This window comes from Periophthalmus magnuspinnatus, chromosome 16, assembly GCF_009829125.3.
Source record: "Periophthalmus magnuspinnatus isolate fPerMag1 chromosome 16, fPerMag1.2.pri, whole genome shotgun sequence".
Taxonomy (NCBI): Eukaryota; Metazoa; Chordata; class Actinopteri; order Gobiiformes; family Gobiidae; genus Periophthalmus; species Periophthalmus magnuspinnatus.
Window position 1 is genome coordinate 31397575 of NC_047141.1, and position 65598 is coordinate 31463172.

At 41.2% G+C, this 65598-nt stretch overlaps 4 protein-coding genes and 1 non-coding gene across 7 annotated transcripts in view; 4 read left to right on the top strand and 1 right to left on the bottom strand.

Annotated features, from left to right (window-relative positions):
• The window catches only part of atn1 (atrophin 1), a 25168-nt gene extending 15051 nt beyond the window's left edge, over positions 1–10117 (top strand). For 2 of the 3 annotated variants that reach the window (XM_055227670.1, XM_055227671.1), the window contains exons 7-10: positions 1–1410; positions 4671–4838; positions 4931–5108; positions 9683–10117. The exon at positions 1–1410 is cut by the window's left edge. In XM_055227670.1, coding sequence (XP_055083645.1) covers positions 1–1410; positions 4671–4838; positions 4931–5108; positions 9683–9716 — 1790 coding nt within the window. In that variant the 3' untranslated portion in view covers positions 9717–10117. The remainder of the gene's footprint in view (positions 1411–4670; positions 4839–4930; positions 5109–9682) is intronic. The other variant, XM_033981770.2, reaches the window with a different exon arrangement.
• Positions 10118–17289: 7172 nt separating this feature from the next.
• Positions 17290–24993, bottom strand: tpi1b (triosephosphate isomerase 1b). The gene is made up of 7 exons (XM_033981232.2): positions 24775–24993; positions 22386–22509; positions 20843–20927; positions 20619–20751; positions 20451–20536; positions 20285–20372; positions 17290–20207 (listed from the first exon to the last, which is right to left on the bottom strand). Exons 1-7 carry the CDS (start codon positions 24881–24883, stop codon positions 20089–20091), a joined length of 744 nt encoding a protein of 247 aa, XP_033837123.1. The 5' UTR covers positions 24884–24993; the 3' UTR covers positions 17290–20088.
• A 1414-nt stretch (positions 24994–26407) lies between these two features.
• Positions 26408–26460, top strand: LOC117384521 (U7 small nuclear RNA). Its single transcript, XR_004542508.1, has one exon. It is a non-coding gene; the product is annotated as a U7 small nuclear RNA (small nuclear RNA).
• Positions 26461–29883: 3423 nt separating this feature from the next.
• lpcat3 (lysophosphatidylcholine acyltransferase 3) lies at positions 29884–60302 on the top strand. Its single transcript, XM_033981650.2, has 13 exons — positions 29884–30012; positions 39238–39345; positions 42665–42771; positions 45203–45296; positions 45544–45581; positions 46261–46433; positions 47722–47830; positions 47909–47995; positions 51144–51310; positions 54668–54815; positions 56360–56515; positions 57038–57168; positions 57972–60302. The coding sequence occupies exons 1-12, from the start codon at positions 29928–29930 to the stop codon at positions 57155–57157; spliced, it is 1392 nt and encodes a 463-aa protein (XP_033837541.1). The 5' UTR covers positions 29884–29927; the 3' UTR covers positions 57158–57168; positions 57972–60302.
• A 1753-nt stretch (positions 60303–62055) lies between these two features.
• The window catches only part of clstn3 (calsyntenin 3), a 53980-nt gene continuing 50437 nt past the window's right edge, over positions 62056–65598 (top strand). The window contains exons 1-2 of the mRNA XM_033981568.2: positions 62056–62069; positions 62316–62419. Of these exons, the coding sequence (XP_033837459.1) occupies positions 62056–62069; positions 62316–62419 (118 nt within the window). The remainder of the gene's footprint in view (positions 62070–62315; positions 62420–65598) is intronic.

Sequence of the window (65598 nt, forward strand, 5' to 3'; positions counted from 1 at the left end):
CCTCGTCTTCCTCCATCATCCTCGACCCCTCCTCTTCCTCCGCCTCCTCGGTCAACCCTCACCCTCCTCCTCACCCGCAGCACCACCCCTCGCACCCGCACGCCCACCTGCCCCCCACGCACCCCCTCCACCCCTCTCTCTCCCACTCCATCCCGCACTCCCTCCTGCTGCCCTCTATGGGCGGAGCCCCCGCGGTCGTCGGCCCACAGGGCAGCCTCGGGATAGGCATAGGCGGACCGTACTTAGGCCCGGACACGCCCGCTCTGAGGACTCTGAGTGAATACGCCCGCCCGCACGCCATGTCTCCGTTGGGCGCCGCGAGTCGAGCCGCGGCAGCCCACCACGCCCAGGTGCATCACGGACACCCCCACGTTCATCCGTCTTTTTTCCTCCCCCAGTTTCAAAACCACGCCTTAGCCCACCCGCATCACCTCCCCACTGACGCCGCCACCGCTGCTGCCATTTTGGGGTTCTTGTACGGGGGCAGCCTTGAAGGGGGCCCCGCGGTTGGCCACCCGGGAATGCCTGGAGGTCACGTACCTGGAGGACTGGGCGGGGCGGGTTTGGGCGGAGTCGGCTTCCCTCACGCGGTGCCGACACATCGAGATCGACTGAAGCCAGGATTTGAATTTAAAAGCGACGATCGTGTTTACCCGCCCGGTTCGATCCCGGATCCCACCGCTCTGGCCCTCGCCCACTCTCACTCCCACGCCCACGCCCACGCCAGCGCCCACACCCATTCCCTGCTACTCGGAGCTGCGGGAGCCCCGGAAGTCTCCATCTACGGCACGCCCCCTCCACCTGGTCCTCCCGCCCCGCCCCACCTCCAAAATCCACCCCTGGTTCCGGTAACACGACCCCCGACTGCCCCGGGACCGCAACCGCTTTCCAACCCCACTCCCACGTCTCTCCTGCCCCCGTCTTTACCCTCCCACCCCACATCTGCGCCGCCGGCCCCTCCCGCTCCGTCAGCTCCCACAGCTCCACCTGCCCCCGCCCCGCCCACCGCTCCTCCCACCTCCACAGCCTCCTCCCTCCATCAAAGCACCTCGCATTCCTCGTTCCCCGGGTCCCTCCCCGCGCACCTGCCGCCCGCACCCGCCCCCGCACCCGCCCCTGAAAACTACCCCACCCCCAACCGCTCGCCTGCGCCCTACGAGAGGGAGCGGAGCGGGGAGAGAGAAAGGGAAAGAGACAGAGCGCCGGCGTTCACCGAGCGAGAGAGAGAGCGGGAGAGGGAGAGAGACAGGGAGAGGGAGAGAGGAGGCAGTACCGGGACAGCAGGGGGCGCCGGAGGAACGGGAGGAGGAGGAGAGAACCTGGGACGGCTCCAGATGTTGAACGTGACTCCTCATCATCACCAGCATTCACACATCCACTCACATCTGCACCTGCACCAGCAAGACACAGGTACAACTGCTATAACGAGGATATTCTGAAAGTACTGCACCGTCTGTGTACTTGTACTGACAGATTCAGTGAAAGTAAATACTAAGAACTGAGCTGTACTTCATGGTAATGTAGTAATAGTACAGATGGTGAGGAAGAAATGCCTTTTACTTAGTGTTAAGGCTCGGCGATATTCATAAATTTTTCCATTTTTGTTTCGTCTTATTAAAAAAAAAAATACAAATGGTTTTCAGTATTGTTTTTTTTTTTTTAATCACATTTTTTGTATTATTTATTTATTATACAAGTGTTGATATCATCTGCAGTTAAACAAGTTACGTTTTGATTACGTTTTTTCCCGTTTTAAACCCCACACCTCCCACCTTTTTTCCCTGAGCAGAAGCAAAAAAATAAAATAAAATAAAATACACAATAAGAATAATAAAACAAATAATAAATTAATAAAAAATTAATATTAAAATAAATACATATTAAAATAAATAAATAAATAAATACATAAATACATAAATACATAAATAAATAAATAAATAAATAAATAATAGTAGTCATAAATATACAAAATCATGCCTTACAGATGTAGGGATTATATATATAAAAAAGCAAAATAATAAAAATAATAACATCAATTCTTTGAACATAAACAATACCTGAGATGCACCGATACAGCTTTTCCAATACTGATTCTGATATTACAGCTTTAAGAATCTGCCGATATCAACTGATTCCAGAGACTGAAAAAGCATTTATTTCCTTTAAACAAAAATAAAATAAGACAAAACTGATCCAAATGTGTCACTTAGCTGATTATCTCTCAAGTAGCTACAGAAAAACTTTGTATAAATAAAAATTCAAACATTGTGAGACTTTCTGGGCCGACTACGAACAGGATAAAGCCTTACTGCGTACATTTCTTGGTCTAACCAGGATATCGACTGAAATAACTGGAAGTCGATATCTGATCCAGCACATTTTTTAGTACCGGTGTCGATATCAGATACTAGTGTGAGATCGGTGCATCACTAAATACACACATTCTCTTTATGGTTCTTAATGTGACTGACCATATTACCAGATGTGTCCATGAGTAATTAATATGTAATAACAATAAATACACGTTTACTTACTCTGATACTTCCGCTCTATTACTGTGTTATCACTCTGCTATAAAGTACTACAAACAGACCTGGAGTTGTGTTTTTTTGTTTTGTTTCATTCACACATGTTTAACACACAAACAAATCTGTATATTTAGGCTGAAAACGCTCTGCTCCACCGTGTGATGTCATCATGTGGTGATACAGGAAGTGCTCCGCTGTGTTTTTAAACTCCACACGCCTTCATTTCTAGAATCGTTTGGATAATTTCAGACTTGGAATTGCAAATCTCTACTGAACTAAAGGTAAAATGAGCTGTTAACACAAAAAACTACCACTTTATGACATCACAAGGTGGAACAGGGCGTTTTGAGTTTTGTAGATGTTACAGACTAATAATAAAGTGTGACTCAAACACGTGTGAATGAAACAAAACACAACTCCAGGTCTGTTTTTGAGGATGTAACAGCATTAAAATATGTCTAAAAGCTCACGAGAGTCTATTTTGTGTGATTTAGAGCTTTACTTACTTCTGTACTTTACTTCTGTATTTTACTTCTGTACTTTACGTCTGTACTTTACTTCTGTACTTTACATCTGTACTTTACTTCTGTACTTTACTTCTGTACTTTACGTCTGTACTTTACTTCTGTACTTTACTTCTGTACTTTACTTCTGTACTTTACGTCTGTACTTTAGTCTGTACTTTACTTCTGTACTTTACGTCTGTACTTTACTTCTGTACTTTACTTCTGTACTTTACGTCTGTACTTTACTTCTGTACTTTACATCTGTACTTTACGTCTGTACTTTACTTCTGTACTTTACTTCTGTACTTTACTTCTGTACTTTACATCTGTACTTTACTTCTGTACTTTACATCTGTACTTTACATCTGTACTTTACGTCTGTACTTTACTTCTGTACTTTACGTCTGTACTTTACGTCTGTACTTTATGTCTGTACTTTACTTCTGTACTTTACGTCTGTACTTTACGTCTGTACTTCACTTCTGTACTTTACTTCTGTACTTTACGTCTGTACTTTACTTCTGTACTTTACTTCTGTACTTTACGTCTGTACTTTACTTCTGTACTTTACGTCTGTACTTTACGTCTGTACTTTACGTCTGTACTTTACTTCTGTACTTTACTTCTGTACTTTACGTCTGTACTTTACTTCTGTTCCTTTACTTCTGTACTTTACTTCTGCACTTTACTTCTGTACTTTACGTCTGTACTTTACTTCTGTACTTTACTTCTGTACTTTACTTCTGTACTTTACATCTGTACTTTACGTCTGTACTTTACGTCTGTACTTTACGTCTGTACTTTACTTCTGTATTTTACTTCTGTACTTTACTTCTGTACTTTACTTCTGTACTTTACATCTGTACTTTACGTCTGTACTTTACTTCTGTACTTTACTTCTGTATTTTACTTCTGTACTTTACTTCTGTACTTTACGTCTGTACTTTACATCTGTACTTTACTTCTGTTCCTTTACTTCTGTACTTTACATCTGTACTTTACGTCTGTACTTTACGTCTGTACTTTACGTCTGTACTTTACTTCTGTATTTTACTTCTGTACTTTACTTCTGTACTTTACTTCTGTACTTTACATCTGTACTTTACGTCTGTACTTTACTTCTGTACTTTACATCTGTACTTTACTTCTGTATTTTACATCTGTACTTTACGTCTGTACTTTACTTCTGTACTTTACGTCTGTACTTTACTTCTGTACTTTACGTCTGTACTTTACTTCTGTACTTTACATCTGTACTTTACGTCTGTACTTTACGTCTGTACTTTACGTCTGTACTTTACTTCTGTATTTTACTTCTGTACTTTACTTCTGTACTTTACATCTGTACTTTACGTCTGTACTTTACTTCTGTACTTTACATCTGTACTTTACTTCTGTTCCTTTACTTCTGTACTTTACATCTGTACTTTACTTCTGTACTTTACTTCTGTACTTTACATCTGTACTTTACGTCTGTACTTTACATCTGTACTTTACGTCTGTACTTTACTTCTGTATTTTACTTCTGTATTTTACTTCTGTACTTTACTTCTGTATTTTACTTCTGTACTTTACTTCACTCCTTTGACCCCTATTGAATATCTCCTGTCTTTTCTATTACATCATTGGCATCCAGCGGCGGGCGGGGTTCACCCCCTGATGGACCCGTTGGCGTCGGGCTCTCCTTTGGCGCGCCTGCCGTACCCCGGAGCGGCTCTTGGCACCCCGATCCTGGCACATCCCCTCACTGACAGCGAGGTGCTCCGCCAACAGCTGTTTGGTGAGGAGAAGGCTCCTCGTCCATGTACTCAGTTTTATTTCCCTCTTTAAGCATTCTACACACGGGTCGAGTCGGACACTGTTGATCACATGTTTGTTGTCCCGTGTCCTCGCCAGGCGCTCCGTTCCGTGAGCTGCCACAGTCGTCCTCCCTCGCAGGGCCCATGTCTGCGGCTCATCAGCTACAGGCCATGCAGCAGGCCCAGAGCGCAGAGCTGCAGATCCAGAGACTGGCCTTGGAACAGCAGTGGATCCACCATCACCACCACTCCCTCACCCAAGACGAGTATTACAGGTACACGGGGGACGACGGGGGACGACGGGGGACGACGGGGGACGACGGGGGACGACGGGGGATGACAGGGAACGACAGAGAAGACGGGACGACGGGGGACAACAGGGGACGACAGGGGACGACAGGGAACGACAGGGAACGACGGGGGACGACGGGGAACGACAGGGAATGACAAGGGACGACAAGTAACGACAGGGAATGACGGGGAGCAACGGGGAACGATGGGGGACGACGGGGAACGACGGGGAACGACAAGGGACGACAGGAAGCGACGGGGGACGACAGGGAATGACAGAGAAGACGGGACGACAGGGGACGACAGGGAACGACAGAGAAGACGGGACGACAGGGGACGACGGGGGATGACAGGGACGACTTAGACTGAACAGAAGTGTGAGGTGAGGTGAGTTAATCTGTACAGCACAATTTATACACAAAGTGATTCAAAGTGTTTTACAGAATAAGAAAGACGTTAAAATCACAACACAACAAATCAAAACATAAATAATCATCATAAAATTAACAATAAAAGAGTGAGACAGAGTGCTTCATTCGTCTGGGGCGATGCTTCGTTCAAACTTCTCTCTGAGTTTGTCTGAGTTTATTTGCAGATCACATTTTATAAACACGAGCGTTTCCAAAGTGCTGCTCACAGAGACGTGTAAAACAAACATTTATCTGTAAAAGTCTGTGCAGTTACACTCGAATGGAATTAATAAAAACAATAAAGATAAAGATCATCAAAGAAATAAATAAAAACAGTGATAAAAAGAAAGAGATAAAAGACACAACAACAACAACAACATCAACAACAACAACATCAACATCAACAACAACAACAACAACAACAGAGTGTGACACACAGAGAATAGAAACTGGGCAGAGTGTGTGGGGGTGTGTGTGTGTGAATGTCTATCCATGTGTGTGTGTGTGTGTGTGTGCATGTGTATGTGTTATGTATGTATGTGTATGTGTGCATTTGTGTGTCTGTGTATATATGTGTGTGAGTTTCGCTGTGCATGTGTGTGTGTATGTATGTGGGTGTGTGTGTGTGTGCTTCTGTATGTGTGTGTGAGTTTCACTGCGTGTGTGTGTCTATGTTTCTCTGTTTGTGTTTGTGCGGGTGTGTGTGTGCGTGGAGGGGTGGGTGTGGGGGTGTGTGTGTGGGTGTGTATGTATGTGTATGTATGTGTGTATGTGTCCATGTGTGTGTGTGTGTGTGGGTAGGTGTGTGGGGGTGTATTTGTCTGTGTGTGTCGGGGTGTGCGTGTATGTGTGTGTGTGTCTGTTATATAGAAGACTCTGTGGTTGAGCGTTTCTCCACTGATCCGACGGTTGCCGGTTCAAATCCCGCTCTCTACATAAACATCATCGGTCGAGCGTTCACATCCACTGACCCACAGGTTGTCCGGTGCGATTCCGGCTCCCACAGATGAATCCTGTCGTCGTGTCCTTGGGCAAGACACTTAACCCCCTCAGTGTGTGTGTGTGTGTGAATGTGTGTGTGAATGTGTGTGTGGCTTTAAATGTCTTGAAGGTGCAGAATCGCTGTATAAAAATGTGACGTTGACCTTTTACCTTGAGGTCAGACGCGTTGCATTCTGGGACCAGTCGATTCAAAGCTTTAAAAACAATAAAATCATCAAATATTTTCTAAAACGAACAGGAGAAGCGGGAAATGTCGTTACGTGCCGCAGTTTTCCTCTAATTAAATCTCTTCACGTTCTTTTCGTTGGTAGTTTTCTCTTTCAAACATGTTACAATTTCTTTTGGCATTGATGTAAAGATGCATTATGTCACTTTTCCGGTCGGGAGGCACTACCCGCTTGTCTCCATGGTTACTGCATCGCATAGAATGTTCCGCCTCTGGGTGTCACCTGTTTGTCTGCAGAGATACACAGTTCAGTTTGATGCTTTTCCGGGAATATTCCAGGAAAGTTTGGAACAAGTCTGGAGCGCTGCCGCTGGATTAGATCTGTTTTTCACATTTTTAAGTCGGAATCGGGCGAGATATTTGTCCAACGACGAAGTTTTTATCATCTGCAGTTAAACAAGTTACAGTTTGATGATATTTTTCCTCTTTTAAACCTCACAACTCCATCTGGGAATAAACAAAGAAGAAAAAAAGATAAAAATAAAAAATAAATCCCCAAAAGGATTAAATAAATAAATAATATCACTTATGTTCAAAGAATAGATACTCCCTGGTTTAGCCCTGGTTTAGTCCTGGTTTAGACCTGGTTCAGTCCTGGTTCAGTCCTGGTTTAGTCCTGGTTTAGTTCTGGTTTAGTCCTGGTTTAGTTCTGGTTTAGTCCTGGTTCAGTCCTGGTTCAGTCCTGGTTCAGTCCTGGTTTAGTCCTGGTTTAGTCCTGGTTTAGTTCTGGTTCAGTCCTGGTTTAGTCCTGGTTCAGTCCTGGTTCAGTCCTGGTTTAGTCCTGGTTCAGTCCTGGTTCAGTCCTGGTTTAGTCCTGGTTCAGTTCTGGTTTAGTCCTGGTTTAGTTCTGGTTTAGTCCTGGTTCAGTCCTGGTTCAGTCCTGGTTCAGTCCTGGTTTAGTCCTGGTTTAGTCCTGGTTCAGTCCTGGTTCAGTCCTGGTTTAGTCCTGGTTCAGTCCTGGTTCAGTCCTGGTTTAGTCCTGGTTTAGTCCTGGTTCAGTCCTGGTTGAGTCCTGGTTGAGTCCTGGTTTAGTCCTGGTTTAGTCCTGGTTCAGTCCTGGTTCAGTCCTGGTTCAGTCCTGGTTTAGTCCTGGTTTAGTCCTGGTTTAGTCCTGGTTCAGTCCTGATTCAGTCCTGGTTTAGTCCTGGTTCAGTCCTGGTTTAGTCCTGGTTTAGTCCTGGTTTAGTCCTGGTTCAGTCCTGGTTCAGTCCTGGTTTAGTCCTGGTTTAGTCCTGGTTCAGTCCTGATTCAGTCCTGGTTTAGTCCTGGTTCAGTCCTGGTTTAGTCCTGGTTTAGTCCTGGTTTAGACCTGGTTTAGTCCCAACTTTGACCTAGTTTAGTCCTGGTTTAGCCCTGGTTTAGTCCTGGTTCAGTCCTGGTTCAGTCCTGGTTCAGTCCTGGTTTAGTCCTGGTTTAGTCCTGGTTCAGTCCTGTTTTAGACCTGGTTTAGTCCTGGTTTAGTTCTGGTTTAGCCCTTGTTTAGTCCTGGTTTAGCCCTGGTTTAGCCCTTGTTTAGTCCTGGTTTAGCCCTGGTTTAGTCCTGGTTTAGTCCTGGTTTAGTCCTGGTTCAGTCCTGGTTTAGTCCTGGTTTAGACCTGGTTTAGTCCTGGTTTAGCCCTGGTTTAGTCCTGGTTCAGTCCTGGTTCAGTCCTGGTTCAGTCCTGGTTCAGTCCTGGTTTAGTCCTGGTTCAGTCCTGGTTCAGTCCTGGTTTATTCCTGGTTTAGTCCTGGTTCAGTCCTGGTTCAGTCCTGGTTTAGTCCTGGTTTAGCCCAGTTTTAGTCCTGGTTTAGTCCAGGTTTAGTCCTGGTTTAGTCCTGGTTCAGTCCTGGTTCAGTCCTGGTTTAGTCCTGGTTTAGACCTGGTTTAGTCTTGGTTCAGTCTTGGTTCAGTCCTGGTTTAGTCCTGGTTTAGTCCTGGTTCAGTCCTGGTTTAGTCCTGGTTCAGTCCTGGTTTAGTCCTGGTTTAGTCCTGGTTCAGCCCTGGTTTAGTCCTGGTTCAGTCCTGGTTTAGTCCTGGTTTAGTCCTGGTTCAGTCCTGGTTTAGTTCTGGTTTAGTCCTGGTTCAGTCCTGGTTTAGTCCTGGTTTAGTCCTGGTTCAGTCCTGGTTTAGCCCTGGTTTAGTCCTGGTTCAGTCCTGGTTTAGTTCTGGTTTAGTCCTGGTTCAGTCCTGGTTTAGTCCTGGTTTAGTCCTGGTTCAGTCCTGGTTTAGTCCTGGTTCAGTCCTGGTTCAGTCCTGGTTTAGTCCTGGTTTAGTCCTGGTTCAGTCCTGGTTTAGTCCTGGTTTAGCCCTGGTTCAGTCCTGGTTCAGTCCTGGTTCAGTCCTGGTTCAGTCCTGGTTCAGTCCTGGTTTAGTCCTGGTTTAGTCCTGGTTTAGCCCTGGTTTAGTCCTGGTTTAGTCCTGGTTTAGTCCTGGTTCAGTCCTGGTTTAGTCCTGGTTTAGTCCTGGTTTAGCCCTGGTTTAGTCCTGGTTCAGTCCTGGTTCAGTCCTGGTTTAGTCCTGGTTTAGACCTGGTTTAGTCCTGGTTCAGTCCTGGTTTAGTCCCGCTTCAGTCCTGGTTTAGTCCTGGTTTAGTCCTGGTTCAGTCCTGGTTCAGTCCTGGTTTATTCCTGGTTTAGTCCTGGTTTAGACCTGGTTTAGTCCTGGTTCAGTCCTGGTTTAGTCCTGCTTCAGTCCTGGTTTAGTCCTGCTTTAGTCCTGGTTCAGTCCTGGTTTAGTCCTGCTTTAGTCCTGGTTCAGTCCTGGTTTAGTCCTGCTTTAGTCCTGGTTCAGTCCTGGTTTAGTCCTGGTTTAGTCCTGGTTCAGTCCTGGTTCAGTCCTGGTTTATTCCTGGTTTAGTCCTGGTTTAGTCCTGGTTTAGTTCTGGTTTAGTCCTGGTTTAACTCTCATATTTTTAACCTTTCCTTTGTGTTTTTTTCACAGTCACCTGAAGAAGGAGAGTGACAAGACCCTGTGAGGGAGGGTGAGACGAAGAGCCGGGATGATCCAGAGGAAGAACAAAACGAAAAAGCACTAAACTGGACCGAGACCAAACAGACTAAGAACTGAAGCACTGGGAGGAATCGAACCATCGAACGGGACAAAGTTAAAAAGATGTTGCACAGTGGTGTTGATTTAAAGGTTCGTTTAAAGGTTCGTTTAAGGCCGGACTCCTGATCCTCCGTGTTTTGTAATGAGCCCTGTACAGTTCAATGGAGGCCGTGTTTGTACATATGTATTTGACAGAAGGACGTGTACTTTATGTTTTTGCATGTAGCCGCAAAAATACAACATCTACGGCAGTTAAAATAGATTCAAATCTCAAAGTTAACGTTGTTTTGTTCATGTTTTTGGAGGTTTAAACTACAAAATGTTGATCAGCGTAAGGCTAGTCCTAGTTTAAACCTGGTTTAGTCCCGAGTTCTGGTTTAGTCCCGAGTCCTGGTTTAGTCCCAGGAAAATCACTTTTTAGTCTAATTTTAAACCTGGGAAAGTCCACTAAACCTGGAACTAACCCTGGACTAAACCTGGAACTAAACCTGGAACTAAACCTGGACTAAAACTGGACTAAAATTGGGCTAAACCAGGAAACCTAAAAGTCTACATCAGGACTGAACTGGACCAGGACCAAAATGAGAATGTGTGAATGCACCATCAGTCCTGGTTTAGACCTGGTTTAGACCTGGTTTAGTCCTGGTTTAGTCCTCTTATTTGAGTGCTGGTTTAGTCCAAACTTTGACCTGGTTTAATCCTGTTTTAGATTTCGTAAAATCCTTTTTAAACTTGGTAAAGTCCACATCAAATTCAGGACTAAAGTGGGACTAAACCAGGAACTAAACCAGGACTAGAACAGGACTAAAAAAGGAAACCTAGAACAGGTCTAAACCAAGTCTACATCAGGACTAAACTGAACCAGTTTAGACCTGTTATGGTTAGTCACGATTTTACATGGTTTAGTCCTGTTTTAGACCTGGTTTAAACCTGGTTTAGTCCTAGTTTAAACCTGGTTTAGTCCTAGTTTAGACCTGGTTTAGTCCTCTTATTTGAGTGCTGGTTTAGTCCCAATTTTGACCTGGTTTAGTTCTAGTTTAGATTCCATAAAATCCTTTTTAAACTTGGTAAAGTCCACATCAAATTTAGGACTAATGTGGGACTAAACCAGGAACTAAACCAGGACTAGAACAGGACTAAAAAAGGAAACCTAGAAGTCTTTATCAGGACTAAACTGGACCAGGACCAAAACGAGGATGTGTGAATGCCCCATCAGTCCTGGTTTAGTCCTGGTTTAGTCCTCTTATTTGAGCGCTGGTTTAGTCCCAATTTGGACCTGGTTTAGTCCTGGTTTAGACACAATCAAATCCCTTTTAGTCCAGTTTCAGACCTGGTAAAGTGCACTTCAAATTTAGGACTAAAGTTGGACTAAACCAGGACTAGAACAGGACTAAACTAAGTCCTGTTGAGTGCTGGTTTAGTCCCAATTTGGACCTGGTTTAGTCCTGGTTTAGACACAATAAAATCCCTTTTAGTCCAGTTTGAGACCTGGTAACGTGCACTTCAAATTTAAGATTAAAGTTGGACTAAACCAGGACTAGAACAGGACTAAACAAAGTCCACATCAGGACTAAACTGGACCAGGACCAAAACCAGGATGTGTGAATGGCACATCAGTCCTGGTTCAGTTATGATTAGTTCTGATTTTACCTGGTTTAGTCCTGGCTTAGTCCCTAAATAAAATCCTTTTTAGTCTCATTTCAGACTTGGTAAAGTCCACGTCAAATTTAGGACTGATGTGGGACTAAGCCAGGAACTAAACCAGGACTGGAACAGGGCTGAAAAAGGAAACCTAGAACAGGTCTAAACAAAGTCCACATCAGGACTAAACTGGACCAGGACCAAAACGAGAATGTGTGAATGCCCCATCAGTCCTGGTTTAGACCTGGTTTAGACCTGGTTTAGACCTGGTTTAGTCCTGGTTTAGTCCTGGTTTAGTCCCAATTTTGACCTGGTTTAGTCCTGGTTTAGACCCAGTAAAATCCCGTTTTGTCCTATTTCAGACCTGGTAAAGACCTCATAGGACTAAACCTGGAACTAAACCACGACTAGAACCGGACTAAACCTGGAAACCCATCAGGACCAAAGTGGACCAGGACCAAAACCAGAACGAGTGACTGCACCATCAGTCCTGGTTTAGTCCTGGTTTAGTCCTGGTTTAGTCCTGGTTTAGTCCTGGTTTAGTCCTGGTTTAGACCTGGTTTAGTCCCAGTAAAATCCTGTTTTGTCCTATTTCTGACCTGGGAAAGTCCACTTCAAACTTAGAACTAAACCTGGACCTAAACCAGGACTAAACAAAGTCCAGATCAGAACTAAACTGTCCCAGGACCAAATCGATCCTTGTTTTTGTCGTAAAATCTCCGCCGGTCCAAGTTAAAAACCTGGAAACACGAGTAAACATCCTTAAAACTCCAGATCCAAAGTCATTTCAAACTATTTTAACTGGTGCGGACGTGGGGTTTTTGCAGTGTAGGCGCTTTTTTTCCTGACCCGGTGAGACTTTTGCGTTGACCTTTGACCCCGGCGGCTCCTGGGGGCGGGTGTATATGCATGAGACCAGTTTAGTGTTACGTTTTGCACTAGTAATGTTCTTATTAATGTCGTCTGTTGATAATGACATAATTCTATATACAGTACATATGGTTTGTATTATTTTTTTACATTTTATGGTTCTGGCGGTCAGTTTTTATTTTCAATTTTAACTTGTGAAACGAGACGCAGTTCGAAGCAAAAAAAATCTGGAAATAAATTATAATCTTTTTTTGATATAAACCCGGCGTTTTGTCGTTTTCGAGCCGTGAACGTCCAGAGTCTGTGTTTTATTCAAGTCACTCAAGCACAAAGAGATCAAATTCCTCTCCTCCCCCTCCCCCCGTGCGCCTCTTTTCTTTCTTTTTTCTCTTCTCCCTCTCTCTCTCCGCTCTCTTTGTCACTCGCTACCTCCTCTCACTTTCTCTCCGCATGGCTGTACCTTTTTCCTGTCTCCCTCTTTCTTTCTTCCCCCTTGTCTTTTTTTCTCTCTACTCTGCGTACAGCTTTTCTCTCTTCTCTCCCTCTCTTTCCCTCTATACCGCTTCTTTCCTTCCCATTTCTCTCGTTCTCTCCATGTTCACCCCTCTTTTCTTTCAGCGTCTCTTCTGTCTCTTCTTTTCTCTCCTTCCCTCTCTTTCTCTTGTCTTTTCTCTCTCCTCCCCCTCCCTCTTTCTATGTATACCTCTTCTTTCCTTCCCTTTTCTCTCTTTCTCTCGCTGTTCACCCCTCTTTTCTTTCAGCGCCTCTTCTGTCTCTTCCTTTCTCTCCTTCCCTCTCTTTCCCTCGTCTTCTTTCTCTCTCCTCCCCCTCTCTCTTTCTCTATAACTCACCCACATCTCTCTTTGTCTGTATACCTCTTCTTTCCTTCCCTTTTCTCTCTTTCCCTCTTCACACCTCTTTTCTTTCAGTGTCTCCTCTCTCTGTCCCTTCTTTTCTGTCCTTCCCTCTTTCCCTCGTCTTCTTTCTCTCTCCTCTGCATATAGCTTTTCTCTCCCTCTCTCTTTCGCTATAACTCACCCCCATCTCTCTCTTTCTCTCCGTCCTCACCCCTTTTTCTTTCAGCGTCTCTTCTCTCTGGCTCTGCTTATCTCTCCTTCCTTCCATCACCTTTCTCTTTCTCTTTCCCCCTCTTCTGTACCTCTCCTTCCTCGAAACGCACCTCCCTCTCCACCTCTCTCTCCTCGTCCTTCTCTGTCTCTACTTCTTCGATCCCTCCCTTTTCTCTCTCTCCCTTCCTTTCCACCCATCCCTCCCTTCCTCTATCTGTTCTCCCTATTTCATTTCTATTCCTCTTTCCTCTCTCACTTCGCCTTCCCCCTCTCTCTCACCCCTCTCCCTCCTCTTTCTCTCTCCCTCCCTTGTCCCCCTTTTTCCTGTTCTTCTCTGTCACTCTCTCTCCCACTTTACACCCTCTCTCTTTTACTACCCCCCCTCTCGCTTTACCTCCCTCCCCTTATTCCTCCTCCCTTTCTCCTCTTTTTCTCTCTCATCCCCTCTCCCTTTATCCCTCCTCTCCCCCTCTCTCTCCCACTTTACATCCTCTCCCTTTCTCTACCCTCTCCTCTCTCTCTTTACCCCCTCTCTATCCCTTCTTCTTCCTCTCCTTCTCTGCCTCCCTTCTCCTCCCTCTCTCCTCTTTTTTCTCCCTCACCCCCTCTCCTCTCCCTCTCTCTATCTCTTCCCCCTGCTCCCTCTTTCTTTTGCCCTCCCTCTCTCCTCTTTTTATCTCACCCCCTCTCCCTTTATACCTCCTCTCCTCTTCTCCCTCTCTACCTCCTTTCTCCTCTCTCTCTCCTCTTTTTCCTCCCTCACCCCTTTCCTGTTATCCCCCTTCTCCTCTCCTCTCCTCTCTCTACCTCCTGCCCCTGCTCCCTCTTTCTTTTCTCCTCTCCCTCTCTCGTCTTTGTTTCTCTCACACCCTCTACCTGTATCCTCCCTCCCTCTCTCTTCCCTGCTCCCTCTTTCTGTTCTCCTCCCTCTCTCCCTCCTCCTTCATTCTCTTCTCCTCACCTTCTCTCTCCCTCCTCCCCCTGCTCCCTCTTTCTCCTCTCCTCCCTCTCCCCTCCGCTCCCTCTTTCTTTTCTCCTCCCTCTCTCCTATCCCTTTCTCCTCTTTTTCTCTCTCTCTTCTTTCTCTCTCCCCCACTCCTCTCCTCTTCCTTCTCCCCCTCTCCCTCTCTCTTCTCCTCTCCCTGCTCACTCCTCTCTCTCTTCTCCTCCCTCTGTCTCTACCTCCTCCCCCTGCTCCCTCTTTTTCTTCTCCCCCCCGCTCCCTCTTTCTCTTCATCTCCTCCCTCTCCCCTCCTCTCCCTCTGTCTCTTCCTCTCTCCCCTCCTCTCCCTCCTTCTTTTCTCCCTCTTTCTCTTCTCCTCCCCCCGCTCCCTCTTTCTCCCCCCCCCCTCCCCTCTCCTCTGCTCCCTCTTTCCCCCCCCCCTCGCCCCCTCCTCTCCTCCCCCGCTCCCTCGTTCTTTCTCTCTGTGACTGTTGCTAATGGGAGACACATGTGACTCAGGAGTTGAGTTGCTCGAGTGAAGAACAGCCCCTGTCGAGCCAGAAGCATTCCACTCTCCACACACAAAAATGAAACCAAAGAAAGAGAAAGAGGGAGAGAAAGAGACGGAGAGAAAGAGAGAAAGAGACAGAGAGAAAGAGACAGAGAAGAGGAGGAGGAGGAGGTGATTTACAGACACACTGTGGAGTTGTGTTCAGTGCATCAGACGTGTTCACACACTTTTTTGGGCAAGAATACGTCTCTTTAAAGCTGCACTGTGGAACTTTTCACACATACACACTGCTGTTGTTGTTGTTGTTGTGTCCTTGAGCAAGACACTTAACCACCCTCTCCCCCAGTGTCTTCGGTGTAGATGGATAAGAACAAAATAAAAGTCTGACCGTGGAAGGTTTCGCAGCACAGGATTCAACTTCTATCTGTCTCCATGGAAACAGCAGACAGCTACAGGTCAGATCTGCGGAGAGGCGACGGCACCGACCTACGAATGCGTGTTTTTTGAGGTAATTAAGCGGCAAAAACATCTGTAGTTTAGAGGTAAAAAACGTGCAAAATAGATAAGTTTAACGCTGCGGGCAAAGTTATCACATCTCCATGGAAACGAGCATGAGAAAAGGTACACAGTGCAGCTTTGTTCCTCGCTGTGACCGTGCGCTATATCGGGGTCATATGTAGGTTTAAGTCGTTCAAAGTGACCTTGGGAAATCGTGTCGATGTAAAGAGCGGAGTGTGTGGGCCGCTTTGTGTCACACTGTGGGGACTAGAAGCCACACACACAGGACTCACGGGGACCTGACTCACACGGGACAAAAACGAGGTGGAAAAATGAGGAAGAAAGTGAGAGAAAGTGAGTTTAAGTGAGTTTAAGTGAGTTTAAGTGAGTTTAAGTTCAGATATGGGTGTGTGTGCGTGCATGTGTGTGTGTGTGGGGGGGGGGGGGGTTAATTCATCAGTCCTTGATCTTTTCTTCAATATTAAACGTAATCTTTTCATTTTAATTTCTTATTTCTGTATTTTCTTCGATCCCTCCCTTTTCTCTCTCTCCCTTTCTTTCCACCCATCCCTCCCTTCCTTCCTCTATCTGTTTTCTCCCGCTTCCATTTCTATTCCTCTTTCCTCTCTCACTTCGCCTTCCCCCTCTCCCTCCTCTTTCTCTCTCCCTCCCTTCTCAACCTTTTTCCCGTTCTTCTGTCACTCTCTCTTTTACTACCCCCCTCTCGCTTTACCTCCCTCCCTCTCTATCCCTTATTCCTCCTCCCTTTCTCCTCTTTTTCTCTCACCCCCTCTCTCTCCCACTTTACATCCTCTTTCTCTTACCCCTCTCCTCTCTCCCTCTTCTCCTCTGTCCCTCTCTATCCCTTCTTCCTCCTCTCCCTCTCTACCTCCCTCCTCCTCCCGCTCTCCTCTTTTTCTCTCACCCCTTTCCTCTTTCTCTCTCCTACTCTACATCCTCTCCCTTTCTCTACCCTCTCCTCTCTCTCTCTTCACCCCCTCTCTATCCCTTCTTACTCCTCTCCTTCTCTGCCTCCCTTCTCCTCCCTCTCTCCTTTTTTTCTCCCTCACCCCCTCTCCTCTCTATCTCCTCCTGCTGCTCCCTCTTTCTTTTGCCCTCCCTCTCTCCTCTTTTTATCTCACCCCCTCTCCCTTTATAATTCCTCTCCTCTTCTCCCTCTCTTCCTCCCTTCTCCTCTCTCTCTCTCTCCTCTTTTTCCTCCCTCACCCCTTTCCTGTTATCCCCCTTCTCCTCTCCTCTCTCTACCTCCTGCCCCTGCTCCCTCTTTCTTTTCTCCTCTCCCTCTCTCGTCTTTGTTTCTCTCACACCCTCTACCTGTATCCTCCCTCCTTCTCTCTCCCCCGCTCCCTCTTTCTGTTCTCCTCCCTCTTCCTTCTTTCTCTTCTCCTCACCTTCTCTCTCCCTCCTCCCTCTGCACCCTTTTTCTTCTCTCCTCCCTCCCCTCCGCTCCCTTTCTTTTCTCCTCCCTCTCTCCTCTATTTCTCTCTCCCCCTCTAATCTCTCTACCTCCTCTCTCTTCTCCTCCAATATTAATCATAATCTTTTCATTTTCATTTCTTATTTCTGTACTTTTTTTTTCATTTTTCATCATAAATCTCTGTCTGTTCATGATCTGGGGGCAGATAAACGTCTATAAAATAAAGAATCGTACATTAGACCACACGTGTCAAACTCAAGGCCCGTGGGCCAAATGCGGCCCGTCATGTCATTTTATGTGGCCCGTGACAAAGTAAATTAAAAGATCTGACCGTCTTAAAATATCAGTTTAACAAAGAGATTCAGTTTCACAGCCTTTTTTTCATATCTATACAAATCCACGTGCAATATTTGTGACTTAAAATAAATAATAATATAGAATAAATATAGAAACGGTTAATTAACAAGATTCAAAAGTAGTCGCATTTATTTTACAGTTACATTTAGTTACCGTCTTAAAGTTACATCTGGCCTTTTGAGAGCAGCCATTTTGTTGACGTGGCCCTCGGAGAAAATGAGTTTGACGCTTCTGCTCTAGACGTTTATGTAGAAAAGTTACATAATGCTTCTTTAAACAAGGCAAATCACAATATTCAAGTAATAAAAATGTAAGAATTTGCAGCGAGGAAAGACGTTTTGCAGCGGGACTCACAGGACCCACCTCCAGGATCTGAGACGTACAAACTACTCGTGTAAAGATGAAAAAAAAACGCTCTGAAAATGCGTTTACGTAGCTACAGAACGCGAAATATCTGAAAGAAAATGTGTTTTGTAACGTGCGAGTACTATAACCTGAGTATTTTTACACAGATTTGCATTGTATTTAAGTATAAACCTGCACCGTAGACTGTATATAAATGGACATAGCTAATAAAATGTGCATATAATAGGTCTATATGTATATTTTTATTAAATATAGTCCACTTTTTATACAGTCTATGCACATTTTAGCAACATATGATCAAAAACCGCTTCATATTTGCTTCTTAAATCTGATTAGACCAAGAAAAATCACAGCTGCCTCGTCACAAGTGCTGTGTTTTTATATTTTTCTGGCTAATTCTGTGCAGTTTGGAGTTTAAACTGTGTGATCAGGTGCTGCAGTGTATTATTTTGATTGTAGTAAAGTATCTGTACTCTGAATACGTCCAAATGAAAGGGTAACTGTGCTGGAAAAGTGACTCAAAACGACAAACTAAAGCTTCAGGACGACATCAAACTGATAAATCCAGATCTGCCTCTTTGTTGGTTTTAAATTGAGTTAAATCGAGTGTTAAGTCGTATTTTATCCTCCACTCAAAGAGAAGGACTTGAGTCTGTGGTGAGCACCTGCAGAAGAGACTCTTGAACGAGTGAACGAGTGAGGTCCGCTCTCGGTCTCTTCATCAGCAGAACAAATACTTAAACACATTTTAATTCAAGAGACGAAGAGGAGGAAGAGGAGGGAGAGGAGGGAGAGGAGGAAGAGGGTCATGTGGACAGTTTATGAAGCTCCTACTGGGTTTTCCCTCACAGATTTAGAAACGTTTTAGAGCCGGGATGGGGAGGAGAGGGAGGAGAAGAGAAACAGGGAGAGAGGAGAGAGGGAGGAAAAGAGACAGAGGGAGAGGAGAGAGGGAGAAGAGAAAGAGGGAGGAGAAGAGAAACAGGGAGAGAGGAAGAGACAGAGGGAGGAGAAGAGAAAGAGGGAGAAGAGAAGGAGGGAGAGAGGGGAGAGAGGAGAAGAGACCGAGGGAGCGGGGGGGAGGGGAGGGAGGGAGGAGAAGAGGGAGTGGGAGAGAGAGGAGAAGAGAAGGAGGGAGAGGGGAAGAGACAGAGGGAGAGGAGGGGAGAAGAGAAAGAGGGAGCGGGGGGAGGGAGGGAGGAGAAGAGAAACAGGGAGGAGAAGAGAAAGAGGGAGTGGGAGGAGAAAAGAAGGAGGGAGTGGGAGGAGAAGAGAAGGAGGGAGAGAGGAAGAGAGAGGGAGAGGAAGGAGAAGAGAAAGAGGGAGTGGGAGAGAGGAGGGAGAAAAGGGAAGGAGAAGAGAAAGGGAGTAGGGGGTAGAGACAGAGGGAGGAGAAGAGAAGGAGGGAGAGGAAGAAAGAGGGAGCAGGGGGAGGATGGAAAGAGAAGGTGAGGAGAAGAGAAAGAAGGAGGAGGGAAAGAGGGAGGAGAAGAGAAAGAGGGAGAGAGTGAGCAGGGGAGAGGAGGGAGGAGAAGAAAAGGAGGGGAGAGAGGAAGAGACAGAGGGAGGAGAATGAGGAATAACATGGGAACTGCACAATTTATGCATCATATCGATTTTATAATGAGTAAAAAAAAGGGGTCGGCTGAAGAGTCCAAGGACAGTCGTGCACGAAAACTAAAGAAAAACTATGAAACTAAACTGAAAGACAATTACTCTACCATGTTTATATTATTTACAGGAAATGCGTTGCCATCTCCCAAAAGTCTGTGTTTTCAGACTGAAAGCGTCGTCCCTGAACGTCACGCTTCTGTTTGTGTTTATCTCGCAACACCGCCCCCTGCTGGACGAGGAGCAAATGTGCAACGTCAAATTCAGGAGAAAAAAAAAAAAAAAACTGAGAAAAATGACTTCCTTTGTCTTTGTATCGGGGCTTTACCATCACTCGTCGCATTCCTCTGTTTTCCCTTCTCTTATTTCTTTCAAATTGGTTTATATTAGTTCATGACGAGGACAAAAATAAATGTTCCTGCATCGTGTCGTCTGCAGGTCACTTCTGTAATAAGATACACCGACTCCATCTACACTCGGACTTAGAAGAAAACAGATTAGTCTTGTAGAGAAACACGACCATTATGCAAAGTCACTGACAGTCTCAGTTTATTATAACGTTTGAGTTGAGCCTCAAGTCAAATACAGTCAAATAAACTCCACAGAGATGGACAGAGCCAAAGAGCCAGAGCCGTGTCGTCTACAGGATGAAGCACAGAGCAGAACGTTACAGTAGAAACACAAATATCTGAGCCCAGACGCCGTTTACACAACACTTTGTAAACTTGTTCAAGTAAAGTTGTGGACTGCTGGTCCATAAAGTGTAAGTCGTCTGCAGCTGTGGAAGTTTGAAGCACAGACTCTAGACCTCAGGACTTAACTCAGTGCAGTAAAATGTAAAATGTGCCAATCTGTCCCTTTCAACGAAAAGAGCGAAGTACAGGTAAAGCAGGGAATGACAACATTGCACAAATCTTTCAATAAAAAGGGAAGTGATGAACATGGGTTGAACAATCTAAACGCGTCCGAACCTCCGACACTATCCACCGTTTTTTACGCCTTTGCGTTGATGATGTCGACGAACTCCGGCTTCAGAGAGGCTCCGCCCACCAGGAAACCGTCCACGTCCTTCTGTGACGCCAGCTCTTTGCAGGTGCCACCGGTCACAGAACCTGAGAGAAAAAAACTCATGAGAAACCGCCCCCGATGTGATAAAATAATAAAATAAACCCGTCGCAGAAGCGCTGACCTCCGTAGATGATCCTCACAGAGTTGGCCACGGCCTCGGACACGTTGGTCTTGAGCCATTCCCTCAGTTTCTCGTGAACTTCCTGAGCCTAAAAATGTGACGTAAAAACCAAACTTAAACACGGGAGCTGACATTGCAACAGCAGAAACGCGTGTCTAATCTCCACCTGCTGAGGGGAGGCGGTCTTCCCTGTGCCGATGGCCCACACCGGCTCATAGGCCAGCACCACTTTGCTCCAGTCTTTCACATTGTCTGGACAAAAAGATAAGATGTGCTTTAGTGTTGCACAAGTGTGAGTGTTTCTCCACAGGTTTGCACAGGGAGAGGGTCACACCTGCGATGACTTTGGTCTGTGCAAACACGACCTTCTCGGTGATGCCTCCCTCCCTCTCGTCCAGCTTCTCCCCGATGCAGGCGATGACCCCCAGTCCACTCTCCAGAGCGTGGGCCGTTTTCTGACCGATGAGCTGCACACACACACACACACACAGTCACGGTTAAGTCTATTCAAGTGCATTTTCCCGACGACGTAAAAGAAACAAAGTGAGCGGCGTTTACCTCGTCGCTCTCTCCGAAAACATGGCGTCTCTCGGAGTGTCCCAGGATCACCCAGTTAATGCCACAGTCCTTGATCATCGCAGGGCTGGAAACAGAGACATCAGGGGAATGAAAATCACTTTTGGTAAATGGTAAACCTTTTTTTTTTTTTTTTTTCCATTCACACAGGTGGGTCAAGTGTCTTGCCCTCAAACACAACAACAGTGTTCATCTGTGGGAGGTGGAATTGCACCGACAACCTGTGGGTCAGTGGATCTCCTCACTCTAATGTTTATGCCAAGAGCGGGATTTGAACCACCAACCTCTGGATCAGTGGAGAAACAATCTGAGCTGTTTGTTCGTCCCTCTCCCTCTTCCTTCCTTCTGTCTCTCTCCTTCCTTCCTTCCTTCTGTCTGTCCTTCGTGTCTCTCTCCTTCCTTCATCCCCCTCTCTCCCTCTCCTTCCTTCCTTGTCTCTCTCCTTCGTCTCTCTCTCCTTCCTTCCTTCCGTTCTTTGTCTCTCTCTCCTTCCTTCCTTTGTTCTGTCTCTCCTTCCTTCCTTTGTTCTGTCTCTCCTTCCTTCCTTCCTTCCTTCGTTCCTTCCTTCTGCCTCTCCTTCCTTCCTTCGTTCCGTCTCTCCTTCCTTCCTTCCTTCCTTCTGTCTCTCCTTCCGTCTCTCCTTCCTTCCTTCTGTCTCTCCTTCCGTCTCTCCTTCCTTCCTTCTGTCTCTCCTTCCTTCCTCCCTCCCTCTCCCCTTCCTTCCGCCTTGCTCCTTCCTTCCTCTCTCTCTCTCTCCTTCCTTCCTTCTGTCCTTCCTTCCTTTGTTCCTTCTGTCCTTCCTTCATCTCTCTCTCCTTCCTTCCGTTCTTCATCTCTCTCTCCTTCCTTCTCCCCTTCGTCTCTCTCTCCTTCCTTCTCCCCCTCTCCTTCCTTCCTTCCTTCCTTCTCCCCCTCTCCTTCCTTCTCCCTCTCCTTTCTTTCTTCCTTCCTTCTCCCTCTCCTTTCTTTCTTCCTTCCTTCTCCCTCTCCTTTCTTCCTTCCTTCTCCCTCTCCTTTCTTCCTTCCTTCTCCCTCTCCTTTCTTCCTTCCTTCTCTCTCCTTTCTTCCTTCCTTCTCTCTCCTTTCTTCCTTCCTTCTCTCTCCTTTCTTCCTTCCTTCTCCCTCTTTCTTCCTTCCTTCTCCCTCTCCCTCTCCTTTCTTCCTTCTCCCTCTCCCTCTCCTTTCTTCCTTCTCCCTCTCCCTCTCCTTTCTTCCTTCTCCCTCTCCCTCTCCTTTCTTCCTTCTCCCTCTCCCTCTCCTTTCTTCCTTCTCCCTCTCCCTCTCCTTTCTTCCTTCTCCCTCTCTCCTCCAGTAGTGAGTGACATGTTTCATTCACTAAGTCCAAACTCTCACTTCAAACCTTCTGCTTCACTTCAATCAAAAAACACAACAAAAGAAAAAACTAAATCCTGATCAGCTCCTAAAAGCACGTGAGCATCATCTTCATTCCACCCAGTCCTGAGCAAAAACCACCATTTTGTGTCCGTCTCCGTGAACATTTCGACCCTCGTCCCGCGGCTCGTACCTGATCTCCCCAGTGAAGGCGCCTTTGGGAACCTTGTAGCAGTTCTGAGCGGCGACACCGAATTTGGCGTCGAGCTTGGACCTGACAAAGTCCAGGTAGATGGAAGGAGCACCGCACACGACCTCTGTGAAGAAAAGAAGAGCACGAACGTACGAATAAAATGAAAAAATACAAAGGTTTGGACACACACTTTCTGTATTTTTACTACTTTTTATATTACATCAAACACACGGAGTAAGATATATGGAATTACGTAGCACAAAATGTTACAAAAAATGTGAAATAACCTTGATTTGTTGAAAAATATTCTGCAAAGGGTGAATTTTGAGGTTTGAACGTAGCTCTGGATGTATAGAAAATGTAGAAAGTAGCAAAGATAAAAGGAAAAAAAAAAGATTCAGACGAGACGAGTTAACGTGCGAGTGAAACAAAACAACTCTACGTTTGTTTTTTGCTGAGGGAACATTATAAATTGTTAAATAACGCATGATATATGAATAGTACCGGCCCGCTACTTCACATAAAGATATAAAAATACACCGTTTTTAATTTTTTTTTTAAATATATGAGGACTTCAGTTCCTTTCCTCTCTTTGGCGCGAATAACATTTATAATCCGTCATCGTTACGTGAACCACAGACTCAAAACTCATGCAGAAAAGGAGTTTTTAAATCACAAAAGCAGCGTACGTTTTGTGATTTTGATGCAAACGACACTTTATTTGGGATTTCCACTGCTTTTTCCAGCAAGTGAACTACTCAAATTATAAACTACAATCTTTACAAACGAACACCAAACTTATGATTACGAGTTTCTGCTCAAACAACGCTGTACTGTCGAGTAAAATGTGTTAAAAAAAGCTGAAGGTTGCACGTTTTAAACTCTCAAAAGTTCACAATATCCTCTGCATGTGACCGGAGACTGTTCTATATAAAACTGTTTGTTGGATTTGGTGAAGGTCGTTTGTGTGAGCGAGTTAAAGGTTGAAGTTCATCTGGGAAATGTCAGACAGGGCGGCATACTGAAGGGGGCAGTGCCGGGGTCAAGAAAGGTCATTAAGAAAAGGACTTTGAATACAGTTAATTAAAACACGAGACATAATAATACTAGTTTTTAACTTTTGCGTAACAGGTGTGAATCAAATCTTTTTAAAAACTGAGCGAGAGACGACGGACGTGGTCGTTTAAACTCAAATAGTGAGAGTTTTGAATAGATCCTGAAGCTTTATCATGGATTTACTTAATAATAATCATAAAAAATACCTAAATATTGCAAAGAAACTTATAATCGTAGCACAAAATTATCCAAAATTTGCAACATACCTGCCTCATTCATACAAAAATCTTACAGTGTGAAAAGAAGCAGAGTGTTTAAGTAGCTTTAATTAAGTTATGAAGCGTTTTGTGATTTGTGAGCGAAAGATGCGTCATAAAATAATATCGTTTGGCATCCAGGCGTTTATTGTCCTATTTAATATTGATCCAAGCCACAAAACTAACTAATGCAAGGGAGAAAGTGCGATATAGAGTTAACTAAAGAGCTCTCCGGTCAATCAAAAGGGACAGTTCTGTGGATGGTCAGTTGCATAACCTCTGTGTGCCTCTGTGCAACCGTGTTATTTTTATTATAATGACATTTACGCAAGATATTTAATCACTTTCCCCCATATTACATAAATAAAACTGCATAAAATATATAAATAACCCTGGACATGACTAGGACAATATGTACAACTACATGGTTTTGACTCATGGCCACGTTGCGCTCCTGAACATTGCGTAAAATTGAGAAAACTAAACTGTTACTACACAAATTCCGCCATTTGGTTAATTATTACATAAAACTGGCGTATCTCTATGTGTGAAATAGTCATGAGTGATGCAGCTGAGGCCCGTGAATGCACCACCGTGCACAGGAGGCTCGGCCCTGCTCCGGTTTTCCGCTGCGTAACCGGAGAGTGGAGTACGTGCCGCTGCAAACGAACGCACGAACGCACCGACGCACGCCCACCTCCAGCACCTCCACCGCACCGACGCGAGCCAGGCATGTCACCCGGGCTCTGCTGCACCATGCCCGGGCACGCAGCTGCAGGACGCGTCGGTCTTTGAATGCGGCATGTCGTGCGTAAAAATGCAGTTATCCAATGAAGTCTGCGTGTGCGCACGGCCTGTACAGAGCTAAACCAGGTCAAAACTGGGACTAAACCGGGTCTAAATAACAGAAACGACCCAAATCTAAACTAGGATTAAACCAGAACCAATTTGGGCACGTGCATCAACCTGCCCGACCGCGTAATTCCACCTTTACGCGCATATGGCACACTCCACGGGCATTGCTCTGCGTAAAAGCCGAGTTTAATATAAAATGTATTGATGTTAAATCCACGTACCGACATTGGGGTCCACACTGGCTCCGTTCATGGTCTGAATGAGCTCCCCAAGGCTTTTCTTATCGCCGTTCATCTTCCAGTTTCCTCCGACAAAGAATTTTCTGGTCATGTTTGCGGTGCGCGGGTAGTTTTTTTATTTTGCTTAGAAATAAAGTCGTAACCTTCACAAACCACCTCCCGGGTCCTTCTTCTTCTTGTCTGGGCGAGAAGCGAGCGACACACCGGGGCCTGGAGGATTTATAAAGCCAGGCACGTGAGCCCTCCCCCCGCTGCGTTTCATTGGTTCAGCGCTGTGACGCAGGGATGACGTTGGCCAGTTTCAGGAAGTGCACGCGCAGAAAGTCATGATGCGTTCAGATACTGCTTGTTAAACTCAATCACCGTTATAAAGATGTAATTTAAAGGTTCTATATCACACAAAATTGACTCTTGTGAGGTTTAAGTCAAGTTTTAATGTTTCTAACTCATCAAAAACAGACCTGGAGTTTGAATAACCTTTTATTATTAGTCTTATAGCGGTAGTTTTCAAGTTAACGGCTCCTATTACCTTTAGTTCAGTAGAGATTGGCAATTCCAGGGCAGAAATGATCCCAGTGATTCTAGTGAAGGTGTGTGGAGTTTAAAAAACACAGTGGAGCACTTCCTGTATCACCACATGATGACATCACAAGGCGGAACAGAGCGTTTTTACAGTTTGAGAGAAGAACTCAGTCTAAATATGCAGAGTTTGTGTGTTAAACATGTGTGAATGAACCAAAACACAACTCCAGGTCTGTTTAGATGAGGAAAAAAAATTGTTATTTTCCTTGCGTGTCTGCTTGTCTCCATGGAGATGTCATTGCTCATTTGACCAATATGGCAATACACTTATCTCTGCAGTTTATTCAATTACAGGTGTTTTTGTTATCTAAAGAATACCTTGAAATAAATGCATTTTTACTGTTAAAGGGATCACCTTTCCACAGATCTGACCTGTTCGTCCTCATGGAGATGGTCAAGTTTAATGCCATACTGTGGATTATTTCAGGCAAAGCAATATCTCAACTAATACAAGCACCAGAATGTTACTAGTGCCACTTTAAATGTAATATAACACCCAAACTTACTTTATCTTACAAAAAACACAGCTCAGTGATAGTTATTATGTATTTATTTATATATTTATTTATTATTTTTTATAAGTTTTTGTCCATTTTTATCAATTTAATGTTATAATAATTTAGAAGCACCTTTTATATATATATTTTCCTCAATAATTACTATTTAAGACGTAGCATTGTGTACATCATCTAATTTGCGTTACATTCAGTGGAATTTGACCTGATTATTTGATTGGCCAGACACAGAGGACACGCCCTTTCTCCCGCTCAGACCTGCCTCCTATTGGACAATACTTCTGCTAATCTGAATACGCGCAGACGTGAGTTAAATTGTACTACTTGTAGATTTAGAGACTTCTTAGTTCAAACTGATCTAATGCCACGTGTTGCTAACGCTTATAACCATCTATAAAACCTAAAAAAATAAATAAATAATTCCGTATAATCAGAAATCATGAAAAAGTCTCTGACACCATGACTGAGACCGTTATGAGTATTTTACTTGAGATTAGACGCATGCGCAGAAACGTCAGAAGTTTTGCTCTTTTAGATTTTTCCAGCAGGTTTCCCATAATGGGGAACCCCTCAAACATGTGAAAAGAAATCAAAATTTGACTTTGGTGAATCAAAAGTTTTCTAATTTCAAGTTTTCCATAAAATAAAGAAGCTGTGTCCAATGTAGAAGAAGTAAAGTATTTTAAGTTGAGAGGTTATGTACTATTAACTATAATTATTTCTGTTTTTAACTTCTGCATTACTTTATTTTTTTCTCGTTTAGATTTCATACAATTGTAAACATATAAAGCACCAACAGCGCCTCCTAGTGTTCAGGCTGTGTGCAGTTTTCCTGTCCTACCACCAGATGGCGCTCTCATGTTAGTCTGCAGTGTTGTTGGTTTTTTTGGCTTTTGTTTTTACACAGGTCAGAATGTTCTGTGTGTGGAGTCTCCAGCACAACTCTGGGTGATTCTGACCCAGTTTGGATTATTATTTCAAATTATTTTTTTTAGGGGGTTATTTTTCTACCCAATTTTTGGTTATGATGTAAGTTACTCTGATGAGGTAATACAGAGGATAAGGCGTATAATCGTCACCACAATGCGAAAAAAAAAAAAAATAAGTAAATAAAAATAAAAATAAAAAATAAATAAATTAATAAAAAAATAAAAACAAATAAAAAATTAATTAATTAATACAAAATAAAAATAAATAAAAAATAAATTAATTAATACAAAAAAAATAAAAATAAAACAAGGAAAAAAACTAAAAAAAACTAAAAATAATAATAAATTAAAAAAACAAAACACCACAGTACGATTAAAGAAACATTTATTTTGACCAGGCACATTTATTTGTACAGGGAACTCGTACACAAAGTAATTCAAAGTGCTTTACAGAATAAAAACACATTAAAATCACAATACAACAAATCAGAACATAAATCCATCCATCTACACCAAACTTATTTTGACTAAACATCAGCCTGTCCAGGGACTACAGGTGGAAATTTGTACTTTAGCTATAACCTGGCACCAAATATCTTTCCTGTTTTTTTAAGGTAATGTCGTGCACTGTCTCTGTTCAAATAAAAGCAGACCATACCAAATAATCACCATAAAATTAACATTAAATTAATATCACACCATTAACAGTTGCACATAAATGATTCTGCTGCAAAATGAGGATCAGGATTTATCATATTAAAGTTTGTTCTGGTTAAACTTGGTGAAGAGACAGAACTTTGCGGTTGTGGACACTTGAGTCTCAGGAGATTCCTCTATAAAAACAGAGAGAACGTGTCGTGGTTACAGGTAGAATCGTGAGACGGTGAAATATGAAGCAGAACGCAAATTGTGTGGATTTATCTGAGAAACATTCAAATCCAAAATGGAGCGACTTTTATGGTGCGGAGCTGCAGTTACAGACAGTTTTGTTCAGACTTCATCAGGAGTCACAGGGTCAAATGTTCCTTTAGTGACATGAACTGACATAAAATGATTAAACTGTGGAATTTTTGGTATAAAATCACAAAGATAAAGTCAGAAAACATGTATCAATCCCTTTAAAAACGTTTCCCATGAGCATCAAATGACATGGGTAATGGAAGAGTTTATATTTGACCCATTTCTCTGTGCTGTTTGAGAGGATTTGGGTCGAAAGGTGAGACAATATTTACCATTATATTCCATTAAAAACGACCCAACTATGACCCCCGACCTGTGGACCCAGTGTTTGGGTTAAGTAAAACGACCCGACTCTGTGAAAATACCCCAAAAAGTGACACAACGGCCCCAAAGTAGCAACTGAGTAGAAAAAATAACCAGTGTTTTTATGGCACAGGGAAGCCAGGAGTAAATGAATGAGGTGTAGGACTAAACTAGACCTAAATAAGACCAGGACCAAACCCGTTATATCCATTAGCAGTGAATATTTTTATTTTACCCCCAAACCAAAACAAGCGCAAATTCCCCAAGGAGTCTACAGTGCATATTTGTTCCATGTCTAATACCAAAAAAAACTTGTTCTTCTCACGAGTCTGTGTATTTTAGCTGGATGGTTCACAACCTTCTGGCCTGGGAACGCCTTGGGGTCCCACTGGAGGAGCTGGAGGAAGCGTCTGGGGTGAGGGAAGTCTGGGAGTGTCTCTTTAAACCGCTGTGACCCGGCCCCGGATAAGAGGAAGCAAACGGATGGAGGGTTCACAAGCTTTGGTACTAAGGAACAGACTTGATACCGATTCCGATACCACAGTGATAATTAAAAACTGTTTAAAGTCAATACAGTTCCATTAAGTGTTATTATTTATCCCGAATGTAATAAGCGCACAAACCTTTATAAATGAGGTTATGATGCCGACATTTACTCACCTGACAGTGCCACCCATAATCACACAACCCTCTGGACCCCTATCGACCCGGGCCTGCCCCACAGACCCCGGTGCAGAAAACATTATTTTGTTTATTTATTCCCACAGAGCACGGTCGTGGGTCTGAGGTCCCCAGAATTAGAGCCTCTTCCTGTTAATTTATATTAGAGAGGGGCCCATGTGAGGCTTCTTGCCCCAGGCCCCCTAATTTCTGTCAAAGGCCTTGCCACAGTTAATTGTAATTTTTTTTTTTTTTTTTACCATTAATTAAAATAAAGGATAATACAGTTTGGTTAAGAAAATAGAACAGAAAAATGTAATAATAATAATAATGATGGTAATAATAATAATAATAATGATGGTAATAATAATAATAATAATAATAATAATAATAATAATAATAATAATAATAATAATAATAATAATAATAATAATGCATACATACAATTGAATTACCATTAATTAAAATAAAGGACAATACGATTTGGTTAAGAAAATAAAACAAAAAAAATGCAATAATAATAATAATAATCATAATCATACGCGCAATAATCATAACAATAATAATAATCATCATAATCATAATAATCATAATGCATACATACATACAATTGAATTACCATTAATTAAAATAAAGGATAATACGATACGGTTAAGAAAATATAACAGAAAAATGCAATAATAATAATAATAATAATAATAATAATAATAATAATAGCATTAAAATAATACAATGAATGTTAAATAAAATAAATAAATACAAAATAATACAATGCATGTTAAATAAAATAAATAAATCATTCAATAAATAAATACATAATTAAAAAATAATGCAATACATGTCAAATAAAATAATACAATGCACGTTAAATAAATAAATAAATAAATACACACATACATAATTAAATACATGTTAAATTAAAATAAATAAAAGCATTATGAGTTCCCCAGGTTGAAGGACCCATCCGCCTCTGACCCACACTTCATACTCCATTATAACTACAGCAGCTCATCAATAAAAACGGACTAAACATAATTTAAAAACCCTGAAAAAGACCCTGTCCTCGGCCCGTGAGGGAGGAGTTGTAAAAGGAGGAGCTCGTGCCTATAAAGAGCCGGAGTGTGTCGTTCTGAATCAGGAGACTCGAGTCAGGCGGCGCGTGGACACGTTTCCGCCCACAACAAAGATGGCGGCTCCCGCACTGGAGAAACTCTCAGAGTCCCTGGGATCCCCGGAGCCCGCTGTGCGCCTCATGCTGTCCATTTTAATCGGTGAGTCGCGTGTTTCGTGTGGTTAGACGTGTCTTTATTCACGCGTGGACGTTTAGGAGCCGTTTATGGAGCCGCTGGGCGAAAATAACCCGTTTTTGTGGAGTGTAGAAAGTGAAGTCAACGCTAATCTGAGCCCAGTCTGCGCAGATCTGTCCAAAGATCTGTCCAAAAAGCAGCAATAGAACTCTAAATGTGCCTGCACCTCAACAAAACTGCATTTTTAACATGATTTAGTCGTGAAATATGTGATCTCCGGCGTGTTTTTGACTAATCTGACACGTTAAATTAGCAGTAAAACCCGTTAACCGTTGAATCTGGACAGTGTGTGTTCAGTGTTTTGTGTGTTTTTTTTACCTTTAAATCTATTTGTTGTTGAATCTATTTGAACATTTCGTAATATTGACATGTTGTTTGCTGAAATGACCTCCCTCAGTGTGAATTACATTTGGACAGATTGTGGTTAAACATTGTTCCACGTAGATTTGTTTACCAAGACGTGTCCTGTGTGTGTGTGTGTGTGTGTGTGTCCTGGGTGTGTGTGTGTGTGTGTGTGTGTGTGTGTGTCTGTGTGTGGAGAGGATTAGGATCAAGGCTTTGACATAACACAGACACATGGACAACTGCTTTTAAAGAGTTTATTTTAAATTATAACTCAAATACAGCTTGTTTTAATGCATTGCTGTGTGTATGTTGTCAGTGGGTTGTGTAGCAGTGTGTCTCGAGTGTGTGTAACCTAGAAATACTCTTATACTGCTGCAGAGAAGGGGGAGGTCAGGCGTGTGAACTTTGACCTAATGCACACTTTGACACGTCTGTAGTCTCCATAAAGCCTCATACCACACGGCAAAAGCGACGACTCTGCACATAATCCTGATTTCTAATGTCGTGTTGTGGTATTTTTGTGTAATAACGGCGTGATATTTGTATTTTCGTGGTATTTTGTGAAGTAATAATAAGGTTGTTGGTAAAGAAATAACACAGTGTTCTGAATGTGTCGGTTTTATTTTTGTTTCAAAAAAAGATCTGCTCATTTTTGTTGTGAGAGAAATTGTGATTCTGAGCAGAAGAAACAAGTAAATTTACTCGAGTAAAACCAGGTTAAGTGTGTTTTTTTAAGGTTGGTACTACTGATACTACTACTGATACTAGTGCTACTACTACTACTGGTACTGCTACTACTACTAGTACTACTGGTACTAGTACTGCTACTGGTACTACTGCTGCTACTACTACTACTGGTACTACTACTGATACTACTACTACTGCTGCTACTACTATTGCTGCTACTACTAGTACTGATACTACTATTGCTGCTACTACTAGTACTGATACTACTACTACTGGTAGTACTGCTACTACTACTGATACTACTACTACTACTGGTACTACTATTACTACTGGTACAACTACTATTACTACTGGTACAACTACTATTACTACTGGTACAACTACTATTACTACTGGTACAACTACTACTACTACTGCTACTATTACTACTACTGGTGCTACTACCACTGCTACTGCTACTGGTACAACTGCTAATATTACTGCTACTACTGCTGCTACTGCTAGTGGTGTTACTGGTACAACTACTAGTAATACTACTGGTACTACTGGCGAGGCAAGTTTATTTGTACAGCACAATTCGCTCACAGAATAATTCAAAGTGCTTTACAGAATAAGAAAAACCTTAAAATCACACAAATCAAAACATAAATAATCACAAATGATCATCATAAAATTAACATTAAAACAGAAGAGTAGAATAAAAACCTACTGGTACGACTACTACAGCTGCTGCTATGGTGCTACTGCTACTACTACGACTACTATTTCTACTGCTACTACTACTACTGGTCGCACTGGTACTACTTCTGCGACTACTACCAGGTCCGTTGACAGAAATAACGGGGCCCGGGGCAAGAAGCTTCACACGGGCCCCTCTAATGTAAATTAATAGGAAAAAGGTCAAATTCTGAGCCCCTAAAACCAAAGGTCCTGGGACAATGAGCCTTTTGTGCCCCCTATGTCGACTACTACTACTACTACTACTACTACTGCTACTCCCACTACTGTTTCTTTCAGTCTAATAAAATCACAATTTGCATTTTAGCATCATGCAAATCACAAAAGTTGCATAAAAACTTCAAAGTGAGTGAGTGGATTATATTTTCGGGGTCAGTTTTTTTTTGGGGCTTGTAACTTTATCTTGAAATGTAAAAAAAATAAACAGCAAAACAAGTCAAATACTCATTTATCTTTACATTTAAATAAAAATAATCCTGTCAGTCATTTGTTTTGTGCTGAAAGTTCACTCTGTGCTCACACTCGTACACTTTTGATTGAGTAATGTGCCAGTGCCGCAAACTGCTCCTTGCTCCGGTCTTGCTTCATAATGTTGCGTAATCTCGTGGTCATATAGTAACCGTCAGAGCGCCACGGCAACAGCAGTTAAGCCATAAGTGCGGCGCTTTTCAGGCAAGGTTCTTCTGAGGCGAATTCTTCCATTTTTACAGTCGCAACTAACGGTTATTTTAAACTAATATCGAAACTAGACTCATTTGAGCGGGTATCGATTCTAAAAACAAAAAGTCACATTCACAGGACAGAAGTGAAGTTTTCCTGGATATTACAGAGAATAACACGGATATAAGGCCACGTGGGGAAAATATAAAACAAAGTACAAACATTTAATATCGAAAATCATGTTCTGTTGTCTAAAGCGGTGGAAGCAAACTGAAATTCACACTCGGTCGAAAGTAAAAACTGAGTCAAATTCACAGGTCAAACTCAAAATGTATCCAAATGATGTGTAAAGTTTAACCTTTTTATGGAAACAAAATCTGGAACAACTCGAGCTTGATATTAGAAACATGAAATGAAATAAATGATGTCTCTCTCTGTTGCCTTTCAAGTTTCTTTTTAAAGTAAATCTTTTTTACACAAACTTAAAAAACAACAAAACAATTATAACTCGATTCACGGAAAATTCGACTTTCAAACTATTAACAGTCCGTTCTTAGGAGTAGAAAAGTGCACAGAGAAAACACATATTCAAGCTCAATTTGCTACACTCTGATTTACTCTGCGCATTGGTCTCGACTGTGTAGCAGCAAAGCATTCTGGGATTTGTAGTATTAGCGGTGCATGCGCTATACACCGTCGGGTCAAGTCTAATGCGCGTTTGATATGACCTCACGGGCCAGATATAATCACACCGCGGGCCAGATTTGGTCCCTGTGCCTGAGTTTGACTTGTATAAAGGAAGGGAATCGGTATCGAGTATTGAGTATTACTTAGAAACGAAATTGAAATTGACGCTAGCTGCCATTAACGATTATTTAAGTAGTGGGCTAAACAAATGATGGAAAAAAAATACATTTTCCAAAACGTAACAGTTGAAACATGGAGACTGGAGGCTTTGATACAGAGAATATTTATGTATATTTTAATTTAATCTCTGTCTTTGTTCTTCTAGTTTGTTTAAAGGTCTTTTGGCATTTGTGTGAGAGTTTGCATAGTCCAGATAACGATTATCTCAGCTCGATTACACGTGTTAAGAGTCTCTGTGCTGCTGATTCATTCCGTCAGCCATATTGTATTGATCTGTCATTAAAAATCCAATAGAATTTTCTTTCTTTAGTTCATTTAAAACACGACTTAACCTGCTCAAAGTGCTTCACGTAAACAACAACAAACAAAAACAAATGTACATGAAATACGACACATGGGCAAAGAGCAATAAAACAATAAAACGCAAAGATAACAGAAAAAGTCTTTATACCTAAACGTGGGACGACTCACTCAGACATTTTAAAATTTTACTTTCATTTTAGTGAATTTTTATGTTTTATCGATATTTTATTCTGTTTTTGGTCTAAATGATGTCGGTCAAATTACAAGTCTGATCCTCTTCTGTCTTTATCTTTATTTATGTGGGCGAACCATAGACTGTATTTACAAATGGGCGTAGCTAACCTGCTAGCCGCCGCGTTACAAACAGGAAGTGATCATGTGCGCACTTCCTGCTCCGTCGACTCTGGCTCCAGTTCACTTTCTATGTAAAAACTGTGTCCTCTCTCTGTACCTGCTGCTGTCGGACTCCTGATCCTGGGGGTTTTATTTCACTATTGTGTCTGTAAATCAAGATATGAACATTAAAAACAGACGAATCAGGCGCGTTAATGCTCCTGCTAGCGTTAGCAACAGGTTTGATTGACACGGGTCCCTGTTTAAAATAAAATACACACAAAAAAACAAACAAAGCAAATAAATACTGTATTTTTCAGATTATAAAGTGCATCTGATTATAAGTTGCACTCTCGAAATGAAAAAAATGTGACTTATATGGACTTGTATACTTTTTTTTTCTGGACTATATGTGTCTGAATAATAATAATACATTTTATTTAAATAGCGCTTTTCAAGACCCTCAAAGACGCTTTACATAGAAGAACAATTTGAAAAAATACAAACATTTAAAATCAATACTCATAATAATTAAAGATTAAATGCAGCTTTGAACAGGTGATGTGATTCGTAGTTTATTTTTAAAGCTGCACTATGTAACTTTTCTAGTGGAGGACTTCCGTCACTCGATTGTCTCGTGGGAATGTTACTGCTTTGTCTGAATCGTTCCACAGTATCTTTCATTCATTTTAATTCAAATCGTTTAAGGGGACGCCCTGCTTGTTACCATGGAGATTTCCAAGTTAATGCCAGTCTGAGGAACATTCCGGAAATTCTTTACGGAGGAAGGTGTGGCTAAATAAATAAATGAGTACTTACAGTGGTGCATGAAGTACTCAGGCTTGTTACTTAAGTAAAAGTACAAATACCGGAGCCAAAAGTTACTCAAGTAAAAGTATCACATTGGAAAGAAAAGTAAAAGTATGTAAGTAGTGTTAAAGTACATTTTTAAAGAGTAAAAAGTAAAGTGTAAATGTAGAGATATTGATTAAAATGAGACATATTTTAGTCACAGTAAAAACACAAATCCATTTCTTAACGTGTCTCATAAATGTTGTGCGCTGTATTTCCAGAGTATAAGTCGCTCCAGCCAAAAAATCCAAAATAATGAAGAAAAAAACAGATATTTCACATATAAATTACATCTGAGTATAAGTCACACCCCTGGACAAACTATGGAAAAAACAAAAAAACAAAAGTGCGACTTATTGTCTGAACAAAACAAAAATAAATACCATATTTTCCAAAGTCAAAGCTTGAACGTTTAAAAAGCCAAAGTGCTTCACATAAAAGTAAAAAAAAAGTCACATAAACCAACAAATGTACAGATAAAACAGAACATGGAAAAGAACGATACAACACCAGACTGTCCTGTGACGAGAATCAGACTCCAGAGAAAACAGAGTCGCTTCAGTCTGAGCCTTAAGTCTGTGTTGTGTAAATACTGTAGTACTGTGTGGCCTTAATACTGTAGTACTGTGTGGCCTTAATACTGTAGTACTGTGTGGCGTTAATACTGTAGTACTGTGTGGCGTTAATACTGTAGTACTGTGTGGCCTTAATACTGTAGTACTGTGTGGCGTTAATACTGTAGTACTGTGTCGTGTTAATACTGTAGTACTGTGTGGCGTTAATACTGTAGTACTGTGTGGCGTTAATACTGTAGTACTGTGTGGCGTTAATACTGTAGTACTGTGTGGCCTTAATACTGTAGTACTGTGTGGCGTTAATACTGTAGTACTGTGTCGTGTTAATGCTGTAGTACTGTGTCGTGTTAATACTGTAGTACTGTGTCGTGTTAATACTGTAGTACTGTGCGGCGTTAATACTGTAGTACTGTGTGGCCTTAATACTGTAGTACTGTGTCCTGTTAATACTGTAGTACTGTGTCGTGTTAATACTGTAGTACTGTGTCGTGTTAATACTGTAGTACTGTGTCGTGTTAATACTGTAGTACTGTGTGGCCTTAATACTGTAGTACTGTGTGGCCTTAATACTGTAGTACTGTGTCCTGTTAATACTGTAGTACTGTGTCCTGTTAATACTGTAGTACTGTGTCCTGTTAATACTGTAGTACTGTGTCGTGTTAATACTGTAGTACTGTGTCGTGTTAATACTGTAGTACTGTGTCGTGTTAATACTGTAGTACTGTGTCGTGTTAATGCTGTAGTACTGTGTGGCGTTAATGCTGTAGTACTGTGTCGCGTTAATACTGTAGTACTGTGTCCTGTTAATACTGTAGTACTGTGTCCTGTTAATACTGTAGTACTGTGTCCTGTTAATACTGTAGTACTGTGTCCTGTTAATACTGTAGTACTGTGTGGCCTTAATACTGTAGTACTGTGTGGCCTTAATACTGTAGTACTGTGTGGCCTTAATACTGTAGTACTGTGTGGCCTTAATACTGTAGTACTGTGTCCTGTTAATACTGTAGTACTGTGTCCTGTTAATACTGTAGTACTGTGTCGTGTTAATACTGTAGTACTGTGTCGCGTTAATAATGTAGTACTGTGTGGCGTTAATACTGTAGTACTGTGTCGTGTTAATACTGTAGTACTGCGTCGTGTTAATACTGTAGTACTGTGTCGTGTTAATACTGTAGTACTGTGTGGCGTTAATACTGTAGTACTGTGTTGTGTTAATACTGTAGTACGGTGTGGTGTTAATACTGTAGTACTGCATCGTGTTAATACTGTAGTACTGCGTCGTGTTAATACTGTAGTACGGTGTGGTGTTAATACTGTAGTACTGCGTCGTGTTAATACTGTAGTACGGTGTGGTGTTAATACTGTAGTACTGCGTCGTGTTAATACTGTAGTACTGCGTCGTGTTAATACTGTAGTACGGTGTGGTGTTAATACTGTAGTACTGCGTCGTGTTAATACTGTAGTACTGCGTCGTGTTAATACTGTAGTACTGCGTCGTGTTAATACTGTAGTACGGTGTGGTGTTAATACTGTAGTACTGCGTCGTGTTAATACTGTAGTACGGTGTGGTGTTAATACTGTAGTACGGTGTGGTGTTAATACTGTAGTACTGCGTCGTGTTAATACTGTAGTACTGCGTCGTGTTAATACTGTAGTACGGTGTGGTGTTAATACTGTAGTACTGCGTCGTGTTAATACTGTAGTACTGTGTCCTGTTAATACTGTAGTACTGTGTCCTGTTAATACTGTAGTACTGTGTGGTGTTAATACTGTAGTACTGTGTCCTGCTCCAGGTCAGGGTCTTATCTTCACTTTAAGTCACACTTTAACAGCTCAACTTTAATAACTCAACTGTCTGGAGCCTGTGTGTATTTTAGTCCATGACTTTAACCCCAAGGTCACTACTTCTACTAATACTTATACTATCATTACTATTACTACTACTACTACTACTGCCCAAAAAACGTCACCTTTTAAGTGACACTTTTACAACTCAACTGTCTGGAGCCTTTGTGTATTTTAGTCCACTCTTTACCCCCAAGGTTACTACTAATACTACTCAAAATATTCACCTTTTTAAGTGCCACTTTTACAACTCCACTCAACATTACTATTACTATTACCATTACTACTACTATTATTGTTACTACTATTATTTCTACTACTACAATTACTACTACTCAAAAAAATTCACTTTTACAACTCAACTGTCTGGAGCCTTTGTGTATTTTAGTCCACTCTTTTACCTCCAAGGGCATTACTACTACTACTACTACTACTACTACTACTACTACTACTACCCAGAAAATATGTTTTATTCCTCATTTATTGAAATATAAGTTAGTATAAAGTTGGTATAAAGTTGGCAGAGTAATAACACTGTTTTTTTAAAACCAAATCTTAACCTTTGCTTATTGTTTGAAAGAAAAAAAAAAATGCCATTACCATATTTTGAACAGACTGAAACTTTGTGTCAGTTTTATCTTCAAAAACATTTAATAAAACAAAAATATAAATTATGAGAAACAACGGAAACAGAAACGATGATTTTAATTGTAAAAACACAAAGTCATCAGGACTTTGGTTAAAACAGAATCCACAAAAACACTTTACTCTTCACATTTCTCCAAAATGATTCAGCTTAAGGAGCCGATCCAGCTCTTTCAATAACAATATCGATACTTTGACTTTAAGTATCTGATGATTCCCAATATGAACCGATACCAGTTAGAAAATGGCTCTTAGGTTTACACTGTTATTACACACTGGAGTTATCGGACGAGTCGTATTTGTCCTTGATGATAATGAAAACAGAAGAATCAAAACTGAAACTGAGACGAGGCCAGAATCAGCTGGACTCATCACAACTGAGAGCTCAAACCTGTAAGAACAGATCTACACATCATGTTTAAAGTGGACGGTTCAGGTTCAGGAAACTTTTTATTTATACACACGAGCGGAGAGGGTTTACAGCTGCACTTACACATACACACACACACGCACACACACACACATGCACACACACACACGCACACACAAAGAATGATTAGATTTAGACCTTTGTGTCACTATATCTGTTTCCTTCACTCATTCCTGTGTTTAACATGTGATTAAAACATGTCTAATGTCGTGATTTAACATGCCTGTGTGTTTAACGTGTGTCTAACATGTGTCTGTGTGTTTAACGTGTGTCTGTGTGTTTTAACATGTGTCTGTGTGTTTAACATGTGTCTGTGTGTTTAACATGTGTCTGTGTGTTTAACGTGTGTTTAACATGTGTCTGTGTGTTTAACATGTGTCTGTGTGTTTAACGTGTGTCTGTGTGTTTAACGTGTGTTTAACATGTGTCTGTGTGTTTAACATGTGTCTGTGTGTTTAACGTGTGTCTGTGTGTTTAACGTGTGTTTAACGTGTGTCTGTGTGTTTTAACATGTGTCTGTGTGTTTAACATGTGTCTGTGTGTTTAACGTGTGTTTAACATGTGTCTGTGTGTTTAACATGTGTCTGTGTGTTTAACATGTGTCTGTGTGTTTAACATGTGTCTGTGTGTTTAACGTGTGTTTAACATGTGTCTGTGTGTTTAACATGTGTCTGTGTGTTTAACATGTGTCTGTGTGTTTAACGTGTGTTTAACATGTGTCTGTGTGTTTAACATGTGTCTGTGTGTTTAACGTGTGTCTGTGTGTTTAACGTGTGTTTAACGTGTGTCTGTGTGTTTTAACATGTGTCTGTGTGTTTAACATGTGTTTAACATGTGTCTGTGTGTTTAACATGTGTCTGTGTGTTTAACGTGTGTCTGTGTGTTTAACGTGTGTTTGTGTGTTTCCAGGTTATCCCTGTGCGTTGTTTTATCGCCGGTGTCTTTTCTACCAGCCGCCCACTCTTCTTCACGTGTTCCACACTCTGTTTGGACTCGCCCTCGCTGCTTTCAACTTTGGTAAGACCCTGTGACACTTTGGACCATTGTTCACAAAAATATGTTTTCAAATGATCACTGCTGTTTTGAAGTTACTACTACTTTAAAATTATTTTTACTACAAAATATAAGTTTTGAAATTACTACAACTACAAAATATATATGCTTTTAAATTACTACTCCTTTGAAATGACTACAATACTAATTACTACTACAAAACACATGTGCTTTAACCTGGAGTTGTGTTCCGTTTCATTCATGTTTGAGTGACACTTTATGATGATGAACTCCAGACACTACATTATAACATGTACTGTACTGTACTGTACTGTACTGTACTGTACTGTACTGTACTGTACTGTACTGTACTGTACTGTACTGTACTGTACTGTACTGTACTGTACTGTACTGTGCTGTTTAAGGTCGATGGACCGTATGCAAACACGCGGTAAGTGGGCGAAACAATATATGGTCTATCTCTGTCTCTCGTCCTTCATCATTAGTTTAGTCAAAGTAGTACTTGGATATATTCATGTGTGTTTGAGTAGTCCTGTGTTCTCCTGTAGCTGAGGCTTGAGTCCTCAGAAAATTCCTGTTTTCACCTATCCCCTATCTCTGCCGTCACATAATGTCACATAACCATTTTCAAAAATAAAACTACCGTACATAAATAGCATGTTTCTATAATTTTTCAATGTTTTTCACATTTTGTTCATTTTAAACTGAAATATTAATAAATATCTATGTGTGTTATTCTTTAATACTACATCCCGCCAAAAACTTAATATTTTCTTTTACTTTGAAATAACCACATGTTAAGTTCCTGTTTTTAAATGAAGGTTACATCATTTTGTGGGTGTTATGATTTAACAGTTTAAAATAACAAGTCTAACACGATTTATTTGCTCTGAAATAAATATATAGATCATAATCAGTGATGGGGAGAATACTTTGAAAGTGTATTTGGTTACAGAATACTGAATACACAAATTTAAATGTGTTTTGTGATGTTTTCTGTTACATGGGCCAATCGCAGTACTGCGTTCTGAGTACTTTAAATACTTTAACACCATATTGCATTATATTATAGTGAAAAAACATGAGGGATATAATTACAAACGCCTTGATTTTTGCCTTGATGTCCAAATCGAGGTAAAATCACAAAGTCACACACTGTAAGACCTGTGTTTGTTAGTTTTTTTTTACTAATTCTGTGCAGTTCAAGGTCAAAACTCCACCATGAAGTACTGCTATGTATTACTTTTCATTTACAAAAGTAGCTGTTTTCTGAATACCAACAAATGAAAGTGTAACTGTACCAGAATACAATTACTACAACTAGTACTATAACTGTCTATTTCTATTATTAATACTACAGTTATTATAATTCTACCACTACAAATACTACAGTTGCTACTTGCTGTTGTACTCTGAATACCACCACATGAAAGAGTAACTGTACCAGAATACAGTTACTCCAAATAAGTATTTAGAATAAGTATTTTCAGTTTATTTATTCAGTTACTTCCCGACTCTGATCCTTTGTCTCTTTGTTTCGTTCTGTGGCTTTAACAATAGTGAGACGTGCAGGATTCAGCTCCGTTTTCTTCTTTTATTATGATTTTTTACAGTGACGTTCCACAAATCCACAGTCCTGTTTATATATTAGGTCATTTCAGATCAATATTGTTTTAGATTTTGTTCGTTAAAAACCCAAGTTCAGACGACCGCAGACGAGCGAAAGCAAAGAGACAAGCGAGTGGTTTTCAACTTCTCAAAATGTCTTCCTGCATCGGGTCAAAATTGCGGTGTGTAAAAACTGACCAGCGTCTTTTTGTTCTGAACTAGAAACGAAACTCCCTGAAACAGCACGTGTGATCTGGGGCTCGGAAAGTGCAGATAAAACCGTGTAATCCTGCGTTACTTTAAAATCACTGTCCGGCTGATGATGGACATTGAGTTTTTGACATTTACACATGATGAAATTGGTCCTTTTTTTGTGTAAAAGTATAGAAAATCCTTCCAGTAAAGTCCTTTTTTTTTTTTTTTTTGTAAGGATGGGCGACGTATCTGCTCCGGTTTCGATATCGGCCATTATTGATGTGATTTTTCGATATTTAAACCCGATATTCGATGCTGTTTTGATGTACATGGCGGTTGTTACTTCTTTATTCCTCATATTGATCGATTTTTGATGTGGTTTTATACATTTTCTGAGCTTTAACTTAAACGTTTTAAATAAAATAAACAAGTATTAAGTCGAGTTTGTGTTAGACTTGGTCAGAATTGGTATTTTAAACTGTGAAATCATTATAAATACACACATGGGCTCAGAACTAAGATAAATCGATGTATAGGTCGGTGTTTTCCAGGTGCTGATCCAGTCTCAGAGCATCACGTTTGTCTTTGTGAACACACTCATGAGTAAAAGAGAAATTATGGCTATAAAATTACATATGTACATACAGGAAATGCATTTTATTATTATTAGACCCATCATGAAAACAAACTTTGAACCAAGATACATCGCTACAGAGAAATGTTGCAGTAAACGATAATATTGAAACTACTTTACGCCAGTTAAAATAAAGCAAGATGATCTCAGAAAAACATTTTTAAACAGTCAGTCTCATTAAAAGACATGAGCTGTGACAAATTAACAGCAGAATGAACTAATTATTAACCACTGAAGGGACTTATTCAACTCTCTACAGCCCAAATCTTACCGTATTACAACAAAAATAAAATAAAAAATGGATAAAAGTCGATGTAGTGATGACGGTGACAGGCCTGGTTAAGTGAAAAGTTCATTTGTGATTTTTTTTAACTTCAATTTAAGATAAAATTGTGGGCTTTGCTGTGGGTTTTTAAAGCTGTAGACATCAGGAACAGCAGCAGGTAAATATCTGGTATCGATATTAACTCAAAGATGCATTCATATCTGCCCGTCTGTACTTTGTTTACGACTAAAACGAAAACGAAGATTAATAGCACTTGAGTCGAAATAGGAATTTGAACCGTCTGAATTGGCAGATCATTAAAACTGCATTTATTTAAGTCTCATTTCTCGTGCACACAGCTCTTTCTGTAGTTTAGACCTCCACAAATACTCTCTCAAATGCATGGGATTTTTGGATTAGTTTAAAGTTCAATGCTTGTCGGGAAAAAAAAACAATCTGAAATCGTGCAGCCGTGGCCTTATTGAACTGAACACTGAACTGGAGGAAGGAAAATACCTTTTTGTGCTGCGGTTGTACCGGTCACACTCGACTGCTCTCATCACCCCTCTCCCTCCTTCTCTCTCTCCGCCCCTCCCTCCTTCTCGTCCTCTCTTCCTCAGGTACACAGCTCAGTCACTCCGCAGCATGTATCCTTGTACAGTTCCTGATGCTGAGGCTCATGGGAAGGACGGTAACCACTGTCCTCAGCAGTTTTTTCTTTCAAATGGTAACTTCAACTTTAGTTTCTTTTGTTTACTTTTGTTCACATTTTACTTCTTTTATACAGTCTTTGCTAAACGCGGAGTGGATTGAGCGAGCGCCACGTCAACCACGGCGTTCACCTCAAGTCAAATGAAGCTCACCGAGGCTAGAGCGGTTATAGCGGCGAATTTGGAGACGAATTAAATATTTGGAATTCTGACCGCGAGTATCATAGCAACCAAAGAGCCAATCCGTAGCGAGGGTGTAGAAGGTAACGCCCACATCCCGCCCACGTCATTGGTTTAGGAAGGAGCGGGCGCTTAGCTACACGGTCAATCAAACCTGTTGCTAACGCTAACGGGAGCGACCTCGGGGAAAGACGACGCCTGATTTGTCTGTTATTAATGTTCATGTCTTGATTTACAGACACAATAGTGAAATAAAAACCCCAGGATCATGTAGAGGGTTAATACGAACATTTAAGACCACTTCCTGTCTGGAACGTGGCAGCTAGCAGGTTAGCTATGTCTGTCGGTGCTTAGTGGCATTATTCCAGAAGGACACAATAGAAAGTACATATAAGAACTCCTAAGAATTTTTAACCTCACTCATGACAGATTGATCCATGAAACACTCCGAGTCGAGTTCTGCACATTTATCAATCTGGAACAGCTCTCGTTGAAAGTGATTGAGGAAAATGTCAAGACCATAGACTGTTTATATAAATGGACATGGCTAACCCGCTAGCCGCCGCCGCGTTACAAACAGGAAGTGATCGTGGCACTTTTCTGCTTCCATCGACGTCGTCATTTTGGCTTTAAATGTTCATATTATTCCGCTCTACATGATCCTGGGGTTTTTATTTCACTATTTTGTCCGTGATTCAAAATATAAACATTAACAACAGACAAATCAGGCGCCTTCTTTCCCCAGAGGTCGCTCTCACTAGCCTTAGCGACAGGTTTGCTTGACAGCGTTGCTAAGTGCCCGCTCTGTGCTAAACCTATAGACTTTGTACAGTCCAATGTTGCGGGCAGGAAGGGGCGTTACCTTCAACAGCCCTCTCTCCTGATTGGCTCTTCGGTTGCTAAGATACTCAGAGTTCCACATTTGGAATTCCGACCACAAATCGCCCTCTATATAACCACTGGCCTCGATGAGCTTCGTTTCGAGCTGAACGCTGTGGGTGACGTCACACTCACTCAGTCCACGTCTTTACAGTCTACGGTCACGATGGATATTTGAATCTGATTGGTCAAAGCGTCACAACAGCGGAACAAGACGGAAAATCAAAACTTCAGTTACATCCAGTTGAGAGAAAAGCACAGACATCTTTCTAGGCCTGTAATGATAACAAATTTCAGAGGGTGATATATCGCTGAAGTAAATATAGATGATAAACGATAATACTGAAACTAATTTATTCCACCGACACAAAAACATCTACGTAGAAGTATCCCCAAAAAACGAATGTGCTTGAAAGAAATGAAGTGCAAATCATAAACGGAAGAATGAAACACTTTAGTAGTTAGTTTGTGTCTCTAATGAGTCATAACAGCTCAAATCTTGCCTTACTATAGAAAAAATATCAAAAAGTTCCACACTAGTACAAAGAAAAAGTCCCTATGATGAATATTGATCCCCAAAACGTTCCATGTTCCATCTAACTTATACTGAACGATAAGTCTGTAGTGCTTATCATGACAGTGTCGTAATGCAGGCGGAGTGGACCAAGTGGGACTCAGGGAAAGGTTTACAGTGTTTATTTACAGTTAGTGAATAACAGTACAGTAAAGAGGGGTTGATCTGCACCAGGACTGGGAAGCGGGGTCGGAGCAGAGCCGGGAGCGAGGGAGCTGGGACGGACCAGAGAGCAGGATCTGAAGGGAAACACACAAAAAAATCCAAATGAGCAGGGTAACGAGAGCAAAATTACAAAAAGGCAAGGACAAGCTGGATTTTCACATAGACGCGCGGACGATCTGGCACCGAGTGTCTGGTCCTGGCTCCTCTTATCCACAGCAGGAGGCGTTGATTGCGCTGATGGGCGGCAGGTGCACGCGGGAGGAGCCAGGAGATCCGCCCAGCTCCGGCTCAGGCAGGTGAGGGAGGGAAAGGAGCAGAACAGGAGGTAAAACATGGAACAGGAATCACACGGATCGTGACAGACAGGCTCACATAAAGCATTTCTCTTCTGCGTATTCTTCAGTGATAAAATGTTCTGTATTTACACTAAAATAGGCTTAAAGTACGTCCGTCTGTGCCACCATGTTTGTTTTGACTTGGTTTGGTGCTTCTACTTCGCTTCACTTTTGGCAAAACATCTCAAACCAGTAACTATTCTTCTTTTAGCGGTTAAACTTTGACTATGTGTAAAAAGAAGTTTAAAACCATTTCTGCTGGTTGATGCTTCAGACGTTTCCTTGTTCTTTTATGTGTTTGTATTGTCTCTGCAGATTTACCTGTTGGCTGGATACTACTTCACCGCCACAGGAGAATACGACATAAAGTGGACCATGCCTCAGTGTGTGCTCGCGCTCAAACTCATCGGTGAGTTCACACAGTTAAGAGATGAGTTTTATCATCTCTATATATATTTTTAACACTTTATTTATAAAGATTTTCATATTATACAAAAAAGTTATTCCGCTGATTACCATCCATATTGTGTTTATTAAGTTTATTTTTACATTGACACAGCTCCTATAAATGAAACCAAAATGCCAACTTAAAACAAAAATATTGACGTTATTACAAGTTTGTTCAGTTTTAACCTTTGTCTTGTGTCTGATTCCAGGTCTTGCGTGGGACTATTATGACGGCGGACAGGAAAATGTGAGTTTATTTCTGTAAATTTGAAAGATTTGATTTGATTTTTTTTTTTTTTTTTGCTTTTTGTATTTATTTATTTTGTATTTTATTTTATTTATTTATTTTGTATTTATTTATTTTTTTTGTATTTTTTTGTATTTTTTTTTTGTATTTTTTATTTTAATTTTGTATTATTCTTTTTTTTTTTTAATTTTTTTTTTTTTTATGCTGATCACAGTATGTAGCTGTGAATTAAAGATTAAAAATGCACTGTGCAGCTTCTCTGAGTTCACTTGCTTGTTTCCATGGAGACGTAATGCTTTGCCAGGAATGTTCCGCTGTCTGGCATTGATTTGTTTAACTCTGAAACAAACGGGTAATACCACGAGGCCGACTCACAGTAAGAACTCATGTTTTTGAAGGTATTTTGAGCCGTATAAACATCTGTAATTGTATAAAAGCAAGATAGATCGCTTTAATGTCACACTTTGGAACATTATAGGTAAAAAAATAACAAAGTCAGCTGACCCTCCACCAGAAAAGTTACACAGTGCTACTTTAATTAATGTCTGTGTTCACTGGTGTGTAAATGTGTGTGTGAATGTGTGAGCGTCTATACTAAAATAAAACCAAACGGCGCAGTGTTTCCTCTCATAGTTACATTAATATAGTCTAAGATTTGTTTTTCTCTCGTCTCTTCCAGTTGAGCGCTGAGCAGAAGAACTCGGCCTTGTCGTCGGTGCCCTCTCTGCTGGAGATGTTTGGCTATTCATACTTTTACGGAGGCTTTCTGGTCGGGCCCCAGTTTACACTACGCAGCTACCAAAGACTGGTGGCCGGGGAGCTCACAGACTGCCCCGGGAAACCCCCTAACAGGTAGAGTTATATCGAGAAGTATCGAAAATCAGGTACTAATCGACACTAAAGCATTTGAACAGGTATCAATACTGAAAAAGTCACATTCACAGGAAAGAAATGAACCTTTCCTAGATTTAGAATGATGTTGAGCTGTATCAGAACAAGTATAAGACACATGGAACCAACTGAACACTGAGGGATTACACAGATATAAGGCCACATGGGAATAAAAAAAGAAAATACTACCATTTAATGTTGAAAATCACATTCTATTGTCTTAAAGAGTAATTTTTTATCACCATTGTGGTATTGGAATCAGTATTGAGTATCGAGCTTATTCCTTAGTATCGAAATCAAGTTTGAAATGTTAGTATCGTGACAACAGGTAAAACACATGAGACGCCTGAACGTTTTGAATTCACTGAGCAGTTTGTGTATTTAGCGTTCAGTTCATAATCTACATTTTAAATACCTCAAGGAGCGTTAATATTTGAGAGTTAATATGAACCGATAAGTGACTTTGAGGGATAATTCACAGCTCTTGGTGGAATACGACCATTAAATTACAATAATATAAGATTAAGCACAGACGCATGCAGTCTGGCCTCCTATTGGTCGACCTCTATGATGCTCTGAATGAGTGACAGGTGGATTTAACCAATGAGAGTGAAGTGTGAAAAAAATATGTATTTATTTTTTGTATATATATATATATTTTTTTAATTTAATTTAATTTTTATTTTTATTTGTTTTATTTTATTTTATTTTTGTTTTTATTTTATTTTATTTTTGTATTTTTTGTATTTTTTATTTTATTTTTGTATTTTATTTTATTTTTGTTTTTTTTATTTTGTTTTATTTTTGTATTTTATTTTATTTTTATATATTTTTATTTTATTTTATTTTTTTATTTTAATGAGTGACAGGTGGATTTAACCAATGAGAGTGAAGTGTGAACTCTCTAAAGCAGCACATCGACGTCATTTACCTCTCAAAACCAATATGAAACAGAGACTTTCTAAAATACGATGCCGTCCTCCCCATTTGCAGCATTGATTTTTGAATTTTATCTTCAAAATGAATCCAGAAAAGGGCGACGCGAGATTATTTGAATTACTGTACATGAACTGTGCAATACAAAGTGCTTTACAGAATAAGAAAGACATTAAAATCACAATAAAACAAAGATCAGAAACCAGTGAGCAGGACGTTACAGGAATCTAACCCACTGGAGACAAACACATGGATAAGTCTCCAAGTCTGTAATGTTTTTCCTTTTTTTTTTTTTTTTATTATCTTGTTCCAGTGCTATACCAGCTTTAAAAAGGTTTGCTCTGGGCTTCCTCTGTCTGTCAATTTACACAGTGTTCAGTCCCTATTACCCCGACAGCTACTACCTGACAGACGAGTATGAGGTAAGTGTGAAACTGCTGATTACCAAAGTGAAAAATAGATCTTAAATCTTCATCGGTGGCTTGTCTCCTCCTCCACAGGCGCAGCCGTTCTGGTACCGCTGCATCTTCATCTTACTCTGGGCGAAATTCAACTTGTATAAATACGTCAGCTGTTGGGTTATAGCGGTGAGTAGTCCCTGAACTGAAGTATAAACAAAATATGGACTAAAACGGAGCTAAACCAGGACTAGAACATGACGAAAGCAGGTCTAGATCAGGACTAAATCAGGATCAAACCAGAACTAAACTAGAACCAAGTCAGGACAAGTGTGAACGCAACTTAAATTAGTAAAGATTCAACTTGTATAAATACGTCAGTTGTTGGTTTATAGCGGTGAGTAGTCTGTAAAACTAAAATCTAACCAAAATATGGACTAAACTAGGACTAAACCAGGACTAGAACAATACCAAACCAAGTTCACATCAGGACTAAGTGAACACAGCCTAAATTTGAAAAAAATACTTCAAAAATTAATTCCACTTGTATAAATACTTCAGCTGTTGGGTTGTTGCGCCGAATAAAGCCTGAACTAAAATATGAACACAATAAGGACTAAACTGGGATTAAACCTTAATCTAAACCAGGATTTGAACAGCGCCAAACCAAGTTCACATCAGGACTAAACCAGGATCAAACCAGGACAAGCTTGTGTAAATGCATCAGCTGTCGGGTTATAGCGGTGAGTAGTCCCTGAACTGAAGTATAAACAAAATATGGACTAAAACGGAGCTAAACCAGGACTAGAACGTGACGAAAGCAGGTCTAGATCAGGACTAAACCAGGATCAAACCAGAACTAAACTAGAACCAAGTCAGGACAAGTGTGAACGCAACTTAAATTAGTAAAGATTCAACTTGTATAAATACGTCAGTTGTTGGTTTATAGCGGTGAGTAGTCCGTAAAACTAAAATCTAACCAAAATATGGACTAACCCGGAGCTAAACCAGGACTAGAACAGTACCAAACCAAGTTCACATCAGGACTAAGTGAACACAGCCTAAATTTGAACAAAAATACTTCAAAAATTCATTCTACTTGTATAAATATGTCAGCTGTTGGGTTGTTGCGCCGAATAAAGCCTGAACTAAAATATGAACACAATAAGGACTAAACTGGGATTAAACCTTAATCTAAACCAGGACTTGAACAGTGCCATACAAGTTCACATCAGGACTAAACCAGGATCAAACCAGAACTAAACCAGGACCACCAAGCTTGTATAAATGCATCAGCTGTCGGGTTATTGCGGTGAGTAGTCCCTGAACTAAAATCTATAACCAAAATAACCAATAAATAACCAAAATATGGACTAAACCCAGAACTAAACCAGCGCTAGAACATGACCAAACCAAGTTCATACCAGGACTAAACCAGAACGAAACTAGAACAAAGCCTAAATGAGTAAAAATGACTTGTATAAATACGTCAGTTGTTGGTTTATAGCGGTGAGTTGTCTCTGAACTAAAATATAAACAAAATATGGACTAATCCGGAGCTAAATCAGAACTAGAACAGTACCAAACCAGGTCTGATCATGGTTTAGTCCTGATGTAGACTTGGACTAAACTAGGACCAAACCAGGACAAGTGTTGGGTTTTCTCAGTGAGTAGTCCCTGTAATATAATATAAACAAAATATGGACTAAACCAGGACTAAACCAGGACTAGAACATGACCAAACGGGACTAAACCAGGATCAAACTAGAACAAAGTCAAGTGTGAACACAGCCTGAATTTGAAAAAAAACAACCTAAAAAACAAAACAAAATATGGACTAAACTGGGACTAAACCAGGACTAAAACTGTGCCAAGCCAAGTTCACATCAGGACTAAACCAGGATCAAACCAGAAATAAACTTGTGTAAACACGGGAGTTAAAATGACAGATTATTTAAATATAATAACTCTAATATGAACTTTAAGTGAGTTTTAGTGAGTTTTCTGTTCTAATCCAGTCACATCCTGAAGACGAGCTTTGGGTGGATCTCAAAATGGTTTTAATTATGAGATGTTCCAACCAAAAGGGGAGGAGCTCATTTAACTTTATCAATATGATTTTGGCTTGAGACCTAAACCACATGAACCTCAACAACTATTACACCACGTTTTAAAAAGCATTTACCAGTAATTACGAACAAATTAGTTTATAATTGTAAAAATCCTTATTTCATTTGTGTACTTCATTGTAACTACTTTATATTTAAGGACTTGAGTTGGTCACATTTGTACCATTTAATGTTGAAAATCACATTCTATTGTCTTAAAGAGTAATTTTTTATCACCGTCGTGGTATTGGAATCAGTATTGAGTATCGAGCTTATTCCTTAGTATCGAAATCAAGTTTGAAATGTTAGTATCGTGACAACAGGTAAAACACATGAGACGCCTGAACGGTTTGAACTCAATGAGCAGTTTGTGTATTTAGCGTTCAGTTCATAATCTACGTTTTAAATACCTCAAGGAGCGTTAATATTTGAGAGTTAAAATGAACCGATAAGTGACTTTGAGGGATAATTCACAGCTCTCGGTGGAATACGATCATTAAATTACAATAATATAAGATTAAGCACAGACGCATGCAGTCTGGCCTCCTATTGGTCGACCTCTACGATGCTCTGAATGAGTGACAGGTGGATTTAACCAATGAGAGTAGTGTGAAAAAAATATATATTTATTTTTTTGTATTATTTATTTATTTTTATTATTTTTTTATTTTTGGTTTTTTTTGTATTGTATTTTTTTCTTTTCTTTTCTTTATTTTCTTTTTGTATTTTGTATTTTATTTTTTATTTTATTTTATTTTTGTTTTTTTTTATTTTATTTTTGTATTTTTTATTTTATTTTTGTATTTTTTGTATTTTATTTTTTTATTTTATTTTATTTGATTTTTTTTTTTTTATTAAATTTTATTTTTGTATTTTTTTTAACTTTATTTTTGTGCTTTTAAGGGCTCGAGTTGGTCACATTTGTTAATTTTGCTGAAGAAAAATCTAACTTTTTACTTGTTTTGTGTCATTTCTGGCTAAACAATTAAACAAATCAGATATAAATTTAATCAAGAAAAAACATCCAGGTCCATCATATGAACAAAAACTACTGAAATCAAGATGAAAAATTCAAAAATGTAAATTATTTTTGTGTCATGTAGATGAATGGAGCTTTTCCCAGTGTTTCTTTTGAGACTCCAGATTAACCCGACGTCATCGGGCGGCAGCTGTTCCTGTTTTTCTCGTTTTAAGGCGTCGTAACCGTTCACTTTTACATGTTTTGGCAGGAGGGAGTGTGTGTGCTGGCCGGGCTCGGTTACAATGGCGTCGGGGAGGACGGGCGTCACCGGTGGAACGCCTGCGCCAACATGAAGGTGTCCGTGTTTGAAACCACGCCCCTGTTTCAAGGCACCATCGCCTCCTTCAACACCAACACCAACGCCTGGGCCGCCAGGTCAGTGCAGCGGCGACACGGGGCCTTCTCCACAGACGCGAGCTGGTATCGGTGTCAAGTCCAGGGCTCGACGATTCAATGGATCGGAATGGGAATCGATTCCAGATCCGATACCACGTCAGCCACGGACTGGGGAAATGAACCCAATAACCCTCTGAGCGCAGCAACACACAAGTTAGGTCAACACGCAAGCTAGCTCGACACGCTAGCTCGACACGCAAGCTAGGTGTCTCCAGCACGCAAGCTAGGTGTCTCCAGCACGCAAGCTAGGTGTCTCCAGCACGCAAGCTAGGTGTCTCCAGCACGCAAGCTAGGTGTCTCCAGCACGCAAGCTAGGTGTCTCCAGCACGCAAGCTAGGTGTCTCCAGCACGCAAGCTAGGTGTCTCCAGCACGCAAGCTAGGTCTCTCCACCACGCAAGCTAGGTCTCTCCACCACGCAAGCTAGCTCAACACGCAAGCTAGGTCTCCAGCACGCAAGCTAGCTTACTGTGTCTCAAAGCTAACAGTCACTTTTCTTAACATCAAAAAACAGAAATAAACAACTTATTAAAATGTACTTTGATTACATTGCCTCAAAATTAGCATTAGCGTTAGCATTGAGACACAAACATGTCTCTTTCTAAACACAAATGTTTTCTCTGGGGAAGTATTCATTTTATTTGTGTCGTGTTTAACATGTTTAACACACAGCTCCCTGTCCACTGCCTGACCCTAAACCTTTAACCTCTGACCTCTGACCCACAGCCCACCCTCAGCTCACTGTCCACTGTCTGATCTTTAACTATTTCATTTTTGCTTGACTCTGCTAAACCCTCATATAGATAAACGTGGACAGGAAGTAGTGACGCTAACAGTGAGGCGGCGTCGTGCGCAGAGCCTTTTTTTTTACCGACTTAGATCAGGTTAGACTTTATTGTCCCCGTAGAGAAATGTGTCCTGTGCGTTTTAAAGGTCAGTTGGTGAATTAATTTTAGAACACGTACTTTTATTTCCTGGTTGTCTCCACATAAAGAGCTGCATTAAACGGGGCAATAAATAATCTAGCTTCATTTCAAAAGCATTAATTTCATAACCTGACATCTTTGCAAATTTAATTAAAAACCATTCATAAATAACACGTAACATAACACAAACCCTATTGTCATGACGACCTGTAGCGTCTGTTACGTTTGCACAGTCAAAGTCGCAGCGAATCCTTTCCTCTCTCAAAGAAAACGGCAAAACTACATCTCTACGTTTTTGATAAATCGCCAAAAAGTGTTTGATATTATCTCTAGAAGTTGGGAACAAAAACACAGTGACGATAAAGTGGAGTAGATTTTATCAAGAAGGGATCGAGTTGTGGTTTTATAGCGGTAAAATACGTTTGGCTTTTGGAAATACGACTATGCCAACCTTCCTTTTTGACTTTTTCAAATGGCACTTATCTGTTTTTTGCAAATGAACTGTTCACGACGAGCGCAGGGTTAGTGTTGGACCAAACCGTCAGGAAAAAAAAAACGGCGACACCAGTCCTACGGAAATGCGCCAAAGGGAGAACTGATCTGGTGAACATTGTGTGCTGCTGCGGCTGTATAAGAAATATTTGCTGTTAACGTTTCAAATCTGTCGCTGCGTGATTGGCTCTATCATTACCGCCACTCATAACACGAAATGGAACTGCCAAGAAGTTCCAATAACCCTCCATTTGCGCCTCTCGGGAGCAAACCGCAACCTGCAACTTTCCCAAAAAAAGAAACAAAGACGTGAACTTCGGTGGAGAGGTGTATTTTTCATAGAGTAAATGTAAAATAAATGTTCTAATGTTGTTTCCTCGTCGCAAACGGCCTAAATATGCAGTTTGTGTGTTAAACGTGTGAATGAAACAAACAAAAAACAACACAATTCCAGGTCTGAGTTCTTCTCTCAAACTGAAAACGCGCCGTTCTACCTCGTGATGTCATCGTGTGGCGATACAGGAAGTGCCCCCGCTGTGTTTTTAAACTCCACACACCTTCATTTTTCGAATCATTTGGATCATTTCTAACCCTGGTGTTGTCGATCTCTACTGAACTAAAGGTAAAAGGAGCTGATAACTGCTGCTGAAAACTTCCACTTGATGACATCACGAGGTGGGACGTCGCGTTTTGAGCTTTGTAGATGTAACGGACTAATAATAAAGTGTGACTCAAACATGTGTGAATGACAGAAAACACAACTCCAGGTCTGTTTTTGAAGAGAAAACAACGTTATAAACACAGATTAAAGCTCAAAGAGTCCATTTTTGTGTAATACGGAACCTTTTAAATCGCACGTTCGTATCCGAGGACACGCACAAACTCTCCGTACGGACCGGACGTTTTTTTCTCTTGGTCTAAAACGCGACGAGGGGCGGCTGATGAAAGCTGTCGTAGCCTAGCAACAGTCGGACATTTAGCATTTGTTTATTTAAATGTTTTAAAGTTGGTGAAGAAAAATACCAGTGTCTGTTTATACATATGTTTGTGCGTCTGTAAGCTGCTCGCACTTTTGTTTTGTTTTTTTAGTTTTTTAAGTAAATGTAGACAAAATAACTTGAGCGCCAATTACCTCACGGCGTAGCGTACGAAGCGAGAGCCCAATTAGCTCTTTAAAGATGTGCGGATAGAAAGGGATAAAAAAAAAAACGGTCAGAATTGATTAAAAATAAATAAATAAATAAACTTCCAAACACTGGTATAAGGCGAATATTTAGACACTTTTTAGGTAAATTTTACTGTCAATTAATTTTCCTTGTTTCGTACCAATGGGTGTCAGAATAATGAAAAATAATGAGGACCGTTACCATAGCGATTGATCATTTATTGAATCAGAGTTAAATATTTTGGGGCAACAGGGAAAACCCGAGATGGAACGACTTGGGGTCCCACCGGAGGAGCTGGAGCACGCGTCTGGGGTGAGGGAAGTCTGAGAAGAAAGAAAATGGATGGATAAATATATCTTTTGGAATCGGTGAAAAGTCCTCAAAATGTCGCCCGTTACGTTCAGCCGTTCGTTTCGTTACAGGTCCGTTCGCTAGGGGAAAAGCGAGTCGTCCGTCGCCGTTTATTAGCAGAGAACAGCACTTTTTTGACGCAGTCCTTTCCAGATACGTTCCATAAACTCCCAGAATGCCTCACCTGTTTGTTAATCGTCGATACGGGAATATTTAATCCAAGATCACACGACGGCGTAAGGCTAAAAATGCGTCAAAACTGAGACGGGAAAGAGGTTTTTAGCTGTTTTTACTTCACAAAAATGGAACATACTCAACAATAATATGATAACATGATGATAATGATTCTGAAAGATGTCGTGTCCAAGTTTAAAGTCAGTTTCACTTTCTCTCCTCTGCTCAGACACGTGTTCAAGCGGCTGAAGTTCGTGGGCAATAAGACGGTTTCTCACGTGACGACGCTGTTCTTCCTGGCGATCTGGCACGGGCTCCACTCCGGATACCTCATGTGCTTCTCCATGGAGTTTTTCATCGTCATCTTAGAGAGACAAGTGAGATTTAACTTGAGCTTTTTATTACGGCGCTTTTCCTCCTTCAAGACTCTCAGAGCGATTTATGTGAAGGAACCACACACACATTCACACACACAACACACGCATTCACACACACATTCACACACACATTCACACACACACTGGGAGATTTAAGTGTTTTTTATTTCTTTGTGGGACTGAACTCACTGAAAACCTGTGGGTCAGAGGATGTGATGCTCAACCAGTGTTTATGTGGAGAGCTCTCTCTCTTTGTTTCTTTCTTTCTTTCTCTCTCGCTTTTTCTCTCACTTTCTGTCTTTCTCTCTCTCTTTCTTTCTTTTTCTCTCACTCTCTCTCTCTCTTTCTCTATTTCTCTTCCTTTCTGTCTTTCTTTCTTTCTCTCTGTCTTTCTTTCTTTTTCTCTCTCACTCTCTTTCTCTATTTCTCTTTCTTTGTCTTTCCTTCTCTTTTTCTTTTTCTCTCACTTTCTGTCTTTCTTTTTCTCTCTCTCACTCTCTGTGTCTCTTTCTCTATTTCTCTTTTTTTCTCTTTCTTTCTGTCTTTTTCCCTCTTTGTCCCTCTTTCTCTTTTTCCCTCTCTTTCTCTCTTCTTTGTCAGGACCATGTTCACATTCATTAATCTTACAAAAGAAAAGATGATTTCCAACCAAACGCTCTACCAACTGAGCCACTGTCGCTATGATAAACTTAATCGTATCACTATGACGACGCGACTGGAATATTCAGTGGCTCAGTCGGTAGAGCGTTTGTCCATTGATCTGACGGTCGCTGGTTCAAATCCCGCTCTCACTCACACACACATTATCTGCGCGATTCAAGTAAAGTTTGAAATATGATTCTTGATGTTTTTTAGATGATCTGCAGAAATAAAACACGTCAGTGATTTAAAAAAAACAAAAAACAATCAACTTTTTTTTGACATTTTGATTTAAAGCTGCACTGCGTAATATTTCCAGTAGAGGATCCGACACCTGCTTGTCTCCATGGAAATGCTGTAGCTTTTTCTGGAATGTTCAACAGTGTAAATTAAACCTTTCCGTCACAAGAGACAGAGTGTTTTACGGCTCTACGCTACGTTACAGTCCAGATCCGTGGAGCGGCGTCTCTATTCACAGAAGGAATTATTATATTTTTGAGCGACAGAAACATCCGTGAACGAACAAATACTAGACAGATAGATGGATATGTTTAAAGTCATACCATGGGACATTCCAGGCAAAGCAGTAACATCTCCATGGAGACGAGCAGGTAATGAACCCTGTACCAGAAAAGTTGCGCAGTGCATCTTTAATAATGTCACTGTTTTTGTTTATATAAGGTATTTTAGCTTATATTTTTGAGTCTGAATCGTCCATAAAACTATTAAAAATGATCAGAAGAAGTTTATTATTATTTAAAAACCCAAATTGACACGTGTTCCTTGTACGAGTCTATTTTTAAGTTTATTTTTTTTATTATTTTATCTTGTTTTATTGCATGTACTATTTTCCTTCTGTTCTTGTGGGACTAATAAACTCAGATCTGATCGTATCTTTGTTTCAGGCTCAGGCTCTGGTCCGGGACAGTCCAGTTCTGTCCAGACTGGCCCACAGCGCTCTGTACCCGCTCATCTACGTCGTACAGCAGTTTATGCACTGGTTCCTCATGGGCTACTCCCTCATGCCCTTCTGCCTCTTCTCCTACGACAAATGGCTCAAGGTGAGTCCAGGTCGCTTTAAACCAGCTCAACCTCATTTTTTATCGTTTTTAAAAATGCGAAAAACAAAAACGAGTTCATTTTAAACTGTTTGCAGTCGTCCAAAGTTATTCCTCACCCAGTACGTTCTGAGAATCCTAATAATTGGCGTCTGAACTTTCTGAAAAGTTTACGATCACAAACTTTAGCATGCTAACGACGCTCTTCCTGTTTCACACAAAATAAAACTCTATAATTAAAGCTGCTTTTACGACACATATACAGGGCAAGACTGATTTGACTTAAGTACATGAAAATACTTTTAAAGGTTTGTGATGTGGAGGAGTCTGAAACAGGAGGGAGGGTGTTGATGTTTTGTCTGGAATGTTCCACAAAATGGTATAAACTTTGATGGAGTCACCTGCTCGTTTCCATGGAGATTCCCAAACACAATATTTTATTTTTATTTTAGACGTTTATACCGAACCTTCAGCGCTCCACGTCACTCTCCTGTGTTTTGTGACGTGTTCTTCTCTGGTTTGCAGGTCTATCTGTCGGTGTATTTCAGCGGACATATATGTCTCATTATAATGTTTTTAATAATGCCATACCTGCGGAGGGCGCTGGTGCCCAGGAAAGACCGGAGCCTCAAAAAGGAAGAGTAAAGCTTCACGTGGTAAGAGTCTGGAACATTTATGTTTGAATAAAAACCTTATAAAATGAGCTTTAAAGGACAAATATTATACCCTGTTTTCTCTTCTCTGTTCTTATGTTGTTTCCTCGTCACAAACCTGGACCCGGAGTTGCGTTTTAGTTCTTCTCTCAAACTGAAAACGCTCTATTCCACCTTGTGATGTCATCATGTGGTAAAACAGGAAGCGCTCCACTGCGTTTTTACACTCCACACACCTTCATTTATAGAATCATTTGAAGAATTAGAACTAGAACTGCCGATCTCTACTGAGCTAAAGGTAAAAGGAGCTGCTAACTTAAAAACTACCACTCGATGACATCACAAGGTGGAACGTCGCATTTTGAGCTTTGGAGATGTCACAGACTAATAATAAAGTGCGACTCAAACATGCGTGAATGAAACAAAACGCAACTCCAGGTCTGTTTTTGAGGAGAAAACGACATTAGAACACGACTTAAACCTCACAAGATTTAATTTATTAGTCAAACTGTGTCAAAGTAAAAAACAGAAACTAAACCAAGACCAATCCAGTGATAAAAATCTTTAATAGAATCTGCTTTTTTGTGCATTTACTTTAAAAAAACAGTACATTTCTGTCTAATTAAGAACTGTGTAACGCTGTGATATCGATTATTACATCAGCTAAAATTGTGATATCAATATTTTTGCAGCTTTTTGTCCTTTTGACAGATTAGATTGTTCTTTTACTCTTCTTAAATTATTCTACAGTTCTGTTTAAATGTGTTTATCACCAAAATAATCCCACGTTACGTTCTCCTCCCCAGGTCTTTCCGAGGCCATCCACTCAAGGGAACTGTGACTTTTGGAGCAGAATGGGCAAATTTAAGGCATTTAGTAATATATGTTATATATAAATTCTGTATATATAATCTGTATATATACACGTCAATGGAAAATAAATGTATATTTTTTTGTTGCTAGGGAGGTTTTATAAACATTTGACAGATGTTTACAGGAAATTACCTTTTGTGCCACATGGGTTTTTGTGGGCCAATAAGGTGCGATTTCCTGTTTTTGTATTTTTGAAGAAGAGGGACTTTATGAACTTGAAACTTGCTGTCCGCTCTGATTTGCACTGCCCGTTTGAGGGTCTGGAGTTTTGTTTTCGTCTCATGTCTCACTTTAGCGGACTCGGATTTGCACAGGACTTTCTCATGACGTAACCACGAAGCCCCATTCACACACGCAGCCCGAACGAACAAAGCCACGACCGATTTAAACCGTCGTTTCGATCTGGCAATTTCCCCCGAGTAAATGACCAAGTATATCCAGGGAAGGTTGAAGGCGGGATAAAGCCAGAACGTTGACAAAACCATCTTTATTTCCCGTGTTATGAACTCGTTTTCCTCGGTTATTGAGTCGCCGAGTTGTCACTTCCAGGTCCAAACCACAAACGTCACACCTGAGCTTTGTTTTTGTTCTTTATTCATCAAATCAAAGACAGTTACCTTTCGAAAGTGTATGTTTAACCACGGATTGCATCAAATGTGTAAATAATGTTGTAATAATCTCGCGTAACAGAGGAGTGTGAGTGTGTGCAGTGTTCTGTCGTTTATCATGGGGGTTACGATCGAAAAATAACGCAAAATAGCTTTACTTTTTACATTTTTTACATTTCACAGTTCGTCTGACCGCGCCTCTTCGTCCTGGCGTCTCTGAACACGGAGGAGACTGAGGGACAACGGTCTACAGTCCAACAGCCAATCAGGACGCACAACACAACGGTCTACAGTCCAACAGCCAATCAGGACGCACAACACAACGGTCTACAGTCCAACAGCCAATCAGGATGCACAACACAATGCAGGTTCATACGATGTTTAAAATAAAAAAGCAAAATTACACTAAAAACATCCGCGAAACAGCGAGACCCGCGAAAAGTGAACCGCGATATAACGAGGGACAACTGCATATCTCACCAATTCGGTAAATGCTAACGGTAGCTTAGCCTAGCCTAGCTTCTTACCTCCACTTCCTTTGTACGCTTCCCGTCACAGTTATAACGTCGCTAGCTTTAAACGACTGCAAACGTGAGGGGGGGAAAAAGAAGGAAATTGTAAACGTTTCAATCAGCCGATGGACCAGGAAGTGACATCACACCTAGCGACTATAAACGCTCGGTTTCCTCGGTTACTAGCGTGGTTTCCGGGTTACGCTAGTTCTGTTCCATTCTTATATTTAAATAACGTAGCTGTTTGGTTTTTTTACGTGAGAGAGAACGCAGAAAACTTAATGCCAAGTTATGTGTGAACAGAGACGGTGAATTTCTGGCTTTTTTATTTTTTTATTTTATGTTTTTACCCGGCAATTTTCTGGGTTGCGTGTGTGAACGGGGCTGTAGACTGTAGATATATTTACAGTCTAAGGATGTAACAGTGCCACATGTTTAAATAGGAGCGCAGCTTTGGTACAGATGAATCAGGGTTCGCTCGCAGCTGCCAGTGGTTAAAAAAAGCACTGTAAAGAAAAAAAAACAACAAAACAAAACACTCACTTCACTAACACACCGATATCAAAAGGCCTTGAAACTATGAATGTTTTAGAGTACAAATGTTTGGGTTCAATTTTTTTATCTCGAGTTTTCAATGCTTTTTTTTTTTTTTTTTTTTTTTTGGAAACGATGGAATTTTGTAGTTTTGAAAAAAAAAAAAAAACCCAACAAAAAAAAACCTAAAAAAAGAAGAAGAGTTTTATGGAGTTCGAGCATCTTCCCGTATCGTTAAACGCGAGTTGTTTTCGCCTTATCGTCGTCCTCCCGCGTGTCCAAACACCACCGTCCACTGCCAGTCTGCTCCCTGCGTTTTACGAGCAGAGTCTTCCCCAGCGCCGAAGTCGTCCGTGTGCTCCTTTTGTGAAGAAGATGTTTTGTTTTTTGTTTTTTTTTTGGTTTCGTTTAAGTTCGTATGAAGCGCCGTTCGTTGAGTCTTCGTTGCCACAGACCTCATTTTAGATTTCTTCATGTTCGTGCTCATTGTAATTGTTCACTGGTATTAATTGTTGACCTTTGCCTTATGATTCTAAATATTGAGAGAATACGTGGAGAGTGATTTAAATACAGTTTTATAATGTCATAAAATGCTGCATTTCAAACTTCACCTGGTTGTGCTGTTTTTGTTTTTGTCTGTTCTTGTGTGCAGGGCTGACGTTAAACCGGGACAAGGGGCTTTTTTTTTTTACTCTCACACACCCGGGATACTGTCCTGAAGAGGCCGGACTGCAGATGGCGCTGTCGTCCTCCCAGCTTTCACGGGGCCCTAAAGCAGAATGTGTCTCCGGGCCCCTGCGCAGTGATGTATCTGGGCTCTGCTATTTGTGACTCGCGTTTAACGACATTATGACCCTGTCCTCATCACCGTGTCCAACTGTGTTTGTATTTATATGACCAAAAGATGAAATGTTTTAATCTTAATCTTGTAAAACAGACATGCAACATTTTGAATATAACCTCCTGAGACCCGAGCTCCTGCAGGACTTTATTTGCAAAAACTATTAAGTGACAGGTGAAGGAAGAGATATGCCTTTAAATTAAAAAAAAAAAAAAAAAAAAAAAAAAAAAAAAATAATAATAATAAATAAAATAAATATATTAAAATACAATAAAAAACAAAATAATAAATAAATTTAATAAATAAAAATAAATAAATATTCTAAACTCTTATAAATATTCAAAATTGACCATGTTCTTGTTGCTGTTCTTCTAAAAATTTGCACTGTGGCCTAAACAACCCAAATTGTGTTGTCCATAGATGATGACACCAGGTCTCAGGAGGATAAATGTATGGGCTCTCGGGGCCCCCCTGCTGGACGTGGGGCCCTAAACAGCTGCTTACTCTGCTTTTTTGGCTGAACCGGCCCTGCTTGCGCGACAAGTCAAGTCAAATTTAAATCCCCACAAAGGCGACAGTAACAGAAAAATTCTAATCTGTCAACAGGATAAAAAGTTGTAGGAGTGAAGACGTTTTGTAACTTTTTGTCCAGTTGACAGATTTTAATTATTTTTTTTTTTTTTGATCAGACCTGGACGACTGAGGCATTACACAGACGTCCAAGTACAATCTTAAAACAAAAGACGAAGTTTAAATCTGTGAACTGGACAGATCGTTGTGGGAGTGCAGACGTCTCGCTGCTCGTCCAGGCCGCTTCTTCAGTTCTTAAACATCGTCTTTTCTATTCGTCTCTTATGGATCAGACTTGGACGACTGAGGGATCACATAGATACGGTCTTATAAAACAAAACATGCAAAAACACAATCGAACAATACAAATACAGGACGACACAAGTCCCCCCTCAGCTCGTGTTCAAACCCAGTGCAAACAGATGAGTTTTCAGCAAAGATTTAAACCTCTTTTAAAGATTGGGCTGTTCTAACACACAGAGGATTGATCCAGAGTCTGGGACCAGCTGCAGCAAAAGCCCCGCCCCCTCGAGTTTGAGCCGGGACCTTGGAATGTCCAAAATCAACTGGTGCTGATCTCAAAGTTCTACTGGGAACAGGGACAGAAGCTCAGAGACACAGGGAGGGGCCGACCCACGGAGACATTTAAAAAACCTCATTTGACCAGCTTGAAATGTTGATTTATTTTCATAGATTCTTTTTCCAGACCCAGGTTTAGTTTGTTTTCATCCCTGAAAGTTTGGGCTGCTCTCCATCGATCTTCCTCATGGTCATGTGTCTGGTCAGCTGATTTTAAACAGTTTTGCCACTGGAGGCAGGACGACAGCGCCATCTGCAGTCCGGCCTCTTCAGGACAGTATCCCGGGTGTGTGAGAGTAAAAAAGCCCCTCGTCCCGGTTTAAAGTCAGATAATTGTTCGCGACACAGTGACTTTTTGTGTTTTTGGTGAGACATGGCTCTGGAAATGTGAGATTATCTGTGGGTTTCACAATGAACTATGAAAAATGACCAATAAATAAATGAATAATCAGGAGCACAGCAGTTGACAAACTGGGCTATACCAAAATGTCAGTGTATTTTTAATGCTGAAAAGTCCTCAAAATGTTGCCTATAACAGGAAGCAGGTGCCCATGAATAGATAAACGTCCCATTTCACAAAGCAGCTTGAACTAAGCCTGAGTTTATCTCCTGACTCTGAGTTTCCTGTTTCAGAAAACGTGTTTGGAGCAGATTTAAACCACAGAGTTTGTTCACTTTGAGTTTAGCTGAAGAGAAAAAGCTTCAGTGGATCCCAGGGGTGGATCACCACGGCAACGGTAAAACAGGAGGCGTCCATCTTAGAGGGACAGGACGTCATGTGACTGGACAGGTTAAAGTCAGGTTTGATTCTGAAATCATTAGTGCGATGCATTAAAATACAAATGTTTTAGATTTTTGTAGTTCATTAAATACTATTTTACGTCTTATCATTTTGCACATGTTAAACTTAAAGGTCTGATATTTCTGAGCATTTGGAGCAGTAACATAAACTGTCCTTTTATATATGACATTAAATACGTGTATATAATTAAGACAATTTAACTGCATTAAACATCTACGTGACATGGAGCTGTTAAATGTGACCAGACTTATTTAAGACGCTATAAACAGTGAGCTTTTTTAGACTTTGCTTCAGTTTGTAATTTATAACAAAATGTAAAATAAATTCTCTTTATAAAGTTAAATCCACATCATTAAACCTTATTTTAGAGACTGTCCAATCTCACCTAAGTCCACATCAGGACTAAACCGGGATCAATTTAGGACCAAGTAACAAGTTTGAACACACTGATATATATATATATTTGGGCCAGATCTAGTCTTGGTTTGGACCTGGTTTAGACCTGGTTTAGACCTGGTTTAGACCTGACCCGTCCAGTTTCAGTCCAGAGTTAGGCTCAGGATACATTGGCTTTTCCAGATGAATATTGTCCAGTCTGAGTCTCCCACAGGAGCAGACTCTGTGACCCGGTCCAGGTTTTATCACCCTGGGTTTAACCAGAGTTAGTTACCATGGAGACAGATTCAGGGTTCAGGTTTAACTCTGGGTTGAGCTTCTAGTTTGGACTTAACCTGCTTCATGAAACTGGGCCAAAGAACCTCCCAACTACAGAAAATGCAACTTTAATTCTGGAGGAGGTTACGCCAGCTCGTTATACAGATGTTATTGTTTTGCCTGGAATGTTCCGCAGTCTAACATTAACCTCATCCATCTCCACAAAGCCATTCAGCTGACATCAAGCCAAGTTACAAGCAAGATCTGCGGAGAGTCCACCCGCTCCAATGCATTTTTCTGTCATAAATCACCTGTTTTTGTATTATTTTTTTTATTTTTTGACTAAATGCAACATAAAAACCTTAAATGCTGTACTGCGGAACATTGTAGTAAAAGCAAAAGCATCTCCCTGAGGTATGATCCAGCAGGGAGCGGACCCCCTTCCCCCCACACACAGTTTACAAGTCACACAGTGGAGCTTTAAGTGTTATTTTTAAACCAATGCTGTGCGTAAATCCGTGCGTAAATGTTGTTTTGGATGCGTCTGCGCCCGTGTGTGGAGGGGACAGGGGCCTAAACGCACCAGGACAGACCAAAAGAGGAGGCACAGGGGTCCAGGTGGTCACTGTGGTCACTGTGGCACATGACGTCATTCTGCAGAGGGGGTTAAGTGCCATGATGAATACTATTAAAACAGCAACGTAAAAAAACAAAAAACAAAAACGTGCGTTGTTGTGTTTTTTTTTAGGTGAGAAGAAGAGCCCAGGATGGATGTGTGTGCAGCCTGAGTCACTGTGAATGTGCGTGGAGCAGCAAAAAAAAAAAACAAACGCAGGCCTCGGTGCGCCACGGGGCTGGAGGGGGCCGGTGGTGGAGCGAGATGGAGATGGAGATGGAGAGGGAGACGGACGCGACGCAGTGTGGGCGGGTAAAGAAGCGTCGAGAGGGAGGGGACGCCAGCACCGTCATATTCCCCCAACGCTCCCTCCCTCCCTCCACCCCTCCCCTCTCCTCCTTCCCTCTCCTTCTCTTACCGTAGCGCGCAGAAAACAAGGACATCCTCCCTCTGGCTCATCCCCGCGCTCCCTACAGCCGAATCTCACGCAGACGCCTTTGAATTGAATTTGATTTTCGCCCTGATTTGAGCCGCGGCCGCGCTGTGATCGTGTCTGCGGGGCTTCGGAGTCGTTTGCGCCGAGGGCAGGGGCGTGAGAGGCGGATGCTGCGCGCGTAAAGACTGGGAACCATCCAGGAGCATCAGCAGCAGTGTCGGCACGGTAATGCATCCACGTTATCACACATTACACCACGTTAATTTCCCCCCTTTTTACGCGTAATCGTCGCGTTTATCCAACATTTACGCGCGATCAGAGCCGTTTTACGCATCAAAGTGAACCGGTTTGTGTGTGTGGGGAAAAAAAAAGCCTGGTGTCGCAGAGCATATTTCAGAACAACCTGTGATCAAAAGCTTTAACCCGCGCTGCACGTTTGATTCCATCGTCCTGACATATGTTTTTTACGCGCCCCTTGGTGAGGAATAGCGCGTATGTGCAGAAATACAGGGCCCCTGGTTGTTATGTCAATGAGCACAAACCCCCCAAGGACTCATTCTATCATTTGTGGCCAGTGCTGAGGCTGCTACATTAAAAGCCTACCTTTCCACCACCTTCATTTGAGTTACAGCTTAAGAGAAGAGAGAGAGATCTGCACAGGGAGGTCTCAAAACACACGAGCCTTCACGGAGCTGCAATCTGTGCTCAAAATGGAAACACCAGCCTGTGTCAGGACAGATCAGGCGATGAGCTGAGACTGGGTTTTCTAGCAGTTTTTCGTGACACCGTGGCATCTGAGCGTGGCTGAGAATATTGACTAGAGACAGAGGAGTGAGCGCATTAAGGAGCCTGCACACCTTTTGAGTCCTGGGTTCAGCTAAACCTGGACGAAACCTGGACGAAACCTGGACGAAACCTGGACGAAACCTGGACGAAACCTGGACGAAACCTGGACTAAACCTGGACTAAACCTGGACTAAACCTGAGATAAACAAGGACCAGAGCAAGGACAGAGTCAAGTCCACGTCAGGATGAAAATGCAAATGGAAACAGGTGTAATTTAGGGTCAAAAAACAACAAGTGTGAACGCGCCGGGTCGTTTTTAGTCCGGGTTTAGTTCTGGTTATGGGTCTGAGGATGTGTTCACGCTTTAAAATTGAGACTAAACCAGGACTAAACCCAAAAACTAAACCTGGATGAGATCAGAACTAAACAAAGACCAGAGCAGGACTAACCTAAATCCACGTCAGGACTAAACCGGGATCAATTTAAGACCAAGGAACAAGTCTGAAAACACAAGGGTCCAACTGATTATATTTGGGCCAGATTTAGTCCAGTGTTAGACCTGGTTTAGACTGGGCCCATCTAGTTTTACCCCCAGATTAGACCAGATTTAGACTAGGCCAAT

What these genes read in the sequence shown, in the direction of transcription:
- tpi1b (XM_033981232.2), bottom strand. Translation starts at nt 24,883, where the DNA reads ATGACCAGAAAATTCTTTGTCGGAGGAAACTGGAAGATGAACGGCGAT. An exon ending in CAGTGTGGACCCCAATGTCG is followed by an intron (nt 22,510 to 24,774) that starts GTACGTGGATTT and finishes TTTTCTTCACAG; the next exon opens with AGGTCGTGTGCGGTGCTCCT. An exon ending in ACAGACCAAAGTCATCGCAG is followed by an intron (nt 20,537 to 20,618) that starts GTGTGACCCTCT and finishes CTTTTTGTCCAG; the next exon opens with ACAATGTGAAAGACTGGAGC.
- lpcat3 (XM_033981650.2), top strand. Translation starts at nt 29,928, where the DNA reads ATGGCGGCTCCCGCACTGGAGAAACTCTCAGAGTCCCTGGGATCCCCG. An exon ending in GCAGTTTTTTCTTTCAAATG is followed by an intron (nt 42,772 to 45,202) that starts GTAACTTCAACT and finishes TTGTCTCTGCAG; the next exon opens with ATTTACCTGTTGGCTGGATA. An exon ending in CCCGGGAAACCCCCTAACAG is followed by an intron (nt 46,434 to 47,721) that starts GTAGAGTTATAT and finishes ATCTTGTTCCAG; the next exon opens with TGCTATACCAGCTTTAAAAA.